The 72,089-nt window shown below is 45.2% G+C and overlaps 2 protein-coding genes and 1 non-coding gene across 3 annotated transcripts; 1 reads left to right on the top strand and 2 right to left on the bottom strand.

Moving 5' to 3' along the window:
- Window positions 1-39,984: 39,984 nt before the first annotated feature.
- On the bottom strand, window positions 39,985-44,436 carry LOC120849697 (trypsin-1-like). Its single transcript, XM_042288357.1, has 3 exons — window positions 44,355-44,436; window positions 40,349-40,509; window positions 39,985-40,152 (listed from the first exon to the last, which is right to left on the bottom strand). The coding sequence occupies exons 1-3, from the start codon at window positions 44,434-44,436 to the stop codon at window positions 39,985-39,987; spliced, it is 411 nt and encodes a 136-aa protein (XP_042144291.1).
- Window positions 44,437-49,668, bottom strand: LOC121834644 (transmembrane protease serine 2-like; the record flags this gene model as incomplete). The annotated part of the gene is made up of 4 exons (XM_042288356.1): window positions 49,647-49,668; window positions 49,223-49,421; window positions 48,806-48,818; window positions 44,437-44,538 (listed from the first exon to the last, which is right to left on the bottom strand). Coding segments are annotated over exons 1-4 (336 nt in total), but the record flags the coding sequence as incomplete, so codon positions are not given.
- On the top strand, window positions 46,661-46,742 carry Trnas-aga. The gene has a single exon. It is a non-coding gene; the product is annotated as a tRNA-Ser (tRNA).
- Window positions 49,669-72,089: the final 22,421 nt, after the last annotated feature.

Raw genomic sequence — 72,089 nt, 5'->3', positions numbered from 1 at the left:
GTGCCACTTCCGAACTTCCGGTTTATCACTCTAAGCCCCTCTACCTCGTTGTTCACATCCCAGAGGAGGTCCGGTTTATATTACGAATGAACAAAGGCCACCTTAACACCGCTGCTTGAAATGTAGATAAAATCTTTAACCACCGATTCTCCACGTGAGCGCCAAAAGAACGAAGGAGTGCGAGATCTGTTCAAATGTTTTGACCATTCTTATAAACCAACTTGCCTCCTCCAAGATGTAGTTTGCACAGTCTAAAGCCTTCCTTAAATCTCCAATTTCGTTGTTCGTTTAGCATTTATGCTTTCTTAGACTGGTGCCTAATAGGCTTGCAAATACGGTGCTACCGTAAGTCGCTCGACACGCAAGCGGCAGTTCATGTTTGTAAAGAGCAGAAGGGTCTATACCAATTGATTGACGAAAGAAAAGTAAGTGAACTGTACCGAAAAGTTATTTTTTATATATGAAAGACTTCGTACTCCGCCGTTGCCGCGGCAGCTTATGCAACCGTAATCTTTACCAAAACACGCAAGCGGGGAGCGCTACGTGCATCGCGTTGTTCGTGAGCGCCTTATATATCATGTGGTTATGACACTTGCTTTGCGCTTTTCTTATTGTAACAAGTGTCAAAATTACACGTTAGATAATAGGTGCGCGAACAATGACAAGGCGCGCTATGGTTCTCTATCGACTACTGCTCTGTCGGCGGACACGAAAAAACTCGACCAACGAGTCATATGCAGCTTTATTGTAATACGGTAGTCGCTACTTGCAAATAAAATTAACGCGTTACCGACTTAGGTTACATGAACATAAAAGGAACGCTGTACTGTTACCGTTACCGTGAAAAAGTTGCGCACGTTACATTTTCGTTGCTTTCTATTTCCGAGCTAAGACGTTTACTGTTTCCGCCAATGCAAAAGTTGTGTGGCACCAGAAGGTACCGCGAAAGCTCATCACGGAAATCCGTGCATTTGCAAACGTTTTTTAAAGAAATCTTTTACTTCTGATGCGTTCGGTTTTGTAGGGGAAGCGGGGTACTGGTGATATGAGTCATCAAAAATCCGCTTCTTTATGGTTCCACCTGAATGGTAAGAACCAAAAACGCGGAAGTGTATGTGAGGCTGATTTATGACATGTTGGCACGGAACTTAACAGAAGAACCGGCTTCCCGCCTTTGCATACAAAATAAGACCACCTGAATTTGAAAATTTGAATACATTTTATTGAAAACCTAAATTTGTACAACCACTTTCGAATGGCTTTCGTCGAGGTATTTATCGTCTTCAGCACTGACAACTGGTGGGCGACCTTAAAGATCCTCGCCCAGCTCGTTTTACGAGTTATCACCGGGAAGCGCCTTTTATGGGTCAGAACGAGACGCTGAACGATAAGATAGGCACTGGAGTTCCCAGTAAAAGGGGAAGTCAGCATAGTAGTGAAACCTGAACCTTTGTCCCCTCGAAAAATTAGAAGCTGAACTCGGAGAATGTCTATTTATCTTACTTGCCATCGGGTCTAGGAGTTTTCGGTGTAGGGCATTGCGGTGTAAGAGCCGCAAAACAAAACCACTAAACCTCCAAGAAACGCCTGAAAGATTAAAGGAAAAAAAAAAAAAAGAGGGGGGAGGGGGTTTAAACATTCTTTAGAGCGAAAAAGAAAACCTGATCGAATTTAGAGATATATCTGTCAAAAGCAGTTCAACTGTACGTATGATAGTAGTAGCACAGGACTACCATACCGAAACCTGTCTTTCAATTTAAAACGAGTTCCTTTTCTTTTCTTGGGGAAGTGCTCGTGTGGCCAGGAGGAAGGGGTGGAAGTGGGGGGGGGGGGGGGGATGTTAGGTTTTCCGCGAGCCGCACTTTAACACGCAAAGAACCGCGAGCAGCTCTCGAGCCGCGGCTTGGCAATCCCTGGCATAAATGTTTTCTGAAGGTAAAGCTTTGGCAGCTCCCTGCCTGGTTAGGGGATGACATATGGAAAATTAATTCCAACCACCATTTAATACAAAAGTCATTTTCGCAAACTCAGGCAGGCTGGCGCCTCTTACGAAGCCCATTTCCGCTATGTTGAATAACCTCGCACGAAGAAAAACAAGTAATCGATCACTTGTGGCTCATTACAGAATAATGTAGGGGTGTGCGAGTACAGAATAATTGTAATCAAATCAAATATCATTTTTAATGAAGAAAACAAGCCGAATAGATTGAATACTAAATTTATTTTACATGAGATCAAACGTTTACAGATTCTCGTGCGAAAATAGGAGTGGTTGTGTATGATCTGGGGTCAAATCTCCTTTCTAGCAATAACGGTGTCGCTGGCCGTAAAATAAGTGCTTTCAATGATGTTTATACGGGTGTTTCAGCGAAAGCTTTAAAAATTCTAAGGACAGGGTCATTGAAAAAAAAAAAGAACTATATTTGAAAACCAACTTTCAGCCGCAATTGACAACAGGAATAAAAAAATCGCTATTTAATTAACCTAAATGTGGTAATGAACCTTCTAATTAGCAACTTTTAGGCCCATGTCACAATTAGAATTTCGTAGGTTACCACCGTGGAATGCTGAAGCAATTTACGGAAAGTAAAAAGAAGCAACAGTGGAGATATTCGTCGACAAACTTTGCGCTGTATATGGGTATGATTTCCGAAATGTGATATCACTTCACGCAACTCTCTGATCCATTTCAGCGCAAAGTTTGGCGGCAAATATCTACAACCCGGTTGCTTCATTTCACTTTCCGTAAATTGCTCCAGCACTCCATGGTTTCATTTCATTTCATTTATTAATCCTTAAGGGTCCTCTGTCGAGGACATTACATAAGGAGGGGGCAACACAAGAAATTATACAAGAACTGAAAAAAAAACATAAAAATTACATAACAACGCACACTCATGCAACGTAGCTAAAATTGAATAACAACGCACTCTCATGCAACGTAGCCAAAAAAAAAAAAACAACTTAACTTGGTGTGGAAAAATACGACATGATGGAGCTTTTGAAAACAACAGGGTCAGTTATTGTAATGAGCGATTCTGGGAGACTGTTCCAGTCCACAATTGTTAGTGGGAGAAATGCTTTGTTAAAGGCATTACTGGAACCCGATATACGTTGAAAACTGTAAGAGTTATTGAGCCGACGAGATGACCGTGCGGGAGTGCGCAGGAATGAGCTTCGAACAGTGGGATGGTAGTGGTAAAGTTTATGGAATAAGCAAACACGTGCAACCTTGCGGCGTACCTCCAGAGTTAGTAAATTTAGGCTCGTTTTCATGGCAGAGACACTGTTTTTATAGTCACAGTTTGATAAAATGTAGCGGGTTGCTCGGTTTTGAATTGCTTCCAGTCGGGTGATTAAGTAATTTTGGTGCGGATTCCATATTGTAGATGCATATTCCAATTTTGGTCGAATGAAGGTTTCGTATGCAAGTTTCCTAAGCTTTGGAGGAGCAGCATTCAAGCAACGCCGGATGTAACCAAGGGTCCTTGCTGTGTCCGAAGAAATTGTGTTAATGTGATTAATCCATGTCATATCGGAAGTTAGTACGACACCGAGATATTTATACCTATCGACTTCTGCAATGATCTCGTCGCCCAGCACATACTGGAAGGAGGAAGGAACTCTTTTACGAGAAAAGTGGATTAATTTGCATTTAGATTTATTTAGTGGCATCAACCAGGTGTTACACCACTGAGATATATTATCTAGGTCCTTTTGAATGAGTTTGCGGTCATTAGGTGAAGTGATCTCGCGATATAGAACACAGTCGTCTGCAAAAATACGTATGTGAGAAGAAATAGAATTTGGAAGGTCATTAATAAATATTAGAAAAAGAAGAGGCCCAAGGACTGTGCCCTGGGGCACGCCAGATGTGACATTAATTAAATCAGATTCGTACCCATTTAAGACTGTGTACTGCATTCGCGAGTCAAGAAAATTACGTATCCACATTAAGACGGGGGGGCCTAGATGAAGGCGAGAAAGTTTAGAGATTAAACGAATATGTGGGACACGATCAAATGCCTTGGAGAAGTCTAAAAATATTGCGTCTGTTTCGTTGCGAGATTGAAGGCTGCAATGAAGGTCATGTGTAAATTCAGAGTTGCGTCTCACAAGAGTAACCTTTGCGAAAGCCATGTTGGTGATGGTAGAAGAAGTCATTGTAATCTAAATGCGACATTATATGCGAATAAATGATATGTTCAAGAAGTTTAGATGGAACGGAAGTTAGTGAAATGGGACGATAGTTAGAAGGCAAGGAACGATCATCACTTTTGTGGACTGGAACAATCCTAGTGGTAGCCTCCAACTTTTTAATTGCAACGTGGACCTAGAAATCGCTAAGTAGAAAGTTATTAGCAAATCTTAGTGAATGATATAGCGAATTTTCAATATTTTTTGCAAATACTGATGTTTCCGCTACTTAAAGTTAGTTTTCAAAAACATTTGTTTTGTTTGTTTTACTACTATCTTATTGGCAATTTGTTAAAGCTTTAACAAAAAGTTAAAGTTAAAGTTTTAGCAGAGGGCGACAGTCAATAGCACTGGTAGCAGCAGTATAGTGGAGGAACAGAATTGTGAAACAATAGAGACGACCACAAGAGAATGGGATAAGGCAGTAAGTAAAGCTACAGGAGGTACAGCGGCAGGCCCAGACGACATACCCATGAAACTCCTTAATACACTAGGATAAAGAAGCAAATTGAAGTTACGGCATGAATAATCAAATAATTATAGGAGGAGAGGCACTTAATAAATGATCTAAGTAAAATGAGACTAATATATAAAGGCAGAGAAAACAAAGACAACATTAAGGCATATTGCCCGATAACGGTAACTTCATTTATATACAGATTAGCTTTGCAAATAGAAAAGCGGAGAATTGAGGAATGGGCCGAAGTTATCCAAATACTGGGTGAGCTCCAAAACGGATTTCGAAGAGATAAGAAGACTGGAAGATATCTTATACGTCGCCATACAATGTATAGAAATAGCAATGAAGAACTAAACTCCTTTATGACTAGATTTTTCGGACATCAAGTGAGCGTACAATATTGTGATTCAGAAAGAACTCTGGGGTCAGCTCAAGGTGAAAACTTAGATGCAAATTTGGTTATGTTTCTTCAGCAGGTGAATACAGACAATAAGGTAGTTATAACATGAAAAGCTGGAACTACACAACCCGCAGCAATAAAAGAAGGGCTCGGGCAGGGCTGTCCACTGTCCCCTCTGCTCTTCATAATATATCTCAGTGAAATGGAAAAGAAATGAGAGCAGAGCAACTTAGTTTTTGATGTGAGTTATATAGGAAGAAGGAGAAATGTAGCGCAGGTAATCCCAGGATTATGTATGCGGACGACATAGTACTTATGCCAGATAACCAGGATACATTACAGGAACTAGCTGGAATATGTGGAGAGGAAGGAGACACATTGGGCATGAGTTTTAGTAGTGATAATCCTGGAGTAATCGTTTTTAACGACGCAAAGAGGAAACCCCTAAGGTTACGAGACATTGTAATAAACGATGCAGGAAACTAAAACTATCTGAGATTCTGGCTCAATGAGGGAACGAGATATCTAGAGGGTCACGTGGAGAATATGATTAGAAAAGGGAAAATAAATTTATCTATTATGAAGCTCAAGGAACTACGGAACTATAATAGATATGAAGTGGTCAGAGGTATATGGAAACGAGTGATGGTACCAGGACGGTCTTTTGGAAATGGGGCCCTGTGCTTAAAATTATGGGTTCAATCACGGCTACAAATTCGACGAAGAAGCGTAGGCACATTGGCACTGGGAGCAAATGGAAAGGCACCAAATGAGGGAGTACAGGCGGACACGGGCTGGTCGTCTTTTCAGAGCAGGGAGGCAATTAGTAAGTTGAAATTTGAATAAACCTTGGCCGAAATAGATGAAAGCGGTGGGCACGGACGGTATTAAAGCCATAATGAGAGCGAGAAACTAGAGCGCTTGGTTTTGAAGTGCACAAGGCTTTGCCCCGCCCTCCCTGAAGTGGTGATGGATTTGGACGGGGCACTGGGATTTCCTGGCGACGATGGAAGGTTGCAAGTGAAAAGGATTACAGTCACAATTTGGCAATTAGAAGATGGATGAAAATTATTTAGATAAAATGGAATGATGCACAACTAATTGGCATAACTAGGGACAGGTAGTAGAGAGAAAAATTGGGAGTCTCTCCCGCGTTGCTCCGGCTCAAAGTCTTAACATAGTTCCCCAGTGGGTCCGGTGCTGGGGTAACGCCGATAGGGTTTGATTAAAGGAAAATTGGCGACTCCCCCGCCGGGGAGAAGAGGCGGGAGGGGATGTTTTTAGTTTTTGTTTTTGGCACGATCCCCCAAAGGTCATCCTGGTGATATCCCGCACTGCATGGTGATAGTTATGGGAAAAAAGTGACTCGTATGTTTGTATTTTTAGAAAGGCTAGAAGGCGCAAGCAACCGCCCGTTACAGCGGGTACACTCTCAAGGAAAAAATGTGTAAAAGGCTGTATTGTTACATCCTTTGTCCCATATAATACACCCAAAACTTCATTTCGACCGTACAGCGCCCTATATTCGAACAGGCGGCCCCGAATTTTATGAGGGGCTTGATAACGGTGCGATATAAGTTATAACTTATTAAATAGCTAAAGTACGTATCAAAGACCACATAAAGAAAACACCGAGATTTTACAGTAGGGCCAAGAAAACCCGCATTATTTTTTTTTGTATTGAGTAAAACGTACATTAGCTATTTTAATAAGTTGTACAACACGGCTATCAAGCCCCTCGTAAAATGTGGGGCCGTCTGTTTGACTGTAGGGCGCTGTACGTCGAATTGAAGTTTTGGGGTGCATTAAACGGGACAAAGGTTGTAACGGATACACCATTTTACACCCTTTTTTCTTGAGAGTGTATAGCCATTAACATCCGTCCGTCCGTCCGTACGGTCCGTTAGAATATTCATTATAATGGGCCTTGTTCTGAGTTTGGCCACGATAGTGGCGTGCCTTCGAGGGAATTGCTCGAAACACTTTTGGGGCCCGTCGTCCGCGCCATGACCTGGCGTGTCTCGCGATCCGTGTGTTTACATGTGTTCTCTGGTGGCGTTGTACCTTCTTTCGCCATTCTTAACATGTCTTTCTGTCGACGCTTCACGTGTATATTTTTATTGAAATAGCTGAGGACGACTCTGGAGGATTAACAAAAGCCACTGTCTACGATACAGACGACCTTGTTCGTCTTTATATCTTGAAATATGTATAGACCGCCGACGCGGCATTGGTTCGTACCAACGTTACTGAAACACTCAGTTGGGAAACTCGCCGTCGAAACCTGGGCCGCTGGCGTCCACCGAGACTGAGCTAAATTCGACAACAGCGCCACTTTTTATCATTTGTCTGTACTGTGGTCACGTTGAGCTTTTAGAAAGCATGTTTTTGCGTGAAAACAAACGGAAAAGACTCTTTTTGTATGAAATTTTTTGGGGATTAGTACAAAATGAAGGGCGCGTGATGTTTCTATAACCTTTAGTCTGCAGGGTTTTGCGGAACAATTAATATTGTTTTTATACAACCATGTCTCAGCGGGGCCTTCAGGTAGCGCGTCCCGACCTAGGTGCATTTTAACTTCGGTAGAAATTCGCGGCGCGTCCGCTGGGAGAATGGGGGTGGCACCAATGCAACCTCGTCCGCTGTTTCGGCGCGAAAATGCCCGATGAAAGCCGAAATAGAAGTAACGTGCAGTTCCTCGAGTGGCCCCTGCGGGAGAAAGGGCGGCGTTGTGTTCGCCATTAGCTCGGTTCTGTAGGACAGTTCGGGGCCACTTTTTCAGAGCAGTCTCTGTGGTAGTTTCCCTACTGAGTGGTTCTAGTAACGTTAGTTCGTAACGTCGACTTGGAGTCACTCAATCGTTCCTTAGGTGTCGCGTCGTGCGAGCATCAAAAAAAAAAATTAAAGACGTTTTTAATTCACCATAATGCCGAATTAGAGCGCAGCTCTTGAGGAGGAGGAAGGGAGGGTACGGAGGGGAGGTTGTACCTCTCCCGCTCCTCTCTCATTTAGCGAAAAATTTTCTCTAAATTTAACGGGAAATGTTCCCCGCTAAATCGTAGCGGGGAATTTTTTTCTGTTAAATCTAGCGGGGAAATTGTGTCGCTAAGTTTAGCGGGGAATGTTTTGCTGCAAATTTAGCGGAGAAATTTTTCCACTAAATTTAGCGGGGAAATTTTTGCGCCAAATTTAGCGGCGAAATTTTTCTACTAAATTTAGCGGGGAAATTTTCTCGCTAAATCTCGCGGGGAAATTTGGCGAACAGATTTTCGCTAAATTTAGCGGGGAAATTTTCTCGCTAAATCTCGCGGGGAAATTTGGCGAACATATTTTCGCTAAATTTAGCGGGGAAATGTTTCCACAATGCAACGCGCGGTTACGCCTGGTCGCATTATTCTCATAACGCAACTCGCGCAGTTGCGACGCCGCCGCTCGAGCCGGAAACAAGCACCTAAGAGCTGCGCTTTAAAAAGAGGTCGGTTTTCTAGGCAGTGTTATGTAAGGAAAGTAATGGTAACCAGCTTCGATCCCGACCAAACTATCCACCTTGTGCGGAGTTTGTAAGCTCCGTTTATGAGGCCAGGCCGCTGCAAACAACTAATTAAGCTCTCCTTGAGCGCTTAAGTTATTCAAGCTTATTGCGTTCCGTTACTTCGCCGTCCTTTGTACCGCGCGATCGCGCGGCGCGTCGCAGTACACGGGGCCGCCCAAGCAGCACAAATGTCCCGTGAACGTCCACAGGACATCTCTAGGACGTTAGGACATCCCAAAGACATTCCCAGGACGAAGTGTGCTACTGGGGGTGTAAGCAAACTCAGACTGGGTAAAATCCGGGCGGTCTTGATATCGGGAAGCCTCGCCTGCACTGTCCAAAAGTAAGGAACGGTATGTTAGAAACAATGTCTCTTTTTGAGTTCAGCGCGTCTACGAACCTCCAACGAAGTGGGCCCTGCGAACAGGGGAGGTCACGGTTGGATGCCAAGGCGTTCCGTCAAGGTTCTGTCGCCGTAAGGCTTGAATCAATTTGGCACGCTTTAAATGTTTTGCCAGTGGCTGATATTTTCTGTTTTCCTTTTTCTTCTCACTTTTAACGTGGCATGACGTGAATGTGTATAGCGTGCGCCTGGAGAACGGAAAGCTTTATCCAGTTATTTTTTACTTGAGCACGGCATGATTTGGTTACACAACCTCGCTTGCACACTTAGTGTCTTCTAGACTTGGGAAGTTATCCGTTACTTTTTCAAGTAATTTTGTAATTGCCACATTATTTTTTTCGGAAGTAATTTGTAATGTAATTTTGTTACAAAATATTGGTAAAGAATCACTTTAATTACCAGTTGCTTTTTAAAAATTTGAGCATAATATGAGCACGTCGAAGCACTTGAGCAATAGAAGCAGAACATTCAGCAGCATAAAGAGAGCAAATTAAAAAAATAGAAAACGTCAGGAAGCGGAGAATAGCCAAAAAGAAAACACGATTTTGTATGACCGGTCACTAGAACCACTAGAAGAACGGGCAAGTCATGTACAAACATACGGAGACAAAGATCAAGTAAGACAACGCCAAATAGGCTCTCCGTCGCCTTCCATCGTGTTTTTCTTCTTCTACCTGGCAAGAGAAAGCTCTTCATGTTTATTTGGTTTTGTTTTTTTACACCGATTCGCACCTTCCAACTTCTTCGACGTCTCCCGCCACCAGCACTGACATCCAATGAGGGTACGCACCCAGTCGATTCGCGGGTTCACAACTCGCGTAACAGACGATGTAGCCTCGCGCGAGGGGGTCGAATTGTTTTGGTCTTTGATGTGCGCTATTCACTGTATTCTGCACGCTCTTGAGGCACGGCTGAAAAGCGTCTGGCGCGAGGCTAAGAGCATCGCCTTTGGAGGTACGGACGATACTTCCTTTGGTGTACTTGTTTGGGCATAGTGGTCGAGTCCACTCCTCACTTTACAGCCAACTGTCAACATAAAAGGGGGGGGGGGGGAGGGGAGGTCATCTAAGGAGTGCTGACAGAGAGAGAGAGAGAATCCTCTATTGCTTTGTGAGACCGATGGCCACCACTCCTCTTGCTCTCTATGCCCTCCCCTCCCCTAGCCTCCACGAATACCGGCATGAAAGTGAGAACCGATGAACGATCGGTAACCCGTTACCGTCACTTTTTCTCTGACTGTTCGAGTTGTCGGTTACAGAGTGTCCGTCGTCTATATGGCCATCTCTTAATGAGATGTTGAAAAATCAGGGCACTTATGAAGAACGGAAACCTAGAGTTTCAGTGCATGCTTTGCTTGCCAAAAAACACACACACTCTCATCAGCAAGAACAACATACTTTCATCTGCAGAAACACATCAAGGTCCGCTGGGACACCTGCATTCTGCATTGGGCTGTACATTGTAACCTATAGAACCAGGTTTTTTTTTTCTTGTGAATGACAGGCGAAACACTCGAGTCAAAAGGGAGCTTTCGTAGATCGCTTCTTTAGCTCTGAATCTCGTAGCGAAGGTAGACGCTGCTACTGAGCATGCGCACCGCTAGCTTTTATACACAATTCCGAGGATCATTTACGGAGACCGTAAGCTAGCGGGATGGCGGGTGGGGTTGCAGCTTTCGGTGCCTTGTCAGCTTACAGGTGTCCGGGGTACACCTACACTCTTTCTCTTAAACATATTTTATTTTTACGAGGACTACCATAATACTGGTGTATGAGAAATGAAATGTAGTGTTGCAGAAAATTTCTGAAAAATATCAAAATTGTTTCTATTATTTTCGTGATAAGTGTACGGAAAAAGTAACGTGAAAGTAATATGTAACGTAACGTGTAAAGTAATCCGTTACTTTGCAGAGAAAGTAATTTGTAACGGTAATCCATTACATTTGAGGCTCGGTAATTTGTAATTGTAATTCATTACATTTTTCAAGTAACGAGCACAAGTCTGCTTCTAGTTAAAGAGAGAATGGCACGCCGTCACGTTGAGGACCCCGCCAGCTGACACGGATGATTCGCGTCATAGGCTTCTGAATCCGGGACTTTTGAAAGCGGGGCAAAAAGGGCGGGTTGTTTGACATAATGTAACTTTTTTCCCCCTCCTATTTTTATTTTTTGTCCTAGTAAATCATGACTTATGTTGTTAATCTGACCAATAAAACACGTGAACACTAACGACATTTTTTAAACTTGTGAACAACGGGTGCAGTGATGAACGCATGTCCGTTCAAGGGCGTATCTTCGTCATTGAAGTAACGAAGATGCGTCCTTGAAGGAATGGTCTGTTTCCATGTTGCACGATAGAAATAAAGAAAAAGAAAAAAAGACCTGTTACCCCTCTTTGTGAATTTATTTTAACCGACTGAACCGTGGACCTGCCGGATTTTGACAATCTAGTCTCCTAGGATAGAAAGAAAACACAGGTAAACATACGAATACAAAATAAATAAAAAGGTACTGCGGAGAATAACTAGTTTCATTTTCAGAATCGTTTTGTTTTCAGCAAGGCCTCGGTGGAGCATGAATAAATATTACGAACGTAGCTGTTGTATCCTTGGTTCCTGTTGTGCTGATGTTCGTTGAAGAGTTGCTCGCCGCTTGCTTTTTTATTGTGTAATCCAAAAAAACAGCTGACTGAATTGTCAACAGAAAATGACGCCGAATATGATAACGTGACGCACTATCTGCTACGTACAATGTTACAGTATACATGTACGGTCGAATTGTTTTCGACCACCCATGATTTTCTGAGCCAGAACAAGTGGTGTAGTTGGGGGGAGGGGATAAATTTGGGGCTGACATACGAAAACAAATGTGTGCTTGTCACGAAGGTATGTACTGCGCTATTCAAAATGTAATTGCCAGTTGAGATAGCAGGTGAAGCGTTTTACTTGGGATTTTCATTATAAAGAAAGCCATATTACGCCTTCTGGCTTTTTCAGGTTCTAAATGGATACAACTATTAGATAGCCCCGCGTCGGAACTTCGCCAGCTTTCAAGCTCAACAAACATTTGCCACAGCAGGTGTCATCGATTGCAGCAAATGCCAGTGGAGTGGAGGGGGGGGGGGGGGGGGGGGAGGGGAGAGGAAAGGTTTTTTAAAACCCCACATAGACCTAAAAGAAAAACCTTATATCTCCAACAGTTGTAACACACTGTTACAGCGTCTAGAGACGACTAAGTTACATATTGATGTCGCCGCCAATCTTCACGCCGGCATCAAAACCCCCGTGTACCTACGCTGTTGAGCCCTGCCATATTTAGAAAGCTATTCGAAATTTTAACCTGCAAAAATGCCCTTTCCTCCTTTCATCATTTCGCCCGAATGTTTGGTGCGCGATCACTATCGCCGCCTAGCGTTCGAAATGAGTTATACCATGGTGCAACTAGTGTTGGACAAAATACTGGACAAAATATATAAGATAAGTTACAAGATACCTGTTTTATAAAGAATTTAAAGTACTAGTCAAGTTACTTACACTGCATTATATCCTGATTAGTGCAGAAATGCTTATAAATATAGTTAAATTACTTTCAAAGATACTTTCTCATTGCGCAATTCATATCCAGTCCAGTGACACCATAATGATCTATCCGCAATCGATATAAGCAAACAAAACCGTTGTGGGATTTTATGCGGTCCCACTACAACGACGAGGATCTCTGGTGCATCTCACAAAATGGTCAAGATATTTTAATGAATACTTTCGAAATGCGGAAAACCCCATTTTGTGCTGGTTTTATACTGCGCACCTTGAACGCATCTTTTTATTTAGCGCTATAGTCACTATATCCGGAGTTAACGCTAAAACAAATTTTGAATACACAAACAGTATGTCAATACCACGGTTTTTTCTGCGCCTTCCTCATGCAGGTTACTTATACACGACATAAGGTTTGACCAAACTTCAAGAAAGAAAGAAGAAAGGCACAAGGGGACACAGAGAAGCACTGCTGTCTTTCTCGCGATTGTCCTTTTCTTAATTTTGTTTTTCAATTCTAAGCTTTAGAAGGTTTGTTTATTATGGCACATATCTTTAAGAGGACTCTTTGCTTGCATTTTGAGAGTCCACCTCGCTCGTAGCTTGTTTCCTGCCTTGTTATTGTAAGCTATGAGAGTCAGGTTATCACCTTTACCCGCGAACAGTGTTCCCGAGAGTGCCAAATTGGCGAAAGAAAGTGGCATTTATGCAGTGGTGGAGTAAAACACACACGCACACACACACACACACACACACACGCACACGCACACGCACACACAAACACACCCACACACACACAAACGCACGCACATGCACAGGAACCATTTTGTGTTTCCCTCTTGTGTCAACTCCCTATTTTTTTCTGTTTGTTGCTCTGTGAGCGTTTTGAGTCCTCATTTTTGGCTTTTGCTTATTTCCCGTTTTGTTTCCACTTTGAGCTGGAGTGTGCCGGTTCCTACTCCAATAAAACATTCCTGCGACAATTTTTTTCAAAGGCAGAAAAATGTATTTTGACAATGAGTACGAGATACTGTGAAATGTAATTAAGATAAAGTACAAAATACACCCAATTAAATGTATTCGCAGGATACAAACTTTCTACCAAAACGTAATTAAAATACAGCATCTTGAGTATAATATTTGAGATATAGGCACAAGTCTGGGCCCCGCAGGGGGCACCTGTGAAAGCAGGTGTTTGGAGAGTGGCGTCTCCACGGACCCCGAGCCCCGCAGGGGGTGCCTGCACCTTAGGTGCTAGGTGCTTGGTGAGTTGCGTCACCACGGACCCCAGCTACGTGGGCCACCATACCCGCACGCAGGGGGCACCTACTTTGGTAGGTGCTTGGTGAGTGGCGTCACTACGAACCCCGAGCCATGTGGGTTCGCCCACCCACGTCTGGCTGTGCGTGGCGTACCCGTGTCCGGGGAAAAGGGGACCCTGGTGGTTGAGCTGAGCCCGGGGTATGTTTGGACCCTTCGGGGCCCCCCGGGCGAGGCAATACACCGCTTCGACCCCTGCTTCTCGTAGACGGGTGTCCTGGCTTGGCCCGACCAGGATGATTCAGTCAGTCGCCTCTTCTACCCTCTTCTTCCGTCTTTCACTTTTCCTTCCACCTCTTTCTCTTTTCTTCTACACTCTCTTCCTTCCTTTTTCACCTTCTTAGGCGGCAAGGGCTAACCTTGAGTGGAAACAGGTCCTGTCCCTGCACCCACACTCGGTTATAGTGCCCGGGCAGCACTGGTAGAGTAATTGTGTCAGCCAAGCCTTTCTTGCTATGGCACATTACCTACTCCCTTGTTGGGTTCCGTGGTGGGCGGTGCACCCGGGCACTGAATTTCCTCCCATCTCTCATGGGTTCCAAAGCTAAACCTCCCTCTGATCGGGTCCTGAAAAGGGTCCGCACCGAAGTCCCTCTGAAAGACACGACCTCATCTCCCCCTACATTCCCCAAATTTTTGGTTATTCACTCTGAAGACGATACAGCACTCTCCAAGATGTCCCCCTTTCTTGTTGCGAAAGTGCTAGAAAGTGTGGTCGGAAAGAACTTCAAAGCCAAAAAGATGCCCTCAGGTGACCTTCTCGTAGAAATTGAATCCAGACAGCAGAGTACAGCACTCCTTGCTTTGGATTCTGTGTCTGATCATAAAGTGACTGTTTCACCCCATCGTACACTTAATACTATTCAGGGCGTTATCTCCGAAGATGACCTGATTGAGGCCTCTGACACTGAGATACTTGAAGGGCTCTCTGAACAAGGAGTTGTAGCTGCGAGGCGCATCTCCATGCGTCGGGACGGTCAAGAGCGAAAAACTAAACACATAGTGTTAACCTTTGAATCTACCACACTTCCCGAGGCTGTTAGGGCTGGCTACCTCCACTGCAGGGTTAGGCCCTATGTGCCTAATCCTCGAAGATGTTTTAAATGCCAGAGGTTTGGCCACGGCTCTCAGAGCTGCCGTGGTAAGGCCACTTGTGCCAAGTGTGGGAAAAATGACCATTCTGCTGACTCCTGCTCCAACGAAGCCCATTGTGTCAACTGTAGTGATCACCACCCAGCGTATTCTCGCTCATGCAAGACATGGAAAGAAGAGAAAGAAGTGCTTAACTTGAAGGTCAAAGAAAACCTCTCTTACCCGGAAGCGCGCCGTCGCTTTGCGTTCTTGCGCAAAGGTGGCTATGCGCAGGTGGTTCAGCGGGGGCCTGCACCACTGAAGGTTGCAGTGGCAACCCAGACGTCCTTTCTGGACTATGGGAAGCCACGGCAGTCCCCCACGCCCCAGCTGAAGATTCAGCTTCCGGGGCATGCAATCTCGGCTGGGCGGTCTTCGGACCCTCCCAGCCAGAGTGTGAACCCTCGCACTCCAACAGGGCAACAGCCTGTATCTTCTCGGGCTGTTTCCCAAACCCTGGATGGGTCGGTGGCTGCCGCAACCGTCCCTCCTCTGCGGTCTCCTTCCAGGGAGAAGGGTCGACACTCTCGCCCACACTCCCTGGAGAGAGCATCATCGAGGGAGCGGCATGGCTCTCGTGCCGCACCTACAGCGCCCAAGGGACAGGAACGGGAGGACTTGGGCGACGCTTCGCCCAGCACCTCCTCTGCCCCTTTGGCTGGGTCTGGTCGCGGGCGGCGCATGGCGCTCCGTTCCCCGAACCCGAAGAAACCTGCAGAAAAAGGCTTGCCTCAGGAAACTGAGGCCATGGATGAGTGTGAAGTCTCCACTCCTGCGTCTGACCAAGACGACATGGAGTGGCAGACTACTAAGAGTAAGCACAAGAGCAAAAAACCGGTGATCCCACCAACGTGATGTTGTACATTCTTTATTGCCCTGCGCGGCAGAGTTGACATTTTTACTTTTACTTGTACCTTACTACTTTTACTGATTTACTAATTTTTAATTTAGTTTTAGAATAATGGCTAAATTTACTTATATGCAGTGGAATTGCCGCGGCCTTTTAAGGAATATTGACGATGTTAACTTTTTTATGGACAACCTCCGTCCTATAGCTCTCTCTTTACAAGAGACGCACCTTAATGATCATCATGTGTCTATTTTACGTCGTCACCAAGTTTTTAGAAAAGATCGTTCCACATCAAACTCATCTGGTGGGGTAGCAGTAATCGTCCAAAGTGGAGTTGCTTGTTCTCAGATTCCTCTTTCTACACCTTTAGAGGCTGTAGCTGTGCGTCTCTTCTTGGACCGCTTCATCACCATTGTTTCCATCTATATTCCACCAAATGTTCCACTGCATATTCATGATCTTCATGATTTAATTACTCAGCTCCCTCACCCCTTTTTACTTTTAGGAGATTTTAATGCCCACCATCCCTTGTGGGGTGGCACACGCCAGGACTCGCGTGGTGGGGTCATTGAACGGTTTTTACTGTCATCTAGTCTCTGTCTTTTGAACAGCAAAGAGCCTACCTTTTTTAGCGCAGCTCACAACTCATTTACATCCATTGATCTTTCCATTTCATCTCCATCCTTGGTGTCTTGTTTCACATGTAGCGTTTTAAATAATCCTTTTGGAAGCGACCACTTTCCGGTTGCTCTGGAAAGCGTGAAATCGATTCCCAGTCTTATGAAACGGACTCCACGTTGGAAGCTAGAAAAAGCAGACTGGGCTCTTTTTAGCCAAAAATCCAAACTTGTTCCCTCAATGTTCTCTTCATTAACTCATGACGATGCCACAGCCTACATCACAGAGCATATAATTGGTGCTGCTCTTTGCTCCATCCCTCAAACTTCTTCGAACATCCCCAAGAAATGTAAGCCATGGTGGAATGAGGAATGTTCCACCACAAAGAATAACCAAGATAAGGCTTGGGGTGTCTTTCGTAGATACCCGACATCTGTGAACTTAATGGAATTCAAGAGACGCAGAGCTTGTGCCCACTGGACTCGGAAGCAGGCTAAAGGAAAATCTTGGCGAGGTTACTTGTCCTCCATCAGCAGCTATGTTCCAGCAAAGGAAGTGTGGGACCGACTTCACAAGGTCGAGGGGAAATACCGCTGTTTTACAATCCCCCTTTTTCCGTCTTCTGGAGCCTCATTGCTAGACCAGGCTAACGTGTTGGGCACTCACTTCGCTGCTGTTTCAAGCTCCGCACATTACTCCCCAGCATTCCTGAAGCGTAAGGCAAACATGGAAAAGACGAGGCTCTGCTTTACAGGGGGAGCGTCTGCACCTTACAATCAGCCATTTACAATGGTTGAGCTCGAAGTGGCTCTCAACTCCCGCAAGAATTCTGCCCCCGGTCCCGATAGAATTCACTATGACATGATCCGGCACTTATCTAGAGAGTCACTTAGTGCCCTTCTCACATACTTCAATGGCCTGTGGGTGTGATGCCTACTTCCCTGTTGAATGGAAGCGGGCTGAAGTTATACCGCTGTTGAAACCTGGCAAGGACCCCTCCCTTCCTGCAAGTTACAGACCAATAGTATTGTCAAGTTGTCTGGGGAAAACCTTTGAAAGATTAATTAACAGACGTCTTATTTATTTTATTGAGCAACATAAAATCTTGGATATTAATCAGTGTGGCTGTCGTCCTGAGCGCTCTACAACAGACCACTTGGTGCGGCTGGAGACCTTTGTGCGCGAGGCATTTGTCAACAGGCAGCATTGTGTATCTGTTTTCTTTGATTTAGACAAGGCCTATGACACCACTTGGAAGTATGGCATCTTGCACGACCTTTTTATGTACGGAATACGCGGTAGAATGCTTGAGTGTATAAAGAGCTTTTTGTGTAAACGCACTTTTCGAGTTCGGTTGGGAACAACTTTATCAGACTGGTTTGTTCAAGAGAATGGTGTTCCTCAGGGTGGAGTCCTTAGTGCCACACTCTTTGCAATAAAAATTAACTCTCTTAGCAAAGTCATTCCTCCTTCAGTATCTTACTCGCTATATGTCGATGACATTCAGATATCTGTAGCGTAATGTAATATGTCTAGCTGTGAGCGGCAGCTACAACTGGCCATAAATAAAATGAGTACATGGGCTGATGAGAATGGTTTTAGGTTCTCTCCGGAAAAAACTGCTTGTGTTCCTTTTTCTTTAAGGCGTGGCCTCTGTTTAGATCCTACACTTCTGTTAAATAGAAACAACATTGCTGTCAAAACGGAGCACAAGTTTCTAGGAGTTACTTTCGACCGTAAACTTACCTTTGTTTCGCACCTCAAACAACTCAAGCAAAAAACTCTGCAGGCATCGAACATACTCAAAGTTCTTTCGCACAAGTCGTGGGGCTCGGATAGGAAATGTCTCCTTCGTCTATATTCCTCGCTCATTCGATCCCGCCTTGACTATGGCTCAATTGTCTATGCCTCTGCGAGACCGTCTGCTTTAAAAATGCTCGATCCAGTACATCACCTTGGGCTGCGTTTGGCATCTGGTGCTTTTCGCACCTCCCCTGTGCTTAGCTTGTATGTTGACTGTCATGAAATGTCACTTGAAAAAAGGCGACAGCTACTTAGCCTCAACTATGTTTACAAAATTTTGTCGGACCCCAGCTCCCCCACTTATAGTTGTATTCAAAACTCTAGGTTTCCTCGCCTCTTTAACCATAAGCCAACTGTTGTGCGGCCCTTGAGCTTTCGTGTCGAGAGTCTTCGCTCCTCCCTCAATCTGACTCTTGATTTTAACCTCTTGAATAGTTCATACCATACTGCCCCATGGAATGTCAAACCCATTTTTTGTGACTGGTGTTTCACAAAATTCAGGAAGCAAAGAGTCTCACCTTTAATTTTACAACAGATATTCTTTGCATTGGAGGAAAAATACAAAGATTATAATCATTATTACACTGATGGTGCAAAGTCGGCAATGTATGTTGGTGCGGCTGTATACTCTTCTCGTTTTTCCAAAGTCGCTCGTCTAAATACTCTTGCCAGTATTTTTACTGCCGAGCTGTATGGGGTCATGATGGCGCTTGACCATATAGTTCAGAGTAAAATAAAGAAAGCCATCATCTTTGTAGATTCTCAGAGTGTTGTTCGGGCTGTATGTTCTGTTTTATTAACAAAGAATCGGCTGACCCGGACTGTGCGTGTTAAGGTACAGCAGGGCCTACAGGATGGTCACGACATTAGGTTTTGCTGGATTCCTAGCCATGTGGGCATTGCAGGCAACGAGGCTGCAGATAAACTGGCCGTCTCTTCGCAAAATCTTCTCGTGTCACATGTCCGCATCCCCCACCAAGACTTAAAAATGCCTATAAGACTTGCAGTCTTGCAATCGTGGCAGTCTGAGTGGGATATAGAGGTTAACAATAAGCTTCACACGATCAAGCCAGACCTTGGTACCTAGGAAACATCTTACAATAAAAATAGATTCCACGAGGTCCTCATATGCCGCCTGAGAATCGGCCACACCTATCTCACCCATAGCTACCTGCTTACTAGTGAAGAACCTCCAGCCTGTGAGCGCTGCGGTGAACCTCTGACTGTTCTTCATATTTTATTTCTTTGTCCTGGTCTTCGGCAGCAGCATAAATTCTTTTTTCCTGATTTTTTCAAGTATCACATTCCATTCCACCCTGCCTTGCTGCTTGGTGAGCGGCCACTTATCTCATTCAAACGTCTTTTCGATTTCCTTGAAAATACCGGATTTTTAAACAAACTTTAGAACTATTCTGCTCCCCATAGTTTAATTCTACTCACCCTTTTTTACTGACTCACCTTGTTTGGCGCAGTATGGCCATTGATGCTCTTGCGCCATTAAAACCGCAAACAACAACAACAACAAGTCTGGGTCAAACCAAGGGTCCGCTTCTTGCGTCAGGATTTTCTTCTTTCCAGCACAGTAGAGAAAAAGGTTGGCTTTTACCTTTTTACTGCACGTTGGTCGGCTTTTAAAACGCACGTCACACAGATATGTAAGATGACAGGAGAGCACAGCGAAAGAAGAAAGGTGTCTTAACAGTGCCGCCTAGCCTTGGAGCAAGTGTGGCGAAGGTTTGCTCGCATTTCTGGCAGACGCCCGTGATGTGGTGGAACCTGCCTAGAAGCAACTTAAAGGGGTACTCCACCGTTTTTTTCATTGTCTCCGATTTGCTTTAAATTTTGCTAAACTAACCAACAAACATTGCTAAAATAGTATCCCAAATATTAGGTCAAAATATTGTTTTTTCGCGAAGTTATTGAATTTACAGTTTTGGTCTTCACCATGTTTTTCAAACTGAAAGTCTCTACTGGCAACAACAACAAAGTGACGTCAGTGGAAGGCAGGGGTTAACTTTTTGGACTACAGAAGTTGTTCCCAACGGATTTGAAGCAGTTTCTTGGTGTCAAATGGCAGACGGAAGCTCGCTCCCGTATCCGCGCTCCAGCACGGAACAATGATTGGAATATTCTATTTTTAGACTACTTGCTCGACTGGCAAGCCTGCCTGCCACTGACGTCACGGCACTGAAAAGTGCGCGAATATTTGAATATTGGTTTTTGCACCATTTTCATTTGCCGATTTCACAATACCTATTACGAATTTCGCGATGCTAAATAGCATACCGGAAAGGCTAAAGGCCGGGGAGTCAGAAAATATAGTTAGTTGAGATAGCTCAAAAAATCGGTGGAGTACCCCTTTAAAGGGGTACTCCGGCGATTTCTTGAGCTACTCCAACTAACTGTATTTTTGGAATCACCGTCTTTACCTTTTCCAGTATGCTATATGATATCGCAAAATTCAAACTAGCTATAAATCGCCAAGTGAAAATTATGCGAGACCACACATTCAGATTTATTCGCGCTTTTCAGTGCAGTAACGTCAGGGGAAAGCAGGCTTGCAGGTCGAGCGGCAGCCTAGAAACTGACTATGCCCAGCATTTGTTTCGTACTGCTGCGCGGGTGCTGGAGCGCACCTCCAAAGCATTCATTTGACACCATGAAACAGCTTGTAATCAGTTTGTAACAGAGTAAACAGTCTGAAAAGTGAGCCGATGACTTCCGCTGACGTCACTTTTTTATAGTTGCCCGTAGAGACTTTCACTTTGAAAACACGGTGAGGACCAAACATTCTAAAATCGATAACTTAACAAAATAAATTACAGTCGAATCTCGTTAATTCAAACTCGAGGGGGACCAAACATTTGTTTAAATAAAGCACAGTTTCAATTACCGGGAGTTTCCTTCCATAGAGACGCACAGGATGGGACCTGCATGTTAGTTTGAATTATCCGGAAGTTCGAATTAAGAGAGTTTGAATTAACGAGATTTGACTGTATTTTGGCCCAATATTTGGGTTACTATTTCACAGATGTTTGTTTGTGTCTTTAGCAAATTTTCAGGCGAATCAAGGACTACGAAGAAAACGCCAGAGTATTTCTTTTATAATGGCAAGCTTTTGAGCGCATTCATAGGCATGTTTCTTATTTTTAAAGCATGAATTTTTTTAACACCCCCCCCCCCCTCTCCGGATTCCAGCATTTTGTCCGTTCTTCCGTCCGTGCATTTCCCGCTAAAATTAGCAGAAAACCTGAATTGGTGTTTAGGTCATGTGACGAAAATTGATATCACGTGACTTGACGTCACGTGATGTACGCATTATTTAAAATTCCTCGCCAAAGTCGCTGGGAAATTTGTTGTCACGGGACCTATACATCAGTTAAGTTTACAAGCTAAATTTAGCAGGAAAATTGAGGTAACATGACCGAGCGTCACGTGAGCTATAGACTACTTCACTTCCCCCGCTAAATTTAGAGGGAAATTTGATACAACATAACCTGACGTCAGAAGACCTGTACACCGATTTAGTTTGCCCGCTCAATGTATCGGGGAGTTTGATAAAAATAAAGGTTCTTCATTCCCCGAATAGTGCATTTTATGCATTATATGACTACACATAGAAAACGGGCTGATTTGAATGGGATCAATAACAAACTGTGCCTTTTTCTAGATTTTTATGTGCATTGTTTGAGGGAGCGCTCGGCAAAAAATACCTCTTGTTTATTTAATGAAAAATTTGCATCACTCATGAACGCTCAGTGCCTCTTCGCATGGTAGCGTAATCTTTTGAATCGCCATGTATGGTGACTTTTAAATGGCTTTCTAAACAAGAAAAGAAAACGCACATTTCGTGCCTCTAAGCTCTCGGGCAACGAACCACGAATAACGTACACTATACCAACTTGTGGCTCAACTATATAAGAATCGGTTGAAGATTCAAAGATCTATTTCTAATAATACGTTACCACCAATGCTGTTAAAATCCGCGTAAATATTTAAAATTTATTGATACCACTTACATATCCAGTATAACGCTTACGGACGCTGACAAAAATAAAGTGAGCAGCTATGTATGTTAACCGGCATCTTGTTGTCCTGAATTCCCAGCCTGTGTTTTTTTGCTGGTGTATCTTCTTATTATAGATTGTGGAGAAATTGCTTGCGTTATTGAAAATCTCAAAATGTCTTCTGCACCAGGAATTGATCATATAAACCCTATTCTTTTTTAGGAACGCTAAGTATTCTTGTATCATCCTATCAAATTATTTTCTTACCAGCTTGAACAGGGAGTGCTACCAGGAGCGTGGAACGTGGTGAAGGTGATTATTGTTAATAAAGGTGGCGATAAGCATAATCCTTTCAACTTTCGCCCCATCTTGTTAATCAGCGTTCTATGCTAATCCCTTCAGCATATAATTTATTCTCAACTGGTCAACTTTCTGGATTAAAAGATTTTAACAAATCGCAACATAGTTTTTAGAACTTCGAGTTATTTGAAATCCCCAACTCATTACATTTACCCATAATCTCCACGCCACACTTGGCCGGGGTTCCAAATCTGACTGTATATTTCTCGATTTCTACAAAGCTATTCATAAGGTTCCTTATGTCTTCAGTCTTCATGAACTTCCTAGCCTTAACATATGCCTATGCGCACCCGCTTAGATAAAATCCTTTCTAACAAACCGTCTCCCGAAACTAATTCTTCATCTTCACAGCCCCGGTTTCCCACAAGGTACGGTACTAGGTCTTCTTCTCTTGTTGATATTAATGATCTTCCTATATGTGTCTCCTTCTTTATTAACCCTTTTGCTGACAACTGTGTTACAAAGAAATGATTAACCATTTCGACATCTGTGCTCTTCATGCCAATATTAAAATGTTACCAAATGTGGTTTAAAAGCGCAAATGACTTAGAATGACTGTCCTGTCCCCTTCTTCTCTTCTTAGTCATTTGCGTTTTTTAAACCACCATCTAGGTATTCAACCAACTAGCCCCCTAATTGATCTTGATGTTACAAATGGTCCGATGACTGACATAAGCAACTTAAAATACCTAAATAAAAGTCCACAAGTCTCACGAAATAAGCACTTGCCCCTTCTACTTTATCATTATTTCTATCCTGCTTAGTGTGCCCTCCTATACACAACTCGGAGTACACATAACTATTCATCTTGTCTGGAAAACCCATGTCGACTAAGTCACTAACAACGCTAATCAAATATTAGGTTACATCAAAATGAATCTTTCTCTTGCCCCCGTTTTATTAAAACTTCTTTATAGAATCTTATTTTGTGCTGAACTTGAATATGCAGCCTCAATCTGGGACCCTTGTATCACCCTTGCATACGGAGTAGGGTTCATCCCAAATCGCTCCGATTGTTTTATACTTTCCAGCAGGGATGGGCAAAATACGTGCCAATATGTATCAAAATACAAATTCAAAATACTTCGCCAAAAGTGTATTATATTACAAATCTAATTACATTTCCAAAAAAAGCATTTAAGTACAAGATACAAATACAACCAAATGTATTTGGTCTCCTCCAAATACTTTTCCAAATATATTCCTCAAAATTTGCGTCAGCGACTTCAGGGCACCTGCAATGGGTTTCTGGGTATCTCATTTTAATCTTGCATCGCACACTCGGGAGTTAGTGTGCGAGGCTCTAGTAACGTAATAGAAATATAATCACGAAAAAATGTAATCAGCTTGGACGTAATTTCATGTCATTTCATTTCATTTATTGTTTCCTTAAAGCGCCCGTAGGGCTTTACATAAGAGGGGGGGGGGGCTTTGACAACAAACAAAAACAAAGAAAGGAAAAACACAGGGTTCAAGGTTGCTAAATATAGAGAAAAGTAGCAAGTGCAGCTCTGAATCCAGATGAGTCTTGGATTGTAACAATATGTTCTGGCAGAGAGTTCCATTCTGAAAGTGATAATTGCAGTGGAGATAATTTAAAGAGGTTTGCCCTTGGTGTCACCAGATGAACTTTTTGAGAATGGTCTGTACCAGGAGAAATGTGATGAGCCGCAGGACAGTACAATTCTCTCTTTAAAGGGGCTTGATAATACAAAGCGTGTAATGAAACTAGTCTGGTCAGTTTCCTTCTTTCCGCGAGCAGTGGAAGGCCGAGTTCTGTTTTAGCGTTGTAATGCTAGTGTGTGTGTAGTTGTTAAGAATGAACCGAGTTGGCCCTGTTTTGGATCGACTCTAATTTCTGTATTAGGTAAGCCTGGTGGGGGTTCCATGTTGTAGATGCATACTCGAGCTGCGGGTGCACAAGGGCAGTCTAAGCTATGAGTTTTGTCTCCCGGTAAGCCATATGTAGTGTTCGTCTAAAAAAACCGAGGCTTTGGTTTGCTTTTACAACGACGTGATTAATATGAGCTTCCCGTGATAGGTTGGACGTGAAATGAACCCCAAGATATTTGTACGTGTGCACATGTTCAATGGGCGTATTAAAAAGAGAGTAGCTAAACACTGTGGCACTTCGCTTAGTTTTGAAGTTCAAGAATTTTGTTTTTAAGATGTTGATTTGCATTTGCCACTTTTTACACCATGTTTCTAGGGTAATCAAGTCATTCTGAAGTTGAATGTAATCACTAATGCAAGATATCTTCCTATACACCACACAATCATCAGCGTACAAACGGATGGTTGAAAGAATACTATCGAGTAAACCATGCACGTACAAAAGAAAGAGCAGTGGACCCAGCAAGGTCCCCTGCGGCACTCCCGATTTTACTTTCTGATATGATGAAGATTTGTAATCATAACAGACACTTTGCGAGCGATTGAAAAGAAAATTCGATATCCAGTCTATCACGAATGGCTCCACTTGGAAAGCACGTAATTTTAGAACTAGTCGATGATGCGGCACCTTATTGAATGCTTTTTGGAAGTCAATAAAAATTGCATGCGTCTCAGTTTTAAAATGCAGGTTACTGTGCATATCGGTTACAAATTCAAAAAGTTGGCATTCGCAAGAGTGAGACCGACGGAAGCCGTGCTGGTGTACAAAAAGAAGGTTGTTTACTGACAAATGATCCATGATATTTGAAAATAAAATATGTTCCATTACTTTACTCGGAACACTCGTCAGAGAGATAGGTCGATAGTTCCTGAATTCATTCTTTTGACCATTTTTAAAGACAGGGGTGACTTTTGCCAGTTTCCAATCAGCAGGTATTTGGCCACCAGTTAGGGATTGCTCAAAGATAGAACAGAGGAGAGCGGAAGATTCACATTTGCTAAGCTTAAGTAGCTTCGTCGTGATATTGTCAGGACCGGGGGTAGAGTTTGTTGGGAGATATTCTATTAGTTTCTGAATTCCACTCACAGACATAGTGAGTGGAATTCAGGACATAGTGAGTGGAATAGGTGAAAGAAGTACAGAGCTTCAAGCAGCTTTTTTTGTCGATTACACTTTGGTATAGACAAACAAAGAACCGAGACGACCAAGACGCGCAGCACTAGCGAGAGAATTTTTTACTGTTGCAACTCGCACCAGTTACGAAAATCTGACGACCCGCGCATTTAGAATGTTCCAGGCAAAAATATGGATGGAAATCAGGGGGGGAAGCATCACAAGTTGTCACAGGCACTTCTTTAGCCAGTCTGCCTGTGAACGTCGATTTCGTCACTATTCTTGCCCTGGTCTAGCACCGTAATCACCAAATCATTAAACGCTTGTGCTTGATTGAGAGACACTGCATTCGGTGCAAAATGTAGTTTTCTTCCTGCTCTGGACAGTGCCTTTAAAATAAAGCCGGAGGAGAAAAAGAAAAAGCCCCATGGCCGAATAAAGGATGGAGACTATATCTTACAACCACATGCATAAAAAAAAAGAATTGTAACTTTGGAAATAACATTTATTTAACTTAATAGAGGCAAGGGCCGCGGGCGCCCGCGGTGAGCAAGACGCGAACTGCCGCAGGACTGGTGTATGAAGAGATGAAGAGTGTTTTGGTTTGTTGTTGCTGTTGGCGTTGAGATGAAGAAAGAGCAGCTTTACACACGTCTTAGGATGAGCAAAATGAGTCGTGAAATAAATTTGAGGGATGTATTTTTTCCCACAAAACTGTATTTAATTATAATTGTATTTGAAATACCCACGTTTTAGTATTTAAATACACACGTCAAATACATTACCCAATTTGTAATTAAATACAAATGCAAAATACACAAAGTATTTGAAATACGTATTTCAAATACTTGTATTTGAAATACTGCCTATCCCTGCTTTCTAGCTATCCCCCACAGCCAGCATTACCTACTTGAAAGCATCTCTATCCTTGCCTAACCTCTACCTTTGGAGAAAAATATGCATCCTACGTTTTTTTTACAAGATACATCCCTTTCACGTTTAACTTCGCGGAGCACTGTTTTCAGAATTTTCTTGCATATCATCACGCACCAGTCCACCAGAAGTAAAAATCCCTTATTGCAGCAAATCTACTTTCAATGCCTCCTTCTTACACCCGAACTCAATTGACTGGAATCGCCTTCCCGCAGTCAGAGTTTGATTTTTGGAATTTCAACTACCAATTTGGTAAACCGTGTCGTGCTAATCTTGTATATTTGCCTTTTTAATATTTTTGTACCTTTACGTTTATATAAAGGTGCCCACTCCTGTCTTTAATGCCTTCAATCCCCCCCCCAGATGAAATAATGCCATATAATTTGAAAGCTAAATAGGTTATTTTTCTTCCTTAATATTTTTCTATTATTTTAAATATTGTTATATCTTTATGGGCCTAAATCTAGTTCCCCTTTTTTGTTTTATTTTCTGTCAAAGTGATCAAACATACATCTATACACCAGAATCGGCAAATCGTGAGTTTCGCAAGTTGGCTACATGGCAAAGTTTATCGGCAAAAAATGCTAAGGGCAGTAGCATTTCAAGCGCTTGGTAGGTGAAGTGGCGATAGGAGCTAGCGGTAAAGAGGGCTAGAATTATATATTTAGAAATGGGATAAAACATGCTTGACTAATTCAACGGCGTAGATCTTCGCATGCGACTGAGTTTCCTATGAATGTATTTGTGGCGCCATCTCCCGATAGGCGCAGCTGGCAGACAACAGGATGTGTCGTCTCCTTGCTGCGCCTGTTGGGAGATGGCGCCACAAGTTACAACCATCACTTAGCCATCGGTAACTTGGTCGTTGGTGAACACGTCCGCCGTTGGGCATAGCAAGTTTATCGTTTTCATTTTTTACAGGAGGATAGCTACGCTTTGATATTCCACAAGCTAAAATATACTACCTAAATCCACATTCGGTGAAATTTTACGTTTGTTATGCGCATGCAGCAAAATGTTCGGTTCGTTTAACGGAGCTTAAATTCATTGTAACCACCCTATTCGCGACTTCAGTGACCTATAAGGGGAGCCATCTCTTTACAAAATCCGCAGCTTGGAACAGGTCACGTCGCTCGGGTCGGCCAGACCGGCAGAACGGGAGTTGCATCCAATTTAGCAGAGCTTCTTGGTTTAACGCCCTACCCTCCGGATGTCTGAACTACGACGGTTAAACGTAGTCGGCGCACCTGAACTACAGAACATAGGTTTCTTTTCCTAGCACTGTGTAATAATTTTGTATCAATGTTTTGGTTTTGAGGAGTTGAGTCGAAAGTACATGTTCGGCAACTCTAATCAGCCCTAATCAGCTTTTATCAGATAACGACGACGGTGACGGCGACTAAATGCGGCGAGCAAGTGTTCTAAAAGGCATATTTCACGCATCGGAACGAAAGAAGGAGCATTCCCATTAGAGGGCAACATAGAGAACTCGTAGAAACTGCGCGATGACGAGCCAGCCGAGCACGCGCTGTCGTTGCTTGAGGTCGGGATGAAACAAAAGCACAAAGCGCATTTGGGGAGAGGGAGGGGGAAGGGTAAGCAAACGTACGAGGTGCGCAAAGAGCAGATGAACTTGCAGGCCGTATAGCGACACTGGGTGTAAGGTTTAACTAACTAGTATAAACCTCGTCGGCGCGATTTCGCTGCTCGCGAAATTTTTGGAGCGTGCGCTTGCACGTTTTAGAGACAGCTCCAACCGCCGTCTACAAAGAGCATAGGTTGCTCGAGAATGACAAAAATCAAACCAGAGCATCTTCAGCGGCAGTTTACCCTCCGGTGTATCATTAAGCAACTGATAACGCATTTTAATATCGGTTTTAGTAGATGTCGCGGAGTCATTTTGATGAATATGCGCTTGGCATAATGCGATTATGTAGCCTAAATGTGCAGCCAAAGTTGATACACTTGCGTTTGACTCCGACCGACTGAAACAAAGCCGGTCTTTAAGCCTCTTGTGACGGCTTGCTACTGGCTGCAAAGTCGTCACACGAGGCTTAAAGAGCGGCCTTGTCTTAGTCGATCGCAGTGCAACGCCAGTGTGTGAACGAACCTTGAGTTTCCACTATCATCGCCCGGGATTCACACAGACCATCACTGCATCGAACTTGAATCCAAACTCTGAAGGGCATTGATGCGAATCACGAGCAGATGACTTCTCGTGACCCTACTACTTAAAAATTGAAGACACATTACTGCTGCGGTGCAGGCATTGTGTAAAGTTTCGAAGCACGGGTGATCGTGTTGTTGTTGTAGCTTCGAAATTTGTGAGACCACGCTCCATGTCTTCCAAAGGCCAACACTTCTCACTATTCGTATTTAGCGACAGAGAGCTACAGGGTTGCTGGGAAGGGGTTTCTCAAAATAATGTAATCGCGAAATCGGCCTAACTGTTTCAGTGTTGTCGAGGGACCTTTTTGACGAGAGAAGCCACCAAAGGAAGCATAAAACGCGCTGACCGGCCTGGGTGGTTCAAGCTTCCAGCTGATCGCAGTCACAACAATACTCAGAAAAAGCAGCCATCGAACCAATCTTGACTGCTACACCCACGTTCCTTCCCGTGAAATGGCTTAAATTTCAACTACACGAAATTTGTCACCCTCACGTCGGTGTTTTACAAGGTTATATACATATCATTTATCAGTTAGCAAGTGGTTGGTATCTCGAAAGTGATTAGAGACCGACAAGCCTTCAAAACATTTTTTCGCAGCATATATTCAATAAAGTCGAAGCCTGTGACCATATATCGGCGTAGGCAGGATTTCAACAACTTTGCCGTTCTAAGGAACGGAGGTGATGAAAGGGAAACAACCTATTACGTTCCAGCACGTTAATGAACACCAAGAAACATCTGAGAAATCTTCAGGCTTGCGCCAGTTTACTTCGTTCGCCAGCACCGACAACAGGTCATAGCGAAAGCCACCTGAGCCGGCGAGAGTCGCGTGACGACCTGTCTGGGCTAGTTCACGGTTTTCCCACAAGGTGTCGTCCGTTTTACTGGAGTCACAAATAGTTGGCGACAAACGACGAAGCATGAAAGACGTCGCACGGCCGTCTGCCGTTAGTCCGGTTGCAGCGCTTTCTACATGTGACGAGTTGAACCGTGCAACTCACCAGTCGTGTCAGTCTGTTCGTACATACAACCATTAACCAATTATGGTACGACGGTAAGGCCTTGTCAGAAAAAAAAGAAAGGTTTTCGAAAGGTTGACTGGGAAGAGGCGAGCTTCGAAAGAAGATGGCTCTGGGAAGCTACGGGGCGAGAAGTCGTGCCCCCTCCTAGTATTTTTAACCTCCATAAGTCTGGGAGCCTTCAGGACGTTTTTCGCACATTGCAAGGGCTTTACACACTTTTGGAAGTTTGTAGCCATAGTTTTGATATTGGCTAATCTTCTAAACATAATAGCGAGCCAAATAAAACAACAAAGTAATCACATCGAACTAACCAGCTAGGGCAGCCCGTATGCCCCAGGACAAAGCGGATAAAATGCAGAAGATACTAAAGACCAACATGGCAAAGTCAAATTTAAGCTGATCTATCATTCCAGAGCTTATGAAGAGCTATGACGGGAGACTAAGTTTCTTTTCTTATTTTTTCAGCAAGGCCTCGGTGGTAGAGGAGGGAAGGATATGAATATAATCCTTGTACCCTTGGTTGCTCTGATTCCTAGACGGCTTGGTTGCCGCGTGCTTTTCATTAACGCGTGTGGGATTCCCCTTTTTGGGGGTGCCACTTATAAACACAAAAGGTTCCTTGGGTTCGTATAAAGACGTGTTTATTGTCTGAAATGTCAACACGCTTCGCTCTTAGACAATGAAAAGTCTGGGCGCTGGCTCAATTGCCAGTATCACCCGGTCGGTTTCCCGCGCTGCCGCATTAGGCAGATTCACGGGAAGTCGGAGGCCCACAAAGAAAAACCGAGCTCCGTTGAGCCAGGGCCTCCGCCGACGAGAGCCCCTGGCCCACCTTCGGGGCCAGCTTATGTAGCCTCGGAGAATGGACGCGCCCGGGGAGGCCACTAGCAGTCGCGTCCATTATAACTCTCAAGGGTGTGCCGAAGGCGCGTTCACCCAAAAGGGCAAGGGAGAGCCGGCCCCTTCGGGGAATTCGGCCTCGTGGTTCCTTGCATCCGGGAGGCCGACGCCATTGGTGACGACGACTCCCACGGCCTGCTTGAAGCTAGGCCTGGATAGGGATAGAGGGAACCCAATGGTTCCCACACTCCCCCCTTCTCAAGGCTAAGGTAGGCCTAAAAATAAAATGGCCTACCGGCTCTCAAAAACAAAATAAAAAAAAAAAACGAAACGCTAGAGCGAAAGAGCATGCCGCGAAGAAAAGTAAAGAAATAAAAAAACGATCAGCGCGGTACATGCTGAAAACTCTAGCTCGCTGCTTGACAGTAGACCCCGGGTGCAGCCGAACTCTGCAGCCCACGCTTCTTGGCAGGCTTACCGGGAGTAGCGTTGCAATGTCCGTGTAGTGGCCTGGCTTGTGCAGGAAGGACGGCCCGGACACTCCATGACGAAATGTTCGAAGAATCACAGAAAGTACGGCGGCTGGGCATCTCTCCTGGGGGACGCACTAAGTGGCACGGGCACTGTCACTGCGTGCGTGACGGGATGCGAGCTGCTTGCTGTCGGCACGGGTCCACAGCCCGGGTCCGCGACTGGATGCCACGTGTTGCTGGGCTGAGGACGAGTCCAGGCAGCGGGAGGATGGCTGCCGCCATCTTGGCCAGCAGCCGACGAGCCGGATCTGGACACGCAGGCCGGCGACGCTGCGGCGACGATGACGCTCCCTGGCGTCGATGCCACCTCGATGTGGCCCCATGAGTCAGGAAACGCCGGCCACTGGAATGCGGCCTGCCTTCTGCCGCCCTCTCCCGTTTCTTTCCCCAAGAAGGAAGCTTCGGAAATTCCGAGCAAGGTGGAGCCGTCCAACTGAGGACACTCGACCAATCTCTGGGTGCACAAGGCCCCAGAGATAAAAAAAAAGAGGCAGAGACAAAGGTGTCTTTTCTGCCGTGAGTCACGTGCATCACACTGGCTCGGCTCGCGAAGTTATTGTGAAAATAGTTCCACGACTCCGCTTAATGTGAACACGGATGTCCACATACCAAGCTGACTCGCGTCACCCCGGACAATGGATTTGTTGGGGACTATTCGAAGAGGCAAAGTCCTTTGTAGCTGCTTTTGCTAACGATGCCTAATCGCTTCGATTTGCGGGTGCAATGAAATGTCAAATGCGCCACCCTGTCCTTTCTTGTGATATTGAAACGATGCAGGGCTGCTATCGGGCAGGCTCGCCAACATTGTTATTTTTCAAACATGTTAGCTTTTACCTTAGGCTAAAACATAAATGCCTGTGGCCAGGTATAGCACAGCGACCTAACTTCGAAAAGTCTTGGAGCCGCGTGCTGCCCTGGCCAACGCGAACAAAGGAGAGCACCAAATGCAACTCCCAGCCGCGCAGGACAGCCACCGTGAACTGCAGTGTTCGTAGAGGCCAAGCGACGTAGCACGAGTTTATCCGCATCAGCAAGAACAGAAACCGATCCCAAATCACAAAAAAGAAACCCCGTGCCAATAGCAGTACCAGACTATTTACGGCACCGATTGGCAACAACACGAGTTGCTCGACCCGGCGAGTACGCTGCCCGGCTGCCAAAGCCCGTCTGCAACAATACGAGTTGCTTAGCGACGTTAGTGGCGAGCGTACCGCCCGGCGGACGCACCGCCCGACTCCGCAGAGTCCGCGAAAATATTTACAACTATTCACATATTTACACCCCGGATCGTTCTGCTGAGCGTCAAAAACTCATCGGTGCTACCGTCGATTCCCAACGAACACCTCGAGTGCCGTGGTTCACGATCTCGTCCAGTGACCGCGTGGCGGTCACCTTAGTCGGACACGCAATCATCCCGGGACGCTGTTCAACCTGTTGCACTGTCCGGTAGCACGATTGAACCGCTCCCGGACCCCGCGGCGTTTTCACATTTAACGTCGCTTTTACGGGGTTGCAACTTGATAGGTGGCCCTCAAAGGTTCCTAACGTAATTGTTGCGTGCGACGCTCACTGACTTTTGGCCGGAGTCGATCGCGGGTAAACGGAACATACTCAATTCTAGTAGCCGAAAACCATGCTCACGCCAGTCCTCTGTCCCTTGATAGCGGGAAGGAAAGACGGAGTAAAAAGGAAATCATTTTGACTCACTCAGTTTTCCCGGGGGCCTTTGTTCCGGGGTCGCTTGGTCAACCTGATGGCTACTGGTCCGTCGACGCGGCGACGAAGGGCACCATCGGCGGTCTCCGCAACCTCGCTAGACTGGGACCGGTGTTGCAGGCACAGCGCATTTTCTCGCTCCGAGATACGCTTTTAGTTTGTGCGCTGACGGGGTGTCCACTCTGGGTGGGCCCCGCGAGCCGTCTCGAAGGCAAAAAGCTGCACTTGCTTCGTGTTGCGTCAACGTGCTTTGTTCGAGAACGGGCTTGACCTCGAAAAGCGCAGATGCACCTCCCCAGCGAAGTAGGCTGGCGTCGTCCCGAAAGGGAATGCCTCGGACGTATTCCGGGCGTTTAGTCACCTCCGTTTGGAAGCGAGCTCGGCTGAAAAGACACTGCATTGTGTCCGTGCGTGGCTGACGTGGCCACTAAGCCGTTGAGTGGCGTTGGGTGTCCGGCGTTCGCCTCTCCCTTTGTCCACCTGTTTGATCCTTGGCCGGAAATTGACCTGGTTCGCTATCTTAGCGAAAGGAGATGGATGCTGCTGTCTTTGGAGTCCACGGTAAGCCGCACGTTGGGGCGCCAGATGTGGGATTTCCCCTTTGGGGGGGGGGGTTACCACTTAGAAACACAAAAGGTTCCTTGGGTTCGTATAAAGACGTGTTTATTGACTGAAATGTCAACACGCTTCGCTCTTAGACAATGAAAAGTCTGGGCGCTGGCTCAATTGCCAGTATCACCCGGTCGGTTTCCCGCGCTGCCGCTTTAGGCAGATTCACGGGAAGTCGGAGGCCCACAAAGAAAAACCGAGCTCCGTTGAGCCAGGGCCTCCGCCGACGAGAGCCCCTGGCCCACCTTCGGGGCCAGCTTATGTAGCCTCGGAGAATGGACGCGCCCGGGGAGGCCACTAGCAGTCGCGTCCATTATAACTCTCAAGGGTGTGCCGAAGGCGCGTTCACCCAAAAGGGCAAGGGAGAGCCGGCCCCTTCGGGGAATTCGGCCTCGTGGTTCCTTGTATCCGGGAGGCCGACGCCATTGGTGACGACGACTCCCACGGCCTGCTTGAAGCTAGGCCTGGATAGGGATAGAGGGAACCCAATGGTTCCCACACGCGATAGCGTTTAGGAGCTTGTGTCGCGAAAAAGCCGATGTCGGTTGTGTTGTGATGGGAAAATCCTGTTTGGTCGATAGGGTCATGACGACACAGCCACATGAACTCGAGCGGGAATTTCAAACAACCCACAAAGCTCACGTGAAACGTGATATCACGCGTGGAATGAAAGCGACTAAAAACATGACGTATATTACACATTAAAGATCTCCAACTGTCTCCAATAATTTCACTCAATAAAGTGAATCTGCCCTAAAAAAATGAAGAATATTAGACTGAATTTGAACCCACGACCTTTCGGTTTCCAGCTAGTCCCGCTACTGACTAGAAAACGCAAGGCCTTTTTTATGGCCTGTTTGATACAAGGCACAGAGTCAATCAGATAACTTCACTAGCGTTCTACACACATCGGCCGCTCGTTAGCTTGAGTATTTGTCACTAATAAGGTTTCAGATCAACAAGTTTGTCTAGCAAAGGCAGCCAATCTGGTGGATCCCTCTTCGAGTTCAAAACTTCTCGTAAGTAAAAGACACTCTCGACGAGGTAGTTTCAGCCCGGTCGAGCATTCATGTTGACATATCGTATTGCCATCCTAGACTGCCACATACTGCGGAGACTCAACAACATAAACAAGTCATAGGGCACGCCCCCTTTGGTTCCAGTCGTGAGGAAACGGATGCCAAGTGCCGATAGAGGCAAATCCTTTATTAAAGTACGCTGCAGAATGTCCCAGTGAAACACTGCGTTTCAGCAGTCTAGAAAAATATAAATTACAATTTGTTTGCAATTTACATCGCTGAGAATCAATTCACCAGAGCAAAAAAATTGGTTTCCTGCAGCCAGTCTTTGACAGAAAGGGTGCCACTATGTAATTGAGAAAAAAAAAATAATTTTATTGTAGGGCGCACAGGCATCTTTATGACTCTTTTTTAAACACGCTTTCCCGTGTCTAGAGCTTATAGGGAGCAATACACGGGTACCGGCACCACTACGTCGAATAAATCCTTGTACAAACGTTTTCGTAGAAGCACATTTAGGTACTCCATTGGAAATCGCATTTGCAAAAATCGAAAGGCTTGCAGCACTTCATACAGAAAACCATGAACTCGTGAACATTGAACATCACTAGAAGAGACAACGAATTCAGGGAAGTATAGTTCGCAGAAAGAGGTCCTCCTGATCTCTCGAAAACAAATCTGGATGCCACCTGACGAAGAAACAAATGAGGTAAACCCAGTTCGCTACTTTATACAGCACGAAACTAATTTGAACAACTTGTTTTTTCTATCCCAAACCCCATACAAACACTGCAAACACTCTATGCTGCTTCTGGACTCTGACCCCCGATATCCACAACACTTAGAGGACGTACCGAATGTTTGTAACCGTAAACATTTCACAAACTGTTGATTGGGCGAACATCCCCTTACAAAAAATGTACTTACACCTTAGAGACTTTCTACATGAAATAGTCGTTAGAAGGAGCATAGGGTCTTCCTAGGTGGTGTAGCACGATTGCCCCGCGTGCAGAATCCCTGTCGCAAAAGCACCGCTTCATTAGCTCCGCTTCTGAAAAACCCCGGGTTCAATTACTCCGTCTCATATTTTTAACGTGCCAAAAGCCCCGTCCTCACTGTCCCTGTCCCACCCTCTTCGCGCTTCAACCATCATTGTTCCGTGTCTTAACCTAATCTGTCGAGGCTGTACAAAGGCTCTTTTAAGTGAAAGGAACAACGGAACACATAGCTTGCATCTGACGTCATTCGCGGCCATCTCGGTAATTTATGGACCGCGAGCGTTCGGTTCGCCGAGGCTCTGGGTATCGCCATGTTAGTTGCACACCATAGAAGTTGTTGTTCGAAGAAACCACTTAGAAATAACCGTCCCTACCAAACAATGGCGACAGTTGCGAGCTATGTATAAGGTTAACTTGAACCGCCGAAAACCTTAGAATGACGTACGAGTGGCCAAGTACATAATTCTGCATCACCACCAATGCAGTCTACTGTCATGGAAGCAGTCTTGGGTAAGTTACTTGTAAAAAAGTAATTCGTTACAGTTACAGTTACTTTCAGTAAAAAGTAGCGAAGTTACCGTTACAGTTACCGCAACAAAAAAGTAACTCGTTGCAGTTTCAGTTACTTTTAAAAGTAACGACGTTACTTTTCAGTTACTTTTCTATAGCGCTAAAAATTTACGAAACACTATAAAACGGCCTCACCAAGTTTTTTTTCATATAATTAGATATCATGCTTTTAGTTTATGTTGAGACTTAGAAGCAGTTGTTTTTTTGGAAATAGTAGTTGAAAGTTTCCCTCCTCGTTTGATGGCGAGCACGCCCCTGCCCCTGCTGAACAGGCCCCACGCAACCAGAGCAACAAGCAAACCCCGCGCAAGCAGCAGTAAATTTTGCCTCAACTGTTGCACCACGCCGGAGTAGTGGCGCTAATCAGAATACGAAACATTCGCAGTGCCCTCCGTGTGTATTGTTGTTTCACGGTTGATTCACCTGATTAAAAAGGGTTTGCACAAAAAAAGAACAACCGCAACAAAGATAGGGCTTTAAGATATACTAAGATGTAAGTGTTCTGCCACAAAGTACAAACGCGTGCAAAACATAACTAGATTTTTTATCACATCTATATTCGGGTCGTGACTCGCAAGGAAGAACGTGTTCACAAGTTTGTTCAAGGCCAACTTGACACTCGCAATGTCGAAACAGGCAATTTGGAAAGTGCAAGAAATAGCTAGATTGTACTCGTTCAATGATATATTATTCATAAAAAACTGGAAAGTAACGAAAAAAGTAACGTCGTTACTTTCATCGTTACCTCAGAAAAAGTAGTAGAACTACAGTTACAAGTTATATTTTTAAAAAGCAACTCGTTACAGTTACAAGTTACCAAAAAGTAACAAAGTTACAGTAACGCGTTGCTGGTAACGCGTTGCTATTTAAGACTGCATGGAGGGAGCTCACACACAGATTTAGACTTTATCAACCTAAATAAATACAAATTCTTTCTTTTTTTAGAACAGCCTAAGAAGATTTGAATTGGTGTTTGGTGTTGCAATAAGTATGGCGCCATGAGCTGCAGGTTAACAGTTTTGACAGAAATTACTTCGTCGGATCTGTTTATCCGCGTCTGTTTCAGAGTCGACGAAAGCTTTGGTTCAACGCTTATCGATAAAAGCCGTCACTTCAAATGCTTTGCCATGTGACTGACCCTGCTTGTTTTCACTTCTAACATCGCAAGGCGTGACAATGTTTATCACACACCTGAAGAACGGGAAGTTTTATCTAGTTATTCCTTACTTTAGTCCCGGGCACGGCAGGATTACGTTACACAAGGTCTCGTGCACACTTACTGTAATTTAGTTAAAAGCAGAATGCTCCGCCGTCAGATTGAAGTCCCGGCGTCTTGGGCCTCTGGAACTGGGGCTTTTGAAAGCGGGGCAAAGAGGGCGGGTCGTTTTTCGCGGGGTATTTGACACGGGGTTTTTGACATGGGATGCTTTCGTGCACCACCCCTTCCTAGGAATACCATGAGCGCTAATACCTTCCTGTTATCCTCCCTGGTGTCTCCTATAAAAAAGTGGCCAACAGACATCCTACAAACATTCTAGATCTACTGACCTGCTAAGGACGTCCCATGGGAACCCTAGATTTATGTTAGTTCTAACACCAGATGAGGTTTAGTTGAAAGACAACTGTAGGATTTTACTACAAAGACAATAGGATGCACGTGGCATGTGTTTTATAGGAGGCTCTCAGAAAGAGCCTAGGACGTCCACAGCCATAGGATGTGGAGACCCTACGCTCCAGCGGGGGACGTCCACAGCCATAGCAACATAGGCTCCTAGAAGGAACCTATGATGCTGCTACAAAGGTAATATGATGGTCGTACTAGGCTCCTGGGAGTAGCCAAGGACGACCTTAGCTAAATTTGATAGAGCAAGCTGCTGATAAAACAGACACAAGGGATTGATTTCAAATTTCCTCGAAGTTTATTACGTACAACCTATTTTGTAGACAGTATAATAACGTGCAAGCTATCTGTTAAATGAGAAGAGATACTACTAAGCTGTTATACCACTCAGAAGATTGCAAAGCAAACAAGAACTGGGATAATGCTACAGGTAATCTGGAAGAATACCCGTAGAAGAACGGTCAATCGTCATAGATAAACTCAGGAGAGCGTGTGGGTTAAACATATGGTCTTGGTTTTTAGAACGCTAACGGGTGGACAACGCGTTCGTGGTTGTCCGTTGTCCGCCCGTTAGTGTTCTAAAAACCAAGGAACTAGGTCAATTGTCACCAAGTGGAGGTTGCATGCAATGTGCTTACAATAAAATTTTCGACCTTCAAAGATGTAATCGGAGATCTATGCCGACGCAGGCTGTTAACAACAACCACACAAAAACAAGAAGGAAAAGATCCATGAAGATTCAACACGATGTGGAGCAAGTCATTTCCCGAACCGAACACTAAACTTATCACAAGGATCTCTTGAACTTCTTTGAAGAAATTCCTTGCTGCCGACATACGCGTAGGACTTTTCGGACCCTGGTAGCTTTGGTACGCTTCGAATACGTTGTCGCGGAGGACACACCATATGGACAGGAGATCGAACTATAGTGGGCGCTCTGACCCGTTTGTTTCCGCACACCCCGGTGTTTACTCAATACAAGGCCTGTGCACATGCCCACAGGCATTATGGGCATGTCCATGTTATCTTCTACAATAGAGCGCGGGGCACAATGTAATGTAAAAAGCACTAACAATGGACGAAGTAACTTTAAGTGCCAGATCTATCACGAAAGCAGTCGTCCGAGAATGCGAGCTTGACCCACTTAGGCTTTTGTGCTGAGCTGGCACCGTGCATGCTGCATTGTTCATGCAGGCGGGAGTGGTAACAAAAGACTAATAGTCAGTGCCTCGGCGGACACTCGGGTAGTGGCACGTGTTCAACCATGATTGGACACTTCACCGCAGTGCACTGCGGTGATGAAAATCGCCGAATTCTAACAATGCTGGAGCTCAACACGGTTTTTCTACTTTGCCAACCCTAGCGCGTGACTATGTGATCACGTTGGCAGCATAGGATAGGCAACAGGCCAAGTGGTCGCTTGTTCTGGCTCCGAGTTGAGGGGATGAACGATGCTCATATTTCTCGAATTTTTTGGGCGACTGCCATTGCCTAAAAAAAACAAGAAAAAAAAACTAACGCAAGTTTTTGAGCTATTAACGCTACCGAGTGATTTTAAGTAGTATTTAGGGAAAGTGAAGAAATCGTTTTATGGCTCCTTCAAGTGTGAACATAGTGGTAGTGATAAAATGCGAAGCTTTGAGAACCTGACGTTACCTGGATCAAACTATACGAAATAATGAAATTTGACAATGAGTTGACGCTCACCTAAGCCTAATATTTATATTATCGAAAAATTGCATTGTGCACGCCTGTAACATTTATTTCAGTAAACAAAACGAATGTCAGCATGAAGGAAAACAAGATGTTCTTTCTTGCTAGTGAGTTTCTTTCTTACTGAGATAAATACTACAGGCCCCACAATGTTGTCTTGGTTTGATGAACATTTGGCTTTGGTGGATGTCGGCTCATAATGAATTCTGTTTGTGTGTCTTTGATCCAGGTAACGCCATATTATCAAACTTTCGCATTCTATTGCCAACTCGCCAGCTTCATATTCTCACCGAGTCTCAGCTGCATTGCATGCCTGCAATGCGTGTTTGTTTATGCGGATAAAAAAGCCGCCTCTAACGTTTTCGATCGGACAGAGTAAAATCGTTCAAAGTCAGGGATAGACATGTCGATAAATATTTGATAAAATTTAAAGTGTCAGGAGCCGTTTTGTGAATCCAACACAGCAGAAATTAAACTTCTATGAGTTAACCCTCGTCGTCTTGCCGTCTATAGAGTTGTGCAGGCCTTGAAGGCTGTGTATTAGCTGTTTCCGGGTTTACTTGAAACACTACCCATGACGTAGTAGTGTGTACGACGTGCAGCGAAGGTCGGGCCCATTACGGAGTCGCTCCAGCATTTAGCCAAATCCAAAACAACCGAGTTGAGACCCTCGCGAAGACTGACGGCTGATTTGGGGCGGCGCATGTTGTCCCCCACGATGTCAATCCGGCCAGCACGTAGCGGCCGTCACGCCTGGCACATTGAAGGGGTCCTCCGGAATCGCCCTGAAAATTAATATCAACGGTCCTTTGAATATGTCACAAAAAATAAGAGATCGCGTTATGACATTTTTCAATCCTGCTCCCCCCTCCCCCCGCCCCCCTCAAAAAAAGAAAAAGAAAAAGAAAAGAAAGGGCGACGATTAAGAAAATAATTAATACGACGGGTGCTATTAGTTCTTTCGAACACTTGATCGCTTACCTGGCAGGTCGCTTTTCCGCCTTCTTTGAGTCCCGCGCAAATCATCGTGTTTCTGTCGACTTGGTTAATGCCTCTGTAGTCCCTACTACATTCATCGTATGACACGATGGGCAAATCTACTTTCAGCAGATCGGGATTCGCGGTGCTTCCCCCTTGGGACCCTGCAGGTTGCGCGACGAAGTAAAAAAATAACACGCGTTATTTGCCGAATAAGAAATATATACATTTAACCACATGCCTCTAAATTAACAACGACTTCCATCTCATTACCTGATACAAACATTTGTTTAGAAGGTTAAATATAAAAAAGTCCTATGCTACAGCTTTTGGTTGAATCCAGTGTAAACTTCATCGGAGTTGTAACTTGTCATTAAAATCTTTTGGTTTAATTGCACAAATTAAGTTATATATATTAAATCTAAAAAATAAACGAAAAAAAAAGAACGCGACAAAGGAGTCGGATGTGTCTATCGACCAACACACTGTTTACAAACAAGTTCGAGTTGGCCCGGACGGGTTGTGGGCACTGCGCGTGCGCAGTGACCACATTCGCCTGAGGCGAAGCATCTGCGCATGCGCAGTGGCGACACAAGCGCCACCGTAGTGGCGTGACATTAGAGAATTGAGTTGGCCGCTTGTCTAGATGCAGCGAATGCTACGAGGTAGTGGGACCAATCTAGCATCATGAAAAGCGCAGGTCACAAGATATTTCTCTTTGTGATTGGTTTAGCGATGACAGAATACGTACAACAACGTAACGAACATCATGATGGTGCACTTTTGACGCTGTCTGCTTTGTCCCATCAGCTTGTAGCGTCGGCTGCGTCTGGACGTAGGGGCAAACGAAAGGGGTGTAGCGACACTCAAAGCCAGCCTCGCCATGAACGACGACGACGAGGTTCAGCTGCCTCTGCAGCGCGAGCGATTAAAACAGTTCGAATCCAAAACGCTGTCCGAGCTGGTTCCTTTCGTCCCAGCTCCCAACAGATTTGGTGACCCGGAATCGAACTCGCTCCTTCAAGGTCTGCTGCTTCATGGCTCATTCCGGCGCGTCCAACGCTCCTGACGGCGACGCCCTCCAGTCTACCTTGGCAGCGGTCCAGAATTTTCGGCTACCACCATTTTGGCCGAAAAATCCGATCGTATGGCTCATGCAAGTTGAGGCCCAGTTCCGTCTCCGGCACATCACCAGCCAGGAGACGCAGTACCTTCACATCGTGTCCTCCTTGCCAGCCGACGTCGCCGAGGAGCTAGCCGACATTCTCGCCGCTCCGGATCCGGTCAACCCCTTCGACCAACTGAAGGCCGCCATCCTTGACCGCAAGACCGAGTCGGAGCGCAGCAGACTTCAACAACTCCTCAACACCGAGGAGCTCGGTGACAGACGCCCATCCCAGCTTCTCCATCGCATGCGTCAGCTGCTGGGAACCCAGAACCAAGACCCTAACAACCACCTCCTGCGTGAGTTGTTTTTACAACGGCTCCCATCGACCATGGTTCCGGTTCTGGCGGCCGCGGAAGACATGTCGCTCGAAAAGCTCGCTGAGCTTGCCGACCGCGTCGCCGACTACTCGCGGGCCGCTGGCATCAGCGCTGTCGCCAATAGAACGCCCACAACAACATCAGTAGATTCCAGTCTTTGTCGTCTTGAGGACCATGTCGAGACCATAAGTCGTCAGCTTGCCAACCTCGCACCCTTGTCACGACGTCGTGAACAACGGTCACACTCCCGCCAAAGCCTGCGCTCCCACTCAAACTCAGTAGAGCGCTCCGCCTTCTCAAACAGCAGTCAAGTTGGCTCGGGCTCGGGCGTCTGTTGGTACCACCGTACCTTCGGCAACGATGCCCGCAAGTGCAGCCAACCCTGCTCTTCGGTGGGAAACTACGAGGACCGGGCACTGACGGCGGCAAGTGATACCAGTCGACAGGAAAGCCGCCTCTTTTATGTAGTTGACAAGGTGGCTGGCCATCGCTTCCTTGTCGACACAGGAGCCGAGGTCAGCGTTCTACCGGCCTCTCTTTGGGACCGACAACGCAATCAAAAGACCTCCCCGCTCCAAGCGATCAACAACTCACCTATCGCCACCTACGGTCAGCGGTCCCTCACAATCAACCTTGGACTGCGCCGCACATTCCGGTGGCTGTTCATCGTCGCCGACATCAAGCAGGCTATCCTGGGAGCGGACTTTCTCAACTTCTACAAACTGGCCGTCGACATTCATTCACGACGCCTCATCGACCTGACGACACACCTCTCCGTGAATGGCGTGCTCTCTACGACCACGGCAACAGGACTTAGAGCGTTTTCACCATCAACGGCCTATGAGAAAATTCTCGCGAATTTTCTCATAGGTCTAAAAAATCCAGGATACCAGGTAGGTATCAATGCTGGTGTGAATTAAAGAACGATATTGGGCCATACGTTCAGTGCATTCTTTATTACAACGCATTGGATATCACCAAACGCACTAAGCATTTGGGAAATGGAAAGTCATAGCCTCGTTTCTTCATAACGTCTGAGGTTCCAACTTCCAGCTATTGCAGGATGTTGCTTCTCTACTAAATCCACCTATCCAAAATATTAATAAGAGGCAGTTTTTTTTTAAATTCAGTGGTTTATAGAAATATCTATTTCAAGGATTAGTTTAGTGAAACACTAAGAAGAGCATTGACACATTTTTGAAGTACCTAGAGGTATGTCATGTGCGTTATAAATAAAAGGTTTCTATGGAAGAAAAAGGATTTTAGCGCAATATTTAAGCCCGGATATAGAATACAGGTGGAGGTCACCACCCGCTCTAGTCTTCACCCACAGAAAGGTGGCCCCGACCATTACCATTGAATTTTCTCGGCTTCTCGGCCGAACACGTACGGAAGCCTAATATCTCCCTTTTGCGACGTCCGGTGCGTTTAGTCTTCCGCCTGACATCACCTACTAGCCGTGCGAGCAGATGCGCAGCAGCGTGCGGCATCGTCTGCTATTAGAACACACCCTTGGACAGCCTGAAATGTCCGTAAGAGGCTCCCATAAAAGCGGCGCGCTAGCATCCGCCATCGCTTGCGTCCGTCTTCTATACAGGGTGTGTGGAGGTAACCAAAACAGACCTAACCGAACTTCCTGGGGAAGCATGTTGCTTCTGCGGTTTGCTATTGTTTGTGTTTGTTTTTGGAGGACTCACAGTGAGTAGCGCGTACTTTAATAGTTTCACCGCCCAGGACTAACTGCGGTACCTCCTGAAATTTGCTTAAACAGGATCGACATGTCTTCTTGATTCCTTGGGCGAAAAGAAAGAGCACTTGTTCCTCGAAGAAATGACAAAGCTGCCGAAGGTATCGTGGGCGTATCTTCACGACTACGTACCTATTCGAGCCACCTGGTTCATATACCTGAGAACGTCTTTAAGCCGACATATCCTCAGACGCGTTCAACAACTTCGTGAACGGCAAGGGGTCGCCGATGGGCGCCTACCTCCCCCGGTCGAGAACATACGTGCCGAGCTTTCCCGCAGTAGTCGCCAAGCTGGGACTTGGTTTTAGCAATCTTCCAAAATATTTTATTACGCTTCCTTCAGTGCGACTCGAGTCTTTGTAATACCAATTTTTTTTTAGTTTTTACTAGCTTGGCTTGGTTCATCATTCCAACCAGAGCTCGGCGTTTTGACGTCCCCACACACCCTCCTCTCCCCCCTCCCTCAGTGTGTCGGCGCTTATAAAAAAGTAAAATATTTATATTAGGAGCAAAAGTTTATTTGGTGATCAATTTTGTGACCTATACAGGTATTTAAATTACCCTCTGAGTGGGCCAGTGTTTTTTTAGGCAATGCCATACTCATTAAAAAACAACACTCATAAACATCTTTAATGGCGAGGCATTTTAACAAACCAGGCGAAATCCACGTCTACCCATCTAGTTCAGAACTAATACGAAATATTTAGACATCTTTGTGTGCGTCAATTTTGTTAAAGACGCAGCTTGAATGTACGAGTTTAACGGATATTCGCTTACTGTCTTTGGTAAGTCCCCATCCACTGGCGGTGCAGATCTGTCCATCAAAGTTCTGGTTTAAGGTGGGAAGACAGATGGGCATCAAATGCTTCTCCTGGCCATTGAAGTCGAGGGTTTTGTTCAGCTTGAGGATCGCATAGTCGTAGGTAATTGTCTTCGAATTGTATAGTGGATGCATCATTATCTGGTTTGGTTGGAGAGTGAACAGAAATGAAGGCGTATATAAAAAAAAACCTTAGAAACTACAACAAACCGACTCTCATATGGAGTCCAAACTTTTACCTATATTGGAAAAGAACAGAAAGGCTTTTTTTAAATTTTCTTTGTGCAATGATCGCATTGCGGATAACAGTTTAACTGAAGATAAACACTAGGAAATAAGATTATGTTCGTTGAATATTCGAATCTTCGAATTGTTGCAAATAATGCGCTATTCGATATTGGCTTCGAGGTGAATTGCGATATTCGTACTTTTCGAAGTTCTTATCCTGGCAGGTTAGCCCCCTTGAACCCGCTCCTCACATAGCACCTTTGCGCAGCGGGGAAGACACACCCGGTGGAGCTCGCAAGCATCGCGGGTATTGCTTCTCCGGAGTGCAAAGGTGCTTGGCGAGGAGCGCACTCAACGGGGCTTACCCGCCTTGATTATGGAATAGTATGTTAGACAGCGATCTTTAAACAGCCTTCGTTTATCATTCGTCCGTGTTTTTTTTTTTTTTTTTTTTTTTTTTTTGTGGTCATATATAAAAGAAAGTATTTGCATGCAGCCAGAATATTGAAATATCCCCTCGCTTGAGACAGCTGGAACAAAGATGTCATTTTCATATCCTAGTTCGGGTATAGAGTTACATTGAAGTTAACTAACACTAGAAGAGGACGGCTGGAAGGTTGGAAGCAACCTTCTTGAGTTCAGCTGAATGTTAGTTTTAGCATGGTTCACGGTAGAGAAAGACTCACAGAAAGTATTTGATATTAAATTCGAAAATATTCGGCTAAAAAAACTATTCATTTCGAAATCGCTTCCAACTCGAAATCCACTATTTGTGCATGCCTAAAAAAGTGAGAAGTGCGTGTCCTCGATACAGACCGCTTCTTTGCTACACACTCAGAAAGTTTACACCCTTAAGGGTGTTGACAGTTCCAGAGACACATACAACATTTTCAATAATAAAATAAGATGACGTTGCACTTAATGCCCCTTATTTTTAAAGGGTGTTTGCCGCACTGATATCCGTTTTGGCCGAGGTTGGTTTAGCGACGAGCTCGAATAAGTATTGATTGTTCCAATGGTTTTTATATGGAGATGCATCACTTCAACTTTGATATATTATAATTATACTTTACGTGAAATATTGACGAGAACCATGCAGCATACGTGTAACCTTGGTAATTGCGGAGGCAATCACGTGGGAATAAGTATATTTAAAATGTCGAAAATGAAAGACGACGGAGAAGTCACTATGGTCCTTATTCCTTTCTCGTGCATCATGAATTGCGTCTGGTTTTTTTGTTTCTATGCATGCGAGATCTCCATGGGGTGGTTAATGCTGGTAGAAGTACTGATTACCCCCCAAAAAACTATCCCTAGAATACTGCTGAGATCATCAGCTTCCCATTCTTCGAGTGTCCACCAGTATCCTAAGGGTGCTGCCGTAACCTCCTTTGGGTGTTAATCCAGGTTCAAGTTGAACAACACTCCCAAGGGAGTAACACAGTTTAATGTGAAAACAAATTTTGGCTTCTGCGAACTTGGCTGTGGGGCTGCAAAATGTATATGAAAAATGTTTGCGTTAGAAATACAGAAAAAAATGACCGTATCTTCACGTTGTGAATGGTGTTGATTGGGGCGAAGCTCTGGTGGTGCTGATGATACTGATTTTATTGTTCATAGATAGTGCTGACGGTGCTGATTTTTTTATTGCTCATATTAAGTTCCGGGTTGCGTTTCGACTTCATTATTACTGCTTTATGGTCGGCGAAATGCAGAGTCAGTGGTTCTTCTAGCGGATCAGCTTGGATCCACTAGAAGCTGTGGGAACGCATCTCCACCGCTTAAGTCAACGGCCTATGTCAGAAAGAGAATGTGCGGTATGGAACTTGGTTATATACGCATTTGAGCCTTTGACCGCAGCGCCCTCTCGTCTATAAACGTTGAGCCAATGCATGCAAAATTTAACGTGATTATATACGCATTTGACCGCAGCGCCCTCTTTAGTATAGACGTTGAGCGGCTACATGCAACGTTTCATCCATGACATCCCCAGCTCTTGAGTTACTACCACATCTCAGAGCCCCTCACTCGCCCCGCAGTCGTGGCCGAGTGGTTAAGGCGATGGACTAGAAATCCATTGGGGTCTTCCCGCACAGGTTCGAATCCTGTCGACTGCGCAAACGTTTTTTCTCTTTATGTGAGCACGGATCCCGGCCGGACGAACGGACGGACAAGGCTAGACCCTAAGGAGCTTCGCCCCTAATATCAATTATATTGAAATATGATTTAATTATGTTTTTTTTTTTTCACATGCATTTTTTGTTCTTTTACGTTCTTTTTAACGTTTAGTTGGGGGGATGACATAAAGAGAATATGTTAGACGCTTAAGGCTGGTTCACACACGTGCGTTTGAGTGTAACGAAGTGCGTTTCGCCCACCCTGTGACCGCCTGCGACGAGAGAACACTCGCACACTAGCGCCGTCTCACAGGTTGCCCTTGAACGCTACCGATCTGCGTTTAAGTAGACCGAAGGCTTTGCAGTGCTTGGGAAATACAGCCTACGTAATATAGAGATCAAATGGTCGTTCCTAATATTGTCAAAATTGTTTGAAGCCCGCGATGAAAGATTACGTATTGAAGGAATTGGAAAAATCCATACGCAGATTGTCATTGTTCCAGGGCTACCTTACAGATGGTACCATTTTGAAAGCGTAGTCTCTCATCGCAATCGGACAAGAGCGGACACTGCGAAATAGGCTACACCCAAACGAAAATTTATAAACCATGCCTTTAGAGTTTTCAAGTATGGTTTTACTTGCTTTCTGCACACCAATCTTTTCTTCCGTGGGATCTTGAACTTGGAGATTTTGGTCACCGACCACAACGATGAATTCTGCTGGTGTTCTGCCTTCCCTACAAAGCGTGAAGCATGCGCACCATATTTAGGATTCAACTGGGAGCGCTTTTTGACTATTTGTTTGTTCAAAACGATACTTATTATTCCAGAGCATACTTTTCCTGCACTCAATGTAAAGCGGTTAGAGTTGCAGCTGTTCTGAATTAAGTAAAGAACAGCGTTTTACAACATTAAGGTTGTTTATAGCCTTCTACAGCAGCCAGTGCCAAAGAGATTAAACATGCTTGAAAACGCGGCACAAAACTGAATCTTGCAGCATTGTACCGGTGTGTATTGTCAGAGTCCTCCAATACGCTACTGGTCACAAAACTTCTCTTTACCGCTATGAAAGGGCTTGGTACGCGACCGCGCGGCGCTAGCGTAGGCAAGGGGGCTGCCAATCTAACCTGCACTGGTGGGAGTCTTGCCACCCACAGGTGTGTCGGAATTTCGAACCATTCTGAACGAGGGAGATTTACGTCGAGATAGTATGTCATCGCACTCATAGCGTTTCTTGTTAATGTAAACGACGTCGGCTCTGTAGCTGCCTCAAGGGAGAGCAGCACCCCTTGCCGCAGCTATCGACACTTCCCGAATTACGCGGTCTGATTTATTTTTCAGTACAGTGTGAATACATTTTTTTATAATGTGCACCAAACTTTGGCCAAAGTTTCGTGACCAGTAGGATATTGAAGGACTCTGGTGTTACTTTGTGTAAGCACTGCTACCCCAATAAACATTCTAGCTGTGATGTCGCACTGCACTAGAGCTGGTACCATTGAAGCGGACAAATTATTCAGCTAAGCGTAACGGTCTTGCACAGTGTGAAGCCACGTAACACCATAAAGTCACGTCATATTTTAACGTTACTTGACATCACGACGTAACGTGACATGGTCTTGATACGTCACTACCGGTGATACCACATATCTCTATTATAGGGGGCTGGATGGCGCAGAGCCGCTCTCCGAGCAGGGCGGAAGTGAAGCCACCGGAAGTTCGATGCTTATCCCGGAAGTTAGGCGTCTGCTGGGCCTCCTAGTGCATTCAGTCGATGTTTTGGTCCGTACTTTCCGGTGTCTCTGAGTAGGTTTTAATAATCATGCTCCGAATTAAATCCCGAAAATTAGGCGTTTGAACTTGGGACATATGCACACTTGATCAACTAGAATCTCAAAATGTTTACATTGAATGGCTTCCAATGACACTTCTCGGGTCCGCATACGCTCTTACTACGCAACAAGCAGGCTCTCTTGACGTGACAAGAAAAAATCCAGCGCCCTCGACGCTTCTCGGACCAGCACTTGGAAGGGTTACAAAGCCTGCCAAGCGCTCACTTCCGGGACAAGCCGCTTACTTCCGGTGACTTCATACCTGTTTGCCGAATGCGCCATCCAGCCCCCAATACTAGAGATCAGTGGGTAATACCTTGCATGGCGTCATATGACAATTTGACGTCACTTGCCACGGCAACACTACATAAAACACATCCGGGGATCCGTTACGAAACCTCACCCACAACGACTGCCGTCATATAAAATGCATTTTCTAAGCCTTTGTAATATTAGAAACATTTTGGGCTTCGGGTTTCATTAGCAGCTTGGGAGGTCACACGGCGCGTGCACAGTGCTACACCTCAAGCTGCTCGGGCGACTAAAGGCGTTGCGGCCCCCTATTTCTGAAACTCTCTATTATAACCATTATTGATCCAAGACAAATAAATACACGAACGCCATCCCTTAATTCTTTTTTGCACGTACACGCAGTGGGCCGCTGTCATGACGTGCTGTTTGTTAATGATGGACCCGCCGCATGTGTGGCCTCTCTCGTAGTTGGCGGTGACGTTGAAGATCCGAAGAGAGATCTGCCAGGGAAACTCGAGGGGCGCTGCCTTCTCTCCGCCCACAATCTGGGAAATTCCACCTGTGGCACCCTGGGCCCCACCACGGACGCCGCATTCTGCGTAGACAGAAGAATAAACAATAAAATTGGCGGCGACCTTTATTTTCAATGTTGTATAATTAGCGGTGAGCAAATCGTGGTTTGAATCGATCAGAGCTGTGCACTGCCCAGCTTCAGCACGGCAAAGAGAGCGCGTACTTAGCGGTTTTTATCGCACTGCGAAGGCTCTGAATGACACAGCGCTCTTCGACTCTAACCACGTTTCGCACACCTCTAACGAACCCTTTTCAAATGTCTGCGACATCGCGTGTTCGCCGTTGCTTGCTCTGAGCATGTATTGAGCACGAGGCCTGCGTCGGCTTTCGACGAGCCCTCGGATCTATGCATGTGCTTTGCGCCCAACAATGCTGCTTAATGGTCTTTCAAAAGGCTCTATGAAAACGCATGGGGCGCAGTGCTTCCAAAGAGATCACGTAGATTCATTTAGATAACGTTAAACTACCGGTTCTAGGAGTGAGCATGCCTCTCATTTATCAATTTTCCTGCTAAATATATGGGGGAAAATGAATTGGTCATTAGGTCACTGACGTCAACTTCATCGCTACACTTGGCGGCGAAACTGAAAAGACCGATCTAACTAAGCGTTCGGTGCATGCGTGACGCCGCCATAACTTCATTTCGCAGGAGGCGGACGGCAGTGCCCGAGAGGGCTCGTGCCGTCTCGCGCTCTACGCGCCCAGAGCTACAGCGAGGTTGTTGCACGTGTCTGAAGACTGAAGTACCCTGGGTGCATTGCGCCAGCGGTGGCGTAGTCAAACAGGCTGCTGAGATCGGTCTATTGGTGTATACCACGTGCCGTCAAATTCAGAAACTGAATTGCAGTGCAGGTTGCCTGATATTAATTTCATTTCTAAATTTTGCAGGGAATTGAATTGGATTATAGGTCACCTTACATGAATTTTTCTGCTAGACTTGGGACGGTCGGACGTATGAATGGAAGAACAAACTTTTAGTATGAGAGGGCTTCATAAAAAATAAAAAAAATAGATAAAAAACAACATTCCATGTTTTAAATAATTAAACTCGTTCTGGTCATTCCGATTGGACCGGGGAGCACAGAATGTGCCCTGAATACATTATGCTTGCGTTATGATTTGTTGTGCTCGTTTACAGATTGCTTTTAGTAGTTTAGAACAGGGTGACGAACCGCAACCGTAACTCAACCTTAACCGATGCTGAACCGTAACCGTAATGAACCGCGCACTTTGCCCGAAACGAAACAGAACCCGAACCGAAATGTTCGGCGCCATTTTGGGGCTGAACCTGATCCGGAGCAAAACAAAAGAATCGTTCCTAACCAGTTCGCCAAACGGTTCGGGCGTGCGTTCGCGCTACTATTCCGCACGCTGTGCGCCGGAAATTTTGAGAGGCTCAGCGCTGCGGGGCAAGGTGTTCCCACTAATACAAATATTTTTGTAAGCATATTTTACAAAGACGAGGGTCAATAACCACTGTTCCTGACTGTTACAAAATCCGCCTGAGCCTCTCGAGGTCATCGCGCCCATGCGCCCTGCAAAAAGTCGCTGCCAAGCGCCGACGAGATGGCGCATCGAGCTGCCACTGATACAACAACGCAGCATCAAAATCGGGTTTACTACGGACCATCGAACTCCCTTATTGAATCGCGTTTAGAGAGCGGGCTCGTTTTATTGAAGCTCGGTTTAGAGAAAGAGAAGCCTTAGTTTAGAGAAATGCCGTTTATCGAAAAGGGGACGTTGTCTAAAGGAATTAGGTGTGCACACACGCTGCAGCTCGCCGTACATGACGCTCTCAAGTCTACAGCTGCTAGTGACATCGTACAGGAGGCCCGAAAAGTTGTGAAAAAAAAATGAGGTTGCAGATTGTGTTGTTCCTAAGTTCGGATGCTCAATCTGAAGATACCTATCCTGGATTGCGTAACGAGGTGGATGTTCACCTGCGCCACAATGCAAAGATTGCTGGAGCTGAGAGAGTTCTGCGACGAGTTCATCGCATATGATGATGAACACCGCCTTGCTCAAGAAGACTGGCAATCAATGGTAGTTGCCTCCCTGGCGTCCGTCGAGGAAGCAACAGTGCAGCTTCAAAGGGAGAGTCTAACTTCGGGGGACTTCTACGGTCCATGGCTCATGTGTCGAATTGAGACGTCAACAATTACACACCGGCCGCGAATCAGCTGGCTGCTGCCATGAAAAAGGGAGAAAAGGTATTGCTCGGAAGCGACATATTTTGTGCGGCTATATTTTTGGATTCTCGATGCCATCTCACGCTAACAAGCGAGGAGAGGTCCAGTGTAAAGTAGCATCTGCTACTGGCGTGGAGGAAGCTTCGCGGGGTTAAAGAAGATGCCCAGCCACAGCAACCTCAAGCACCGTGAACAACGGGGGTTCCACATGCCCTGATAAGGACCTCGAAGCGTCCCTCATGAAAAAAGAAAGTGGCTGCCTGAAAGCATTTAGCGACCATTCTTCGATCTTTGGGGAGATCCAGACCCTACTGGACGGCTTTAAAAAGGTGACTAGGATGTAGCAATGTCTTGGAGTTTTGGGAAAAGAAAACGTCCCTGCGTAGAATGATGTTCACTTGCACTCGTTGCTCTGTCAATACCGGCCACGCAAGTCAACGTGAAAAGGTCCTTCTCGGGGTTAAAATACATCCTATCATGCCATTAGTACAGCAACCCAAGGTAGTCACGATTTTGGCGTTTTTCTTTTTCTTTTAGAAAGACAACCTAGGGCGCGGGCGTATTTTCGTTGGGTTTTCCTCTTCCTTTTATTTTTTAAAAATGCTTCACTTCCTTCTTGTCTTTTCTATTAAAACGTCAGTTGTGAGTAGCGCTCTGTCCTGTCCTGTCTTACCTTTCTCTTCTCTTGTCGTTTGCGCTAATTTTATCTGATCATGCCAACGACAGCGATTGAGCCCGGACATACTGGATAATGTCCTTTTCCTCTGGTTTTTTTAGGCAGCCAAAATAGAGCGTACACATCGGTATAATTAATATGGTGTGTGCATGTAACGATTGTGGAGAGGCACTCGTCCAGTCTTGCAGAAGATATATTTAGTTTTGTGTTCGGTGAATAAAACGTTGGTACCCAGTCTCATGCCAGGTCTTGAATTTTTGAAGATCATCATTCCTATATAGAGAGATGGAGTACACAATATCAATGAAAAATGCGCGTTTATTTTATAACTTAGTGATCCACTTCATGGCAGTAGACTTGTGCGAATATTCAGTTAAATTTCTCACTTTTCCTCGAACGGTTATATGAACCGGCCCAGACCGATTCGAACCCTTATTTCTTTCCACTCGGGAGCTGAACCTCAACCAAACCGAAATTTGTGAGTGTTTGTGAACGAGTTAAACGCTAACCTGAACCGAACCGAAAAGAGTTTTGGTTCGACACCCTGGTTTGGAATTCGTTGCACGCACGAGATGCACGGCATACTCATAAACTCCGGGGTCTTATCGAAAATACCGAGGCCAGTTAAAAGCCTATTTCAGTCTCGTGATGTCGTAAGGCCATGCCGGGAGCTACGCTTCGTCATTCGGAAGCCAGCTGCGTGCGCCGACAGTTGCCTACTACCGCGGGCTCCCTTGAGTCGTACACAGTCCAGCCGCTTGTTTTCCCGTTCACCTCCTTTCCGTAGCGCCGAACAAAGGCGTCGGGTTGCGGATCACATGGCCAGGGTCCAATTCCCGCGCCGCCACTTGGTCCAGGCAGCTAATATTTACTAAGTATGCTTCCGTGCACTTCATATGCCTATGTAGTGCATGCAATAAGCTGCGTTTGTTTTATGTTGCCTTGGACTGAATGCAACGGTGTTTCGTTAGCTGGAGCGCTACGCTTTTTGCATAAAACTCAGCCCCTAAGACACAGAACAAATAAAAGCAAAAAAATCACTCGCGGATGGTGCTCAAAACTTGAAGAATTTTGACCCCGTTTGTTTTTTGCGATTATGTCTTGACCGTTGAGAGTTATTTTTACTTACTGGCGTTAGAAGCCAAGGCCGTCGCAAGAATGGTCAACAAGAACAGACTTCGCAGCGCAGACATGACGTCGTTTCAAAGCTTGCGGATCCGATGTGGCTATAAAGTTGAGGTTAAACAAAAGTTCTGCTTTCAGTGGCACGCTCTGTCGTTCTTAAAAAGCAAAGTGGCACGTGGCTGTTAATGTGACGTTCATACACGGCCGCAGCCACATCAGAGAGGGAACTGCGTGTACATGGGAAATGCGACCTATTAAGCAAGTTGGCCAGATCAGTCCAATTGTAGAGCGGATACGTAGGCACAGCTGAGTGTCGCTCGCAACCAAGTGTTGGCAGATCCGGTTTACTTTTAATTGCGCTCAGTGTTTTTGCGCAAAGAGACGTCCTTGGCCAAGATGAGGCCAACAGAGACGATTTTTTTTATTTTTATGAGCGAAAGGTTCATTTATTACGATAAACTTTGACAAGCAATAGAGAGTTTTAGTAGACCGTTTTCATCTTCCGCTCCGCTCTGAGGGTGCCAAACTGCACATGCGCGGCCCGCTTCGCCGGAATGGAAAGCGGAGGTCAAAAATCGCGTTTTAGTAGAGCGTTTTTCTTTAGCGTAAGAGCGTTTTGAGCGGGTTCGAAAAATTTGCTTGCGTAGCCCCACAAGTGGATGTTCATAGTACTAGTAAGACAAAAAAACCTAAGCGTTAACACCAAGAGAGTAAAAGGGAGCGTGATTGTAGAGGTAGTAAAAACGAAGGCGACAATAATAAACACAAAAGAGTAGGCACACACCCGAAAATATATTAAGCTATAAAATATAAATGCAATCGTTCCACCTTGTGCGCAAGTGAAGCCGAAGGTATAAGCATGAGCATGTTGCTCTAAAGGTGTATCCACACGACGGACCGGGCCGCGGACCGATTGATCACGTGATGCGCGGCCCGCGGGCCGCCCGGCTGCAAGGAGCATCCACACGGCGGGCCAAAAGAGCAGACGACAGAGTGAACGGGCCGGTCTAACCCTCGACCTCACAACTCCGCCAAACGCATGCAACGAGCTGCTTTGAGGCTATTTATAAGGAGCCAAGACGGAGGTTGAACGAAAGCGACTTTTGGCCGCGGTGGCCCTGGCGTTGACTATTGAGGACGAGGAGGACCTAAGTGAACCGAAAAGGGCATGCATCTATTGTCCCACAGAGGGGGAATTGCTCCACGAGCGCGATGAAGTAAAAAGTTGCGTCGTCGCACCATGCCGCCATCGTCGAACAACAAAATTTTCCTCTTTGTCTTCAGCAGTTGGTGCCAGAAGAACACGACTTTCGATTTGGATTCCGATCCGAACAAGAAAAGTTAGCTTGTTGCCAGACCTAGAGCTTCAATTATACTAAAAACACCGCGGTCCGCCGCCAAGGTCCGGACGAGAAAAGTCACTTGGCATTTTCCAGAAGCTCGGGCCGCGGACTACCGGCGGACCTCAAAAAGCGGTGACGTAAGATCACGTGATGCGCGGCCCGCGGACCGAAACAGCAATTTGGTCCGTCGTGTGGATACACCTTAAACGGTACCTGCACTGCACGAGCGCGCGTGCTGGTCAAGGACGCTGAAAGGCCGGCAGTCGCTCTTGTAGCTTCTGCTCCACTCGAATTAAAAATGAAACAGAGTTACTTATTCGAAGTAGAAAAATGAAAGAAAAGGACGAAGTTTGCGCATTGCGAGTACATTCTTTTGCGAAGTACGAGTACAGTGTTGCTCAAGGCTAGCAAGGCATCAGCACGATGAATCCCCGCTGTTCTCAAGGAAGGAGACTTCTACTAACTAGATTAAGCTGGCGAGACATCGAATCTATGATTCGTATCCCTCGTGCCATCAAGCGCCGAAGCTTCCTTTCCGAACGCGGTTTGCTGGATATTTCCAACGTAGAAGAGAAACCCTTTAGGAAGCTATCCTGCTTAAAGAAGAACCTGGCTGTTCTGCATGCGGGCCTCCAAATACCAGCACCCGACAGCGAGACGCTTTCCATGGTTCTTCCTCGACTGGCCTATCCCAACCGTCTGTTCGTACTTGGATGAGCGTTTGGACGGAACTTGTCGGTGTTCTGCATATTTGTGAACCTCATCGTCGGTCACATCAACGAGAGGTTCGGCCACCTGCTCGCTGACGTAAACAAACATAGGTGGTTGACCCAAGCAAAACTGGAGCTGTGCTCACAGGTAAGACCCTGCATGGTTTGTGTAAATTTCGCATTTCCATTGTTTCTAGCACGGCTGCTCTGTCTGGTGAAAAGTTACTTTTTTCTATACACCAAAGGTGTACATGGGCAGTGTCAGGACAAGTCACGACGTGCGCGTTCGTAATCTGTGAGTATTAGTAGGCCACCTTTATGAGCCCTCTTTGCTCTACTTTACGCTCTGCGAGAAGCATCGTCCCCACCGCGCATGCGTGGCCCGCTCTGAGTTGGAGCGTATAGTTAGCGGAGTGAGCGTGCGCTCCGCTTCACAAGTTGTAGAGCGGACTGCGCTCAGCGTCCTTAGCGTGATCGCTTAGATCTCAAGATGGCTGCACTTACTCAACACGCGTCGATGTTTTTGACCGTGACCTCAACTTGAAAGAGGTCGAATCAAGAAGTAAAGCGTACGCCCCACGCGTAAAAAGTAAACCATTCGATTTAAGTTCTATGTAACACAAAACAGCATAATTAAACGAAGTGAACGAGTGTGACTTTGCAACCAGCACGGCGTCGGTAAAGTCGTCGCGTTTTTGTGGACGTTCTATGGCTATGCAGTCAGATGTACGGGTGCGCGTGCTTGAACGCCTATTATACCTGTGCACGCGCCCTCCTGTCGAAAATGCCACTGAAAGCTGACCACGAGTACAGCGCTCGCAAGCTGCACCAAAGAAACCATTCCCTCTCAGCTTTATTTATTCACACTCGCTCGCAACTTTTGAATTGTTTAAATTTCCTAAGGAAATGTTCGCCTTGGATTTCCTTGGTAGATTTATAAAATAATAGAAACTTGAATGCAGCCTTTTTAAAAGTGCAACCCATGGTGCCGCTAGTCTTCGAGGCCGCCTTATTTTGGCCAAGTGTCTAGGGAGCAAGAGGGCTACGTCATTGTTTGTCGCGGATGCGAGTCTAAATATATTAGACACGAATGCTGCGTCAAGACTGAATATGAGATCGGTTCTAGTCACAAGTCTCGCACTAAAAGCGATGCCCAAAATATGGCGGCCGAATGCTACCCGGTGGTGTTTTGAAAAGAGTTACCAATAACGGTCGAAACAATATTCCACGTCAATTTATTGTCTGGTGAAAACCAGACAGGCATAAACAATGCAAAATTTAGCAAACACAACCCTGGACTTCTAAGCAATAGTGGTAGATTAGAACAGTTTTCAGAAGTTTCGTTTTGAATTCCGGCGTAGCGGGCCTCGCATGCACAGTTTGACGGCCTCAAAGCTTAGCAGAATTTAGGAACAACGATATATATATATTAATTTACGATACCAAGTTTTTTACAACCCTACAATGGAAATACGCTTTATCTTAGAGGAGTAACAAGTCCCATATCACATGTTTTGGTAGTGTTTAAATACTGCCATGTTGTAAGAGTGTTTTTCTTTGTCTTTTTTATTAGGCCGTCAAGGACAAGGGAACACCCCTGAACAACTGTTGGGGTTTTGTTTACCGCACAGCATGCCCATATGCCGTACATAAAAAAAATCAGAAGAAGACCACAAGAGGGTGCTCGTCGTGAAGCACCAGGCAGTGATGTGCGCAGACGGCATAATTTGACGGCTGGACGAAACCTACAAAGACCATGGGTATTTTTTTGTTTGTTTAATATTAGAATGCATAAAATTATCACAGTAAATCATGTTCAAGCTTTTGTACTGAGCGAAATACCTGTCCAACTGGGCTGAAAGGCATCTAGAAATATTCTAATAAAAAACCTTTACTAACGACTCCCATTTTACTCCTCAGATGTGCGTGTGAATATTGCATCTAACCAAATTACAGTGTTACTGTTGAATTCAGCATTGTAAGAGTAGCCTATGTTGCGTGGCCTTCTATTGCAAGAAAAAACCGTAGCACAAGTGAGGCAGAAACTAGGCAGGAGCTTAAGCTGAAAAACGCACTTTCATAAACACACAAAATAAATAAAAAGAAGTGTATAGTCAAGCAAAATGGTTTCGTGTCACCCCCCAAGGCAGATACATACACTGCGCTCCACTGTTAATACGAACACGAAAAAAATCGTTTTTATTTGCAGTTTATTTATTTTACAGCTATTGAAAAAGCTGGAAATTTGTCGCTCAGATTAGTGCCCCAAACGAGCGCTTTATTCCACACCAATAGGCAAATGTCAGCCCCTCGAATTTAAGGTGAAAAATGAAAACAGGATATTGAATGCTCCCGCTAACAGTGTCGCGCAGTGTACATAAACACCAAGGCACCATATCACAGGCCGAAGCATACGAAGAAGAAAAGACTCATTTCATTCGAAAAAAAAAGTTGAGATATAAATGGAGCACTCTTTTTCGCTAATTTTCACTGTCTTGCTGCCTAAAGTAACCAAACAAAATATCTGTCCGTTTGCCGACTGCTTTAGTCTTTGGTCTTTAACCTTTAATTTTTGGCTCTGGAGAGCCGCGGCACCGCGGAAAGGAAGCAGCCCGTACCACCGAGGCCCGCGGTGCCGCGTCTAGGGAACATGGTAATGTGATGAGTATATACGTGCAAGATGACGACGACATGGGTTGTTGGTATTGGGGAGGGTGGCAGTCCGATTCGCAGAAGTCCTGACTTCGTGGAGGCGGGTTGGGCGGGTGAGCAGCGAGCTATGAGGATCTTGCACGCCGTTCGATCAGTGCATGAAGGAGCACTAGGAACATAATGGCGCTATTGCTCACTGGGGTCCACTGGGGTCAAAGAATCATGCTCCAAGGAGGTAGTCCAGCCGAAGTAGAAGCTGCCGCCTCCGAGGAACCGAGGCCTAGGGCTCAGATTGAGACACCGCCGTCGCCCGGTGTGTCATCCTCTCAACGTCGTCGTCGTCATCTCGCGTAGAAAAATCGAGCCTGCCGGCTTAGACAAGGCAGCAGCTGTTCCCACCGTTCAGGGGCCGTGAAAGGATTGCGGCCAGCGATTTCTGGAAGCAGCCAGAGGTTCTTGACCACCGTGAAACGTTTTCTGGGGGACGCCTTTTCAAACAAAGTCTGCGCAGCTTCTTAGTGCAGCGAGGTTCATAACGGTCAAGCGCGCTCCCAAGCATGATTTCAAATAGCGAGCACCCACCTTTCCAGAATAGCACCATCTACTGAACCTTTACTGAGAGTGGAACGTGATTCTCAAAATGGCGACGATAGCGGAGCTGACGCTACACGCTCAAATCCCAGAGCGGGTCGCGCATGCGCGATGGCGACTCCGCTTTCCATAGAGCGGAGCGGGAAACCGAAAACGGTCTACTAAAACTCTCTAATATCACCAACGCTGAACAGGTGGTGTAGAATTATGTGCGCTAAAGCGCTGAAACATTTCCGCCCCGGTCTCCCTCTAAATGACTTGTGACTGCCATATTAAGTTGCAGCGGATTAGGTACAGGTGTGGCTGCAACAATCGCTTTCAGGGCACCTAAACTCACTCTAGAAAATTGAAGTTTTGTCACTTCGACGCTGAAATTTCAACCAATGTCGTTATCGCCCAAGGCGTTTGAAACAAAACTGCCTTATGAACGGCGGCCAGATTATTGAAAGTAAACTAGAAGCTAAATCATCATTTTATTTTTGTTCATGTAGCTATAATACCGCACGCTACGAAGTTCGGAGCAGGCTATTTGTTATTTTATTTAAATGACAACTACATTGGGCGTGTGAAAACCGAGATGCCGCTTAAAAAAATTGTCGTGCGCCTTTAGATCGTTTTATTAATAATTAACATCATATTGAGGCTTGAGGGAACGAAAGCTCTGCTCTCAATTGCACGCTTAGGCGTTCCAGATCAGTCCAGGTGTACAGCGGATACGTAGGTACAGCTCAATGTTGCAGGCAAGCAGTCACCTGTCGGTAGACCCGGTTTACTTTTAATTGCACTCACTGTTTTTGTCCGAAAGTATGCCCTTGGCAACATTAGGCCAACTCAGATGATTTTTTTTTAAATTTTTATGAGCGAAAGATTACTCATCAATATAAACTTTGACAGGCAATATCACCAGCGCTAAAAATGCGATGCAGAATTATATGTGCTAAAGTGCAAAAAACATTCCTGCCCGAGTATCACTCTAAATCACCTGTGGCTGCCACCTCAAGTTGCGTCGGGTTAGGTACATGTGTGGCTGCAACAACCCATCTCGCGGCACCTAAACTCACTCTAGAGAATTGAAGTTGTCACACTTTTGGAAAAAAGGGTATCGACAGTCTTCCATATGGGGAGGAACGGTCTTGTAACCTATGTTCCTTTAGAAAAGGAGAAACTTTCGTCCCTGAAGCAGGTAAGCAAAGTTCCTCCGTCGCCTGCATCTCATTATGGCGGCCCCAAATCGAGCGAATCGAGCTCAATAAGGCTTAACGAGGACGCTACGTCTCTTGTACGGGACGAGAGGAGCAACAAATAAAAGCGTAACACGAGCTTTCCGCGAACTGTGTTTATTTTCGAAGTCAGATTCCCCCCGCAGGTACAGAAACTTGCGTGTAAAAGCAGATACTCAGTTTTCTCGTCGTCAGCATTGCGATGTTGCTTCGCGCACTTTACGTCTTACCTTTGCTGTTTCTTGAGTCACAATTACTTCGTCAACCGCACATCACGGAGGAATGGCAAACCAATCCGCGAAACCAAAAGCCGCTTTCAAAAGAACAAACTGGAAGCCACCCTTTTTCGGGTAGCGTGAAAGAAGGTTAAATCGCTCGCCACCAGATGGCAGGGTCAAGCAGAGTAATAGCAAGTAGCTAGGTTAGGTGGCACTAGGTACCGCCCAATTCATGTGCTACAAAATCTATTTTTATTTTATCACGCCACTAGTGGGCTTCGGGATCTTTGGGCACCTCTATTATAGACGCATGTAGACACATTACCCATACTGCAAACATCAGCTGAACATACATTGAACGCATACACATACAGGACATATGCAAACCGGCACACTGAACAGATCACTACACCTGAGCTCTGCGTTTCTTTTATACTGGTCGTTTTGAACGTACGGAATTTCTCGGTGACTGCCTAAGCAATAAAAAATATTCCCAGCATGTTGATTTTTTTCCAGCAGTGTCATATTTCTGAGAATATTTTGAATGGCTCAGGGGATGAATCTCTTATTAAAAAGAAAACGCTCGATCATGCCATAATTATTTGAGAGCCAATAAATCAAGCCGCTCCAATGCGGTTCCAAGATATGAGTTTGTTTCCCCACACGGCACGTCGTAGCCAGTATTTCTATTGTAGTCTTTGTTTTTCTATTTGTGCTGTTCGCGCAAGGCTGCCATTGCCGTCTTTAATTAATCTCTGTAGAGCGGATATTCACTCAGCTGGAAGTGATGCTTCATGGGCAGAAAAAAATGAGAGGCGCTACCAAGCGGCTCCGGTGCAGCGTGAGACTTGGCTACTGCGCAACGGAGGCGCACAGCTGGGCACGCGGTGACGCCAGTGCGTCTGCCGCGGCTATGACGTCACTCCTCTGGAATGCGCAGACCGGCGAGGCGCGCGCGGCGGCGGCGGAGCGCGCTGCGGCAGCGGCTCCGGCGCGCCAGCTGTGCGCCGTGTGACTTCACTGCTCCTCGCGCATGCACAGCACGGCTCTCCAGGAGCCACGCGAAACTGCTCAACTTCAGTTAGTGTAGCTCACGCTACAAAATCGCTTTTCGATCAACTTGAATGCAGTTAAAGCCGTGACTTGCGGCACGTGTTAAATGTACAAAGCTACGCCGTCGCGAGCTCGAAAGCTTCTAGCGCTCATCCGAGCGCGCCACTTGGAGGGCAGTTTCTCCAGGAACTGTTGTATATTTGAACAGCAAAATAAAAAAAAAAGCTTTTTTTCGACTTTACCTACTATTCTTTAATGCTGAAATTCCACACTGAAAATATACGTACCTTCTGCCGTAATTCCGTACTGTTCAGTCCTTTCTCCAGAGCGTAATCGCTCTCGGGGAGGAGACAACCGACACCCGCATTGGCCACTGTACGATAGGAGCCTTCTGTTCAGACCAGCGTTCCAACATGACTATCCGCACGTCGATCGATTGCTCGTAATCCCTCAAGTGGTCTTAAACTCTTTATTGCAATGCAGAATGTCAACCTGCGACACTCCGCCCCCTCCGATCACGGCCCGATCAGAGGCATCAATGCCCGACAGTTTACGTCATCTCCTCTTGTTGTTACATCACTGGTACGCGAACACACGGGCACATCGGCGGTAATTCCAGTCTTCCGTTTACAACGCACAACATTGGCATCATGATGTGGCTTCTATATTGCTGACACGCAGATATACAAAACCACGTTGACTGCCGGTTGGCACTCGGCATCGGGAAACAGAACCGAACTCAGCACGGAAGGCACCCAAGCAGCCGGCAGCAAAACCTGCCTGTCTTGGACGCAGTTGCGGCGATTTCCATAACGTCGAAAACGTCGACACAGTTCCGCGTGGTTCCGCTTCTGTAGTTCCGCGTGTTTCCCGCAATCCCATAGCCGCAATCCGGAGACGGCCACCTTACGTAGCGCTGCTGGCACTGCTCCGGAACTTCGCTGTTTCTAGCAACTTCGGTTGCTCGTTTAATAAACCGAAATATTTTGCACGTTTGGACTAGAAGACGGAATTACAGGCGGCCACTTCGACGCTGAAATGTCAGTCAACATCGTTATCGCCGACGGCGTTTGAAACAAAACTGCCTTATGAACGCCGGTCAGATTTGAAGTAAACTAGAAGCTATATCATTAATTCAATTGTCCATGTAGCTATGACGTGTCAACAGGCTATATATATTATTTAAATAAAAAGTTCAGTTGGTGTGTGGAAACAGAGATGTCTCGCAGCAGAATTTTTGGGCACCGTTAGATCGTTTCATCAGTAATTAACATCTTATTGAGACAATTTTTTTTTAAAACGCGTGGTTTGGAAATTAAGTAGTAACTGTTTGTAACTTGTGAAAACGACGAATAAAAACTCGTGAGAATGTCTGACTGTCAAACATGATAAGATTTCGGAATACACGGTGGGTACCTAGTGTTGCTTGTGCTGTTTCATCGCGGGAGCATATATGCTGTCTTCATGCTGCCGTCATTTATTTGAATGACCATAACATATTAGGTATACCGCGCGGTTACCGTAATCAGTGGTTGACGTTTCGCGGACCCCTTGTGGATCGGCGGATATGATGGAGGACCCATTTTGTGGTGAGGGAAGGGGAAAGGTTTAGGTTAATTATGAAAATGCGTTAATAAACAAATAGAACAAAGGGCTAGTCTAAAGTAGACTTCTCTGATTCATATACACACGAGAAAACTCACCCTAAATCGTTTCCTGTAAATATGAAAACAATACAGCTTTAATTGCCTGGCTTGCTTGATGAGGCAAAGCTTCGTGGACTACAAGAATGCTTTCGCGGACCCCAAGGTGTCCGCGGACCCCCATTTGAGAACCACTGACCTTAATTATCATCGGCGATCTCGTTTGTACGCTCACATAGCATACACAAACACACTCTGCAGTATTATTCGAGTGGTTTCATTTGGAATAGAACGCACGTGTCGGGGTTGAGTATTTTGATATTTTTCAAATATATAAAGGGTGTTTCTTTAGGCATTGCTAATTTTATTCTAAAACAATCCGTGAAAGCTTGACCAATGTGTTTTGTGCAAGTAACTTATTCGGCCGGGGAGACATATTATAGGGGCCTAATTGTCATGACAGGTTGACTCATTAATAAAATTTAACCAACCAAAACGATCGGCTGGCCTAGTTGATTCTTTAAAATAAACACTGAAGCGCCAAGGGCAAATGCAAGTGAAGGCCAAGACAGGACGAGCGCTAAGCATCACAACTGACGTTTAAAGGAGCTGTGCAACGATTTTAACGTTGAAAGAATTGGCATTTTCTGCTTTTGATTTTGTTCACTGTGTCACAAATGGCAGAAAACACACCTCCTTTCATCGAAATGTTGCGATTTCGCCGCGTAATAGCGAGGCAAAACTTGGAATATTTCCCGACCTGCAGGCGCGAGCGGCGGCCATGAGAAACAAGCGGCATGACATCACTTCGGTAGTTGTAAGAAAGATAGCAAGTTGTGCGAATACCTGCTCGATAAGAGGTAACTTTTTTTAAAAAATCTTGTCGTTCCAACATATATATAAATGCGTCAAAACCCTGGTATCATCGACAAAACTTTTATTATACGGAGTTTTAGTGGCGCCATCTATCCTAGCTCCACAAAACCGCGAACAGCCGCCAGAAGCCGGAGGTGGAGGGGGACAGCGCCGGACGGGCAAGGACGGGGGGTGGTTATCATTTGAGCCCGTTCTCGTTTCGACCTTCTCACTTGGCCCTTCTCAAAACAACCATTCTCAAAAAGATCTTCTCTCTTGGACCTGTCGCATTTGGTCCTTTCCCGTTTCGTTCTTCGCATTCCAACCCTCCTCGTTTGGGCCCGTTCTCGTTTCGCCCTTTTCACCTGGCCCTCTCCAAAACAGCCATTCTCAAACATATCTCGCTTTCACCCGTCGCACTTGACTCTCTCTATACCAAAATCGTTGTTTAGGGTAATATTAATACATTGATATAATTCGTGTGTGTGCGTGTGTGTGTGTGTGTGTGAGTGCCACGCTACCGGCATACTCTCTCTGCTAAGGATTTTAGCAGTGCGTCGAGGTCGTGAAAAGCTACTAGCTGACACTAAAACAGACCAACTATTTATCGCAGCCATATCATATTTCGAAATGTCACGTTGCTTGGGGTCTCTCGACTTGGGACTATGCCGCCACTTCTGCAATGCAGTGGTTCTCAAAAGGGGGTCTGCGAAGGCATCTTAGGGGTCCGCGAAGCCCTGTCTCATCAGTCAGGCACGGCAATATTAGTTGTCTTTCTTCACGTTCAGAAGAAACGTTCCAATTTTAGGGTACTCTCGTGTGTATGTCAATAAGATAAGCCTACATTACACTAGCAATTAGTTATATCCATTTATTAAATCATCATGATAACCTGTACCTTTCTATTCCCCTCACCCCGAACGGGGTCCTCCATCATCTCCGCCTTTCTACAAGGCGTCCGCGAAACATCAATGGTTGAGAACCACTGCTATAATGTATGCTATTTTTGTTCAAACAAAGTTTCCAAAATCAATGTTCATCGCTTTTTTTTTTTCTCGTTTGCTTAAAGGAAGGGAAGCAGGCATCAATGTACGATCCTCAGAGCGTACCTCTACACAAAACATATATGATATATCGGATGGTATGTTGGGGGTCCGAGCAAGGTAAGGCTCATCAACAAAGCCGAGAAGGCATAACGACGTTAGAAGCATGCCGAACTAGTGCCATTCGGTCGTAGCGCGAACGGGCGAAATGAGGATGGGTCCAGTTGCGAAAAACACGATTCGGATCTTATGAGAAGGTTCAAACGAGAAGGACCAAATGAGAATGGGTCGAAATGTGCAAGGTTCAAATGCGAATGGGACGTTTTGAGATACACCCAGGACGGGTGGTCACGCGGTCGCGAGCGGGTGAGTTCTCGCTGCTCGCTGATGGCTCTAAAGAGAGAACTTTTCCGGAACTCCGCGCTTACTCAAGTGACGTCACTGTGCACGTGACCCGGAACACGATGCACGAGTTGAGAGGCGGCAAAAACCTGGATCTTTTTCATTTTTTAAAAATAAAAACTAGGGTATCCAGGCAAAATCTGTTTTCTGTAGTTCACTGCAGAAGTGTCAGGCATCAACTTCCACAATTATTTAAGCAAAGCCCTGAAATTGTTGCACAGCTCCTTTAATGAAATTGTGGTGAAATAGAAGTTATAGGCCTTATAAATTTCAAAGTAATGATGTAAATTCAGAATTAAATACAATATTATTCTCCGATCGTGTCGTTCAATAAAATGAATAATCTTAAGAATATAAACTGATTAGACTGATAATTGCTGATAAACTGAAGAGCTGGACGGTTTACCACAACGCAGAAAATTTATACAAAAATGCAGTTAAGGACGCTAAACAAACTTTCTTCAGCCAAACCTTGCCCCGTCTGTTATCAACTAGTGTCAAAATGTTTTGGAGTGTTATTAATGGCAAGAAAGACAAGGCTATTTTGCTTTATGACACTGATGGCACTGTTATGTCTGACGATGACTCTGCGAAAATCCACAATGAGGTGTTTGTTCAATCGTTTTCTAGGGATGTAAACTGTTCCATTGTTACTTACCCTAATCATGATCTCTTTCCTATGGACCCGCTTGTGTTTGATTTTGATGGCATTGTTAAGCTGATTGACAACCTCAAAGTGTCTTCATCATGTGGTAGTGATAATATTAACGCTAAGTTTCTAAAGCATACTAAAATTTACAGTGCAATTTTTCTTACTAAGATTTTTGAGCAATCTATTCTTACTGGTGTCCTTCCTGAAGATTGGAAAACTGGCAAGGTGGTTCCACTTCATAAATCAGGCGACAAACACTGCCCCGACAATTATAGACCCATTTCCATAACCAGTACTCCTTGTAAAATGATAGAGCATATTATTTATTCACATCTTGATAAATATCTCGAATCCAACTCTTTTTTCTCGTCCTCACAGCATAGCTTTCGTAAATTTCTTTCTTGCGAAACACAACTTCTCGTCTTTACTAACGATTTATTTTCATTACTTGATCATGGATCCCAAGTTGACTGTATTTTTCTTGATTTCTGCAAAGCATTTGGTAATGTTTCTCACCAACTACTGCTCTTCAAGCTTAGCAAACTCAACCTCGACCCTCAGATACTAACTTGGATTGAGTGTTTTCTTACAAATCGTTCTCAGTTTGTTCATGTAAATAACTCTAATTCTTCAGTGTCTTCTGTTACTTCTGGCGTCCCTCAAGGCTCCGTTCTCGGTCCTTTGTTATTCCTCATATACATCAATGACTTGCCGTTGTGTGTCTCATCATCGCTTAGTTTATTCGCGGATGACTGCGTTATTTATCGTAAGATTACTAATGATACTGACTCTCTCCTTCTTCAAAATGACTTAAATGCTGTTCTTGATTGGTGCAAGCTGTGGTCCATGACAGTTAATACTAAAAAATGTAAAACAATAAAAGTGTCTCGCCGTAACACTACGCCTTTTATCTATCATCTTGATAACGTTTCTTTAGAATGTGTGACTTCATATAAATACCTCGGTGTGCATATTACTTCTAACCTCTCCTGGCATATTCATATTAACCACATCATTGCTAATGCCAATTCTGTGTTAGGCTACCTAAAACGTAACTTTTCTCTAGCGCCAGTTTCTCTCAAACTAATATTATTCAAATCTTTGGTTCGCTCAAAATTAGAGTATGCAGCTTCAATCTGGGATCCTGGTCAGACGACGCTCACTTCTCATCTCGAGTCAGTTCAGAACCGCGGCGCTCGTTTCATACTTAACAATTATCACCGTACAGCATGTGTATCGTCCATGAAATCTCTTATCTCCTTGCCACTGCTTTCTTTGCGCCGTAAGTGTTCTCGTCTATGTCTTTTCTATAAAATATATAATTCTAACCCCATTCTTAAAGAGAAGCTCTTCCTCGTCCCACCTTACGTTTCTCCACGCATTGATCATCAGTACAAAGTCGGCATTCCTCATTCTCGAACCTCAGCCTATCACGATTCTTTCATTCCTAGGACATCATCAGAGTGGAACCACCTTCCGGCGTCATTGATATTATTACCCTCGTTAGATGTGCTTAAAAGTGCTGTTACTAATGATTTTTGCGAAAGTGACCCGTGACCAATTCCATGTCTTCTATTACTGTTTGTTGTTGTTTTTTTCACTCACTCCCCTCTGTAACGCCCCCAGGGCCTTGGGGGTATGTAAATAAATAAATAAATAAATAAACAGAAATTACAAGCTACATCCAAATTTTACAAATAAAATATTGAAGAAAGGTTATTGAGGGACGATATTTCCGCGTAAAAGCGCAAAGAAACACGTAATCCAGAAACAGCAATTTAAAAAAAGAAGATATATATATATATATATATATATATATTTATACATAATTTTGCTCTTTCGTCGTCAAGGGTAGTGATGCCGAACTTACGCAGGCTTCCTTTTTGATGCAATCATTTTCACTTAGGTTAAGAGTTTAGGGTTTCAAGAGTTAAGAGTTCCGCACATGGTTGATCTTACACTGGTCATGAGGGTCTTGATGCGTATTGACATTGTTGCTTGTTGCTGCTTATTGATCAACCATACACGGATGTTTCGTTGACTATCGCAGCGGCATCATATACGAAATCTCGTTGTCATGTGGGAAACATGTATGTGGGACAGTCTGGGAGGAGTATTAACGTGAGACTCAGGGAGCATGCATGCACTTACTTTCCCTTAACTTTTTACGGACGGGCAATCTAGCAGTGCATGTGATGATGAGAGGGACTGTGGTTGCACCTCAATATTTTTGGCCACAAAAGTACACAAACTCTTTAGGGACCGAAAGTGTAGAAAAATATATGAAGCGAAAATGATAGCCGCGAAAGGAAAAGGATGCATAAGTTTGAAATCGATAAGCTTGTTGGCGATAAAGCTAGAATTATTGGTGTCTGTAAATTACTTTTTTTTTCTTTTTTTACGTGTAATTATAGCTGCAGAATTACAAAACTAAAAGCGTGAGAGCTAAGACGTGCAAAAAAAAAAAGGGGGAAATGAAGCAAGCGATGTTTCGGACGCGCGCCTTTCGTCAGACTATGCGAAAACTAAGGGAAATCATATAAAAAAACGTATGGGCTGTTGCAACATAACGCCAAGGATAAAAAGAAACACCAAAAGGGCATGACAGCAAAGGGTCAAAACTGCTACGAACGGGAAAGAACGGCGACCGAACTAAAAGTGAGAGAAATACTTCAGAAGAAAATTAAGGAAAACTAAGGAAAAGCACGCGGGGGACGTCGAAACATGACGCCAGGATAACGAAGGAGCAAAACAAAACGAGGAGGGCACAATAGCTAAACGACACCCGGATGTGGAGACGAGGGTCAAGAAAAGAAACCGTGCAAGTCAAGATCAGACTTGTACGTAATCCGTTACAAGTAACGAAATTTCTTGCAATCCCTTACATGTATCAGTAATTTTGCAACGGAATAATTACATAATTGCTATGATAATTGTAAAGTAATTTCCTCAAATATTTAAGTAAAGAATTCCTTGTGAATCATTAAATTTTAAATCTACGCCGCCCCCCCCCCCCCCCCCGCCCTCCCCCTCTCGGTTAAAAAATATTGTTAATTTTGTTAAAGTCGACAGAAGTCATGCTGTCACGTGCATTGATGGCCAGCGAAATAGGAGGCCTGACACTCTTCAGTTCCACAGAGCATTTCTTTACGACACCAAGCCCATGAACATGTTTTTTTTCATACCCTAATAACATAGTCAGAAAATTAAAAATGGGTATATAAAAAAAAAAAAGGAAATAAGAAGGTGGAGTCAAGCTACACCCGTTTTTTTTAGTCCCCTTTTTTTGCAATCGAGGACGGGGAAAGGAAGACACCAAGTTATTGTGTGCCTCTTTGAGAAGCTCGAGGCATAAGAGAACAGACAAGAATTAACAATGTCTTCCTTGGCTATAGTGGATACGACCATTTTCAAATGTCACAACAGGAGAGGACGCTTCGTTTGCCCCCTACATTCCGCCAAAGCGATGTGACAATTAGTGAAGGTGTTATAGCAACAAGCATCCTCGTTGGTTGCTGAGCAAAATGTATTAGAACGCTTTTCAATATCTCTTAGAGAACAGTATGTGTATTTTGTAGTTTCCTTTCACCTTATTGGACCAAGTTTTGAAAACTACTTATTTTTTATTTATTTTTTGCAGTTCAACTTCTAGGGCTGAACCACCTTATTTGTGAATTCTAACCAGGTTACCTGCTTTTCATTCACGAGTCTTCTCTTTTATAATGTGCTGGTTTACCATAGCGACACACGACAAGAATTCAGTCAAAGAGAGCACCCTACGCTGAACGATGAGCTTCCACCACGCCGTTCGTGTCGACGGTGACCACCGACGCCATGTTTGTCACCGGATAGCAGGGACATAGCCTCCTCTACTCACAAAGCCTGGCAGTTCGACGACGGAGCCCGGTCGCACATTTGGGACGGGAGGATTTGGTAGCACAGAGCATCAACGAACCATTTCTCGGGGAACCTATACGTCAGCGCTCAGCGTTTGCAGCGGCGAGGACCCGAAACACACTTGTTCGCACGGGAGAAGTGTGTTTCGGCGTCTCGCCGCAGCGGGACGCCAGTCACGTGGCTCTCCTCTCATCCGTTGTCTGCCACTCCACGTTTTCCATTTCGGTGGCCGCTTCTTGTGGCGATCTGATAGGCTTTGTCAGTATATAGGAGGCAATGGCAGGAACCACGACCGGCATACGACGCGCGCGGCCGAGCTCTTCAACCCATGATTGGTCTGTCGGTGACGTCGTTCCGTTCATTCCGAAACGTGGCGAAAGTGTTCAGCACTGTTCAACTCCTCGCGTTGCGAAAGAACACAAACGATACGGCGGTTTGGCGCTTCGTTGCCGCGGCAACCCTTGATTCTAACCGGTTACATTTGTTCGTAGTCCTAGGAGTCGCTCTGAACCCAAATGTGAACGGGATTGAATAAAAACTATTTCAGGTCTATATTCACCACGACTTCGCGTCGGCGAGTCGGCGCGGTGGCATACCCTTCTATACATTGTTTCACCATGGACCGCCAAGGACTCTAGGAGCCAGCCGAGCAAATCCATAGCTCGGAGGGTCACACATGCTCTTCCAGTCGGATGGAGCTCAGAGGGTGACTGACAAATGCCCTCCCATTCATACGATGAAACGAAGTATATCTGACTTCACTAATATCCCGATAGATAGCCCACCTAAAATCAAGAAGAGCAAATCGAATGAAAATATGGGGTGGGCTAACTTTTGGTATACAGTCGAGAAAAGTCGAAAAAATGTTATTTTTAGGTCATGTGTCCCTTTTAGGTTTGTTATCGTTGCGAGGGGCAACTATGCAAAAGTCACTGTACTTCCCAGTCAACAACGTTCGTTCATATCTCGCCATAGCCAACTAGCCGCATGCCAGGGCCATCACTGATCCCGGGGCTACTATTACTAAGAGCGGACAATCTTTCGGTGTTTAAAAAAATATAGCAAATCAAGCGGGGGTGGGGCATCTCTCAGAATTTTTCTATGCTAAGAGGCAAAAGAGCTATTCATTGTGAGCGTCTCTCTCTCTGTGAGTGAGTGTGTGTGTGTGTGTGTGTGTGTATTGTTCTTTTCTTGTTGTTAAGCAATATTCCTCAAGGAAAAACAGAGCAAACATAAACATCCAAATAAAGCAAAAGGTCGACGGCTGTGGGCGTGCTTGTTCCGCGGTGACAGAATCCGGAGGCGCCAAGAGGCGAAGCCGCGACGAGCGCGACCGACACCATGGCTCATGTCACCGGGATGTCAATACGGCGAGCAAGTGTTCCGATATGCGTCTTTGGTGCATCGGAACGCGAAGAGGGACACGTGAATCAAAGGGTAATACACAGAACGCGTAGATAACGCGCGATGACAAGGCAGAGAAGCTCGCGCCAGAATTGGTTGTAGTCGGGGGAAACAAACGCACATGGGCGCAGACAAACTTGCGCGCGTTATTGGCCAGAGCAGCTCAGTGCCCTGGAAGCCGTATCACTAAATTTTTGTTTGTGCGTTTTTTAAGAGCGGCGTATCGCCTGTTTTTTTATCTCGTTTTTCTTTTGTTTTAACCGTCTTCAGACCACTGTCTTTCTGCTCTTGTCCTCAGTCATTCGAGCAAGGCGTTCGGGCGTGCGAGGGGGTAGGTTGCGAGAACGATGCGGTGCTGTTGGCAAGGTGTCACGGTGCGTGCCGGTTCTGAGCGTGTCGGCTCTGAGCGCCTGTGTCGCATTTAATTTGCGTAAAACGGTCTTCGCGATAAAAGGTAAATAGGGAGTTTTAGGGAACCGTTTTTGCACACCCGATACGGTACGATGGGCCTTCTGGTATACGAACTGCGCATATGCGAGTGTTCTGTGGTAGCGCATGCGCAGTTCGTACCGGAGGACCCACCGTACCCTATCGGATGAGGAAAACCGGTTCCCTAAAACTCTCCCAAATTGTTTTTCTGTTCCCGTTGGCGCACCATGGCTTCTGACGACATTTCCTATTAATGGAGGTGACGCTGTGTTGAGAATACTTTTTTATTCTTAAAGACTTGGAGCGGCGCGCTTTTCTTTATAAAATCCGGTTTGAACCGGTTCACGCTTGGTGGAACTAACGCTAACACATCGAGGGGCTTTAGATGGAACCGAAAACCGAACCGTTATTTAGAATTCATCACTGAGCCGGGACCCAACCGGCATAAAATTCAAATCTACTTAAGCCGAACCGAAACCTAACAGGAATAATTACCGGTTCAACCCCTCGTTAATTTTACATTTTCTAATTACTTTGAAATTTAATAGGTCTTTACCATCTTTCTTTTCTTTTACAACCATTTCATTA

The sequence above is a fragment of the Ixodes scapularis genome, unplaced genomic scaffold (genome assembly GCF_016920785.2).
Source record: "Ixodes scapularis isolate PalLabHiFi unplaced genomic scaffold, ASM1692078v2 ptg002085l_1__unscaffolded, whole genome shotgun sequence".
Taxonomy (NCBI): Eukaryota; Metazoa; Arthropoda; class Arachnida; order Ixodida; family Ixodidae; genus Ixodes; species Ixodes scapularis.
This window is presented reverse-complemented; position numbering and strand designations above follow the sequence as displayed.

Bases quoted from the DNA above. Each gene is read 5' to 3' on its own strand.
- LOC120849697 (XM_042288357.1), bottom strand. From the start codon at position 44,436: ATGCCCATCTGTCTTCCCACCTTAAACCAGAACTTTGATGGACAGATC. The intron at 40,510-44,354 runs GTAAGCGAATAT...CGCAACCTGCAG, and splicing joins ATGGGGACTTACCAAAGACA to GGTCCCAAGGGGGAAGCACC. The intron at 40,153-40,348 runs GTAAGCGATCAA...ATTAATTTTCAG, and splicing joins GCGGAAAAGCGACCTGCCAG to GGCGATTCCGGAGGACCCCT.